The sequence below is a fragment of the Lepisma saccharinum genome, chromosome 21 (assembly GCF_977018435.1).
Source record: "Lepisma saccharinum chromosome 21, izLepSacc3.1, whole genome shotgun sequence".
Classification (NCBI taxonomy): Eukaryota; Metazoa; Arthropoda; class Insecta; order Zygentoma; family Lepismatidae; genus Lepisma; species Lepisma saccharinum.
Genome location: NC_139249.1, coordinates 51,786,893 through 51,858,981, shown reverse-complemented (window position 1 = coordinate 51,858,981; position 72,089 = coordinate 51,786,893). Strand labels below are relative to the sequence as shown.

The 72,089-nt window shown below is 37.5% G+C and overlaps 1 protein-coding gene across 1 annotated transcript; it reads left to right on the top strand.

Moving 5' to 3' along the window:
- Window positions 1-12,086: 12,086 nt before the first annotated feature.
- LOC146004241 (ribose-5-phosphate isomerase-like) lies at window positions 12,087-68,765 on the top strand. The gene is made up of 7 exons (XM_083142923.1): window positions 12,087-12,491; window positions 38,927-38,987; window positions 46,769-46,884; window positions 50,932-51,065; window positions 52,214-52,355; window positions 62,916-63,015; window positions 64,194-68,765. Exons 1-7 carry the CDS (start codon window positions 12,228-12,230, stop codon window positions 64,280-64,282), a joined length of 906 nt encoding a protein of 301 aa, XP_082999049.1. The 5' UTR covers window positions 12,087-12,227; the 3' UTR covers window positions 64,283-68,765.
- The last annotated feature ends 3,324 nt before the right edge of the window (window positions 68,766-72,089 follow it).

The following is a 72,089-nucleotide window of genomic DNA, read 5'->3' as shown; positions in this document are numbered from 1 at the left end:
TGGGTCGTCGTTATTGCGAACGTTCTTCCCGGTATTGATTTCGTATCCCCTTGTGAACTCTCAAGTGGTACTGAATCTACATCTACATCAGTAAATAATGTTGATGAAGTGCTTTCTGAATAGCCTAGAAGTGATTAATGCGTTGCAATTTTTTAAAATTTACTTTTGAACGCAAAAATAGACTCATTGGAATTTAGCAACATGTATTCTGGTGAGTTCCATAGGTAAAGGTAATGTAAATTTTCCCGTGCATATAACACCGTACCCAGGGGCGCCGACTTGTCAAAATTATTGGGGTGGCTCTGATCACTGAAATAAATGAATGAATGACTCACTCCCTTCCTTTTTTAAAAATAAAAATTACGTCTTCGTATAGCAGATTTAAGCAGCTATTATATTCCTCATGCAAATGAAATGTAACATGAAAAACTTGTGTCTGCTCATTTGTTTTTTAGATAACAATTAACATTTTTATTTAAAAGTAGGCTATGTATTTACATTAAGAGGCCAACATAACAGTTTTATGCCGGCCTCGGTAGCCGAGCGTGTTGGGTGGTCGTCTCAACTCGCTTTTGATCCGGAGGTGTCGGATTCGAGTCCCGGCGAGGGCATGGGTGTGTTTTAATGTCCGCAACAGACTTGTAAAGAAAGGACATGTTACGGATGCAAAGAACCTTAGTGTTGACGTACCCATAAAAATAGCGAATATTTACAATATTTAACAGTTTTATTTAATTATTTACATAAATGCTAACACAAATCGCAGGCAAATAGTTTTACTTTTTTGTTCTTGCTACAATATTTTACTTTTTAAATTTAATTTTGCAATAATAAATAAACACATAGCACGCCGTGCTTTAGCAATAATGCCTTTGATCATAGCCGTTCCCGCTTTCGCAATACAGACTTTTCATAAGCTTTCCTTGCGTACTTTACTGCAAGCCAGTGTTAAATAAACTCAAAGACTTTAGAATTATTTTCCCCTTATTATTTGGACTAGAGGAAGAGATTTCGAGGATAACTAAATATCGTACATATCAATATTGCCTGAAAGTTGTGTTTACTACCTCAAATTGTTTGGAATTTACTAAACAAGAAACATACTGGTATAATTGTCATATCACCTCGTTATTTTGAAACTCTTTTTAGTAAAAATGTTATTAATACTCATAATTATCTACTTAGTATATAGTAATAAGTCATGTGTTTTGCTGTCTCCGTTCATAGCCCCCCCCCCCCCCAAGTTGATGGTTTACCGGTCTCAGCCCCCAGATTTGATGGTCTAGAACATTTCAAATGTGTATTTTAAGTTAAGTTCATGTTGCACAATTCAGAGTAAACTTTACAAGAGAAGCAAAATAATACATTAGATTCTCTTAAGTAAAATTCTTTGAGGGTCTCTTCCCCATATCATTAACATTGGGGGGAGGGGGGGCTCGAGCCCCCCCAAGTCCCATGGAGTCCGCTCCTATGACCGTGCCATGATGGCATATGCAAGGGTGGGGCCCACACATTCTCGATCTCGACCATTTTGGAGGTGATGTGATCACTACGCTCCGGCAGCCTTTACCACGTTGATTTACTCTCGGTTACCCATTGATATAAGGGTGGTGGGTGAACCTTGGAGGCACAAGGCCGGAAAAGTACCAACCTTAGATAACCCATCCCGACAATCAAAGCCAGAAAAACACCAGCTTTGGGCCTCTCTGCAGAGCTGATTAATGGAGTTCTTTATAAATCGTGCTTCTTAATATTTCCCACAAGTTTCCAGTATGCAAGATTTTTACTCACAAAGGAATCTAACGAGCAACCAACAACACCATTGTGTTGTATTATGCAAGAAAAATCGAATTAATTAAATAATAATGGTTACATATTATCTACACTTTGATGATAAATTATGTAAAACTTTGTAATTTTTTTTTTTCCATTTGCTAAAACATGGGTCCCTTAGTCCACCACGGTTTCTATTTCCTTCAAAGGGCAGAGACTCTTGCATCACAACAGACAATGTGACAATGTTTGCCTCCTGGTTACGTTAATCATTTTGCAAAATGTTGTGTGAATTTTGTTATTTTATTGTTGAAATACATGTGTTTGACACCCAACAAACAAATTGGAATCCCTTGATTGATCAGTTACTTCTTGGATTACAGTGGCATCATTAATATTTCATATGAAGTTTCATAGAGAGAAATTTAATTAAAAGGGTGCAAATAATTTTACGGGGCTCCATGGCATTCTCTTTAACATTTTTTCCCCCACATAGATCATTTGGCTCCCAAGGCCGACTCCCGCCGCCCCATGGTATGGCTCTGAATTTGGACTATAAGTGCGAAGATATTGCGAGCGAAGCGATCAAGAAAATTTTACGAAATGTATTCTTATTTGTATAATATTTGAAATCCAGGGGGCAATTTCCACTCTGTGTCCTCCTGCAAGTGCCCTCGGCCGTCTGAAAGATAAAAACATTTAACACGTGAAAACTAATTCCATCTTGAGTATCCATTTGTCCTTGTTTTTCTTTCTTCCTCAATGTTTGCTTCCCCTAGAATGAACTCAATCCAAGGTCGGGGAGGGGGGATGGACAATGCACCCTTCACCCCTGTAGTTGTGGCACTGTTTGTGAGTGTCTCTTTATCAATTTCACGTCATCACTCATTTTTGCGATTAGCTAGAAGTTGCACAAAAGCAAAGCTAAGTAACAAAAATTAAATATCCACTCCCTCTCTCTACCATATGATTCATATGATATGAATCAATATTACCAAAAGGTAGACTTGGGAATCAAAAATTTAAGCAGTTCGAAGTTCATACCAACACATCAAAGAAAAACATCCGAACACATTAGGGAACTTTAATACAACACTACTCAAAATGCCACAACTGTTCTAGATATTGAAAATTGCGAAATCATTTCCCGAAGTCTGAATCTCGAAGAGAATCCCCCCTTGCATCAATGATTGTAAAATAGAACTAAAAATACACAATATTACAGACTGCAAACTTCTGATGTCTGCCTCTCTACACAACAAACACATTCATTTTTGCAAGAAGAAAATTGGAATTTTACAAATTTGAAAAATCGTCGATGTTATTTTCGTAGCTTATTGTAAGTTCACATTTAAATATTTCATAGTTCGAAGAGGGGCATGCCCCCCGTGGCCCCTCCCCTGGGTACGGGCCTGCCCATATTATATAATATTGCCTAAAATACCAATTTTTCTATTATTTTTTATTCATCTTTATTTCTTCAACTCAGGTTTAAGTACATTGTAAATGCATTTATGACCTAATACATGCAAGAAAATGCCCTATAAACTTAGAAAAATGACCTAAAAATTCTGAAAGATTTTTAAAACAAATTTATAAACTACCAAGAGAAATTCAAATTACAAATCAACGTTACAGTATCTATCACATGCTCATTGCGTATGGTGGTAGTACAAGTAAGAAGTTAACTTTTTGTCATCTTTTACACTTTAAGTACTGAGTTACAGTACACAACGAATGATTGTCGGTTTTTGGACAAGAGAGCCTTGTACACGGAAATTTTTTTCTCGACTTCCACCTACACAAGAGTAGCTTACTTGAAATGAACAATATCATTTCCTGTTAAGTCACTTTCAATTCCATAGAGTGCAAATTGCTCCCTGACAAAATATCCGATACAGAGCACAAAACTTTGTACCCTTTGTTTTTTTACAATAATCTGTCTGGCGACAATATATTTACTGATATAGGGGAAATCACATTGTTTGAGCTGAATTGTTATACAACACCTTGTGTCAACAATCCTGCACAGAATTTCTTTGTTTCTTCAAACACAGTCATTCAGAACTGAGCTGAAGACAATGAGACGAGAGTCGGGAACCTCTCTCCTTCAAAGGGTTACATTTGCATGTAAAATGTCCCTTCTTTCACCAAAATGTAGAAAATTCATAAAATGACTTAAAAATGGCCGAAAAATGACAAACGGTTTTAAAAGTCTAAAAAATTACATTTACTTCAAAAAGGTTCAAAGAATTGCAAAAAAAGTGCCCAAACAATGGCGTTCCCATTTATTCACTTACGTGTAAAATACGTTCCTATCTACTTATGCAATGTTTCTGCCTTACCAAAAAAAATATGCATTTGCATCAAAATCCTAGCCCTAGTTATCACATTACAAAGGATGTAATATTATTGAAATTCCAATTTCTCACCACCAGAGTAAAAAACCTGGATAGCTACTTGGTGACTCGGACAGAACGACACCAATCAGATGTCAGCCCACCCCTTCCTTTTTTTCAGCTCCATATTTATAGTAGTCAATCATTATTAAATTGTTTCGTTCTACGTGTATTTCGATGCCCGGCCTGGGCATGGATGTTCATTGTGAATGTTCTCATATGAATTTCATCATATCATCACTCATCATCATCGCCGTGATTAGCCAAAGTGGCAGAAAACGACGTAAATAACCTAATTCAATCAATTGAGCATTCAACACTTTCGAATCTGCCCCCCCCCCCCCCCCACAAATGCTTTGTGTGAGCCTTCTTCAAATCAACATGTTCTCGTTGCTGAAATGGCGACCCTCGGAAGAAGTTTCACCTACGTAGGTGACGTCACAGCAGGCCTGTAGCTATAGGGAGCAGAGGGGCAACTGCCCCCCCCCCTGTAAAAAATGCAGAATACATATCTACCTGGAATTCTCACTAATCTTTACAATTTTATCCTGTATTACTCTAGCAACATAACAAAGACATTTATTGATTTTGTGATTTATGAAGGTGTGTGGGATTTCGTATAATGTCGGATCAGGATTTGGGGAATAAAATTTCTTCCAGATTCAAACTTCAGGAAATGATTTATCAATTTTCAGTATGTAGAACAGTTGTGATATTTTGAGTAGTCTTGTATTAAAAGTGCCTAATGTATTTGGATGTTTTTCTTGGATGTGTTGCTAAGAAGTTTGAACAGCATAATTTTTTGTTTCCCAAGTATACCTTTTGGTAATAGCGATTCATGTGATAGAGAGAAGGAGTGACGTGAAATTGATGAAGAGACACTCGCAAACAGTGCTGCAACCACAGGGGGTAGGGGCATTGCCCCCCCCAATCTTGAACGGAAGTCCAATCTGGGAGGGGGCAAACATTGAAGTAAAGAAACATGACTAGCAGAATCTAAGAATAGTAGAACAAAATGAATACTCAAGTTGGAATTAGTTTTCAAGTGTTTCTTGCTATTTTCCTCCAGACGGCTAAGGGCACTTGCAGGGGACAAAGAGGGGCAATTGCTCCCTCGATTTCAACTTTCTTTTACAAGAAAGTTCTTTTCTCTCGCAAGGTCAATATTTCCTATTCTTATAGTCCCATTTTAAGAGCTATAGCTAGGGGGCGGCGGGAGTCAGCCCTGGGAGCCAAAACGATCTAAATAAAAAAAACAATGTTAAAGAGAATGCCATGTTCCCCGTGAGAATTTGTTGCGCCCTATTAAATAAATATTGTTTTCAGTTTGCAAATATTTGATACTAAAGACTTTCCTGCTCGCTTCGATCCCTATATGATTATTTTCTGTAATGCATTCTAAATTACCCGAGAGAGAGGTAAGGCCAGATATATACTTCAGACTGTTGCTGCTTAAGTGCATGAACAATTCTTTTGAGGAAATGGAGCGTTCACATTTGAGAGACAATTTGGCGGATGAATTGACCATGTAATGTATTTAAATTATATATATATATATATATATATATATATATATATATATATATATATATATATATTAAAGAAACTTTGAATACGTACACAATTTAGCGTTAACATGTTGCATATGTGTTTTCTTATTTTATGTCGCTCTATGTTACATATGCTTAAAATATATGTTGTATACATGAAAGTTATACTTGTCATATGTACAAAATAATAATGTTCGTCATTATTCTGTCCTTGAAAAATACGGTTTGTGTGCTTGTTTTCCATTATTAGCTAATATGAAATTGAACGTGTTGAAAAAATATTTCAAATAATTTGTTCAAACACAAATGCTTTAGCACCGACTTCTATCCCCTTTTGCATGATTTACGACGATAATAACGTCTTGTAATGCTACTATTATTACTACCATTACCAGCACTATATTACTATTATTATTATTGGCACGTTTGTCCTGGTACTTAACCCCCCTCTCCAGATAAAAAATTGTGGTTTCGCCTCTGCTCACAAAGAAGACTCATGCCCAGGCTCGAACCTGGAACCCCTGGCTTCGCAGTGTGTTATGTAACCATCCTACCATGTAGGTCGGCTAGTGAAAGATGTAGGACAGCTTACTGGCTCAAATTATTATCAAACACGATGAAAATGTGATAGTGTTTCACAATTATTATTTCGGTTAGAAAGCGATAAAATTTGTAGTTCGATAGGGTTACACTAAGCATCTTATGGAGTGTAAATATCAATTTCAAATCTTATGAATCATTTCTCTATGCAAACGCATCAAATATGGTAAGCAACATAGGTGTGTGTTATGATATCCATTTTATAAAGGAAAAGTTAAGTTTTAACCCTGACTGTTTGCATGATATCGTTTCAATAGCATGTTATATATTGCTCTCAGAATTTTAAACGGCAGTAAAAATAAATGACATTTGCTACTACGAAGCTTACAATGGGATTGCATCCATTAAGGACAGAAGATGCCTATTTTGATTGCTTGTAACATCGAAAGATGAATTAGAGGCGAAAATAGTGACTGAGAAAAGTTGCTTGCCTTGATGTCCTGCACACACTGTGAAAGTTGTCAATGTTATCAGGCGGCACCTTATGAATGTAGGTTCAAGAAAATGACAAGTAGAAAAAGCTGCAGTGAAATAAATACGATTGAAAATCTCTCAAATTACATTCTATTTATTTTCTTATATTTATAATAATAAATTGTGTCTGTAGCAGAAGTTGTCTGTTAAACCTACCTCAGGCACAACCTAATTTTTTGACAAATAATTATGTCAACTCTTCTGCTATGTAGTGGATTCTCCTAATTTTATTCATATATCTTAAGCCATTGTGTGACTGGTAAAAATTAGTATCATAATAAAAATCCCTGATATTTGGGGTTTGTACTCTTCTGCTCAAAAAGTGGTGACGATAAACTGCTCAGAGACTTCGTGCCGCGGAAATGGGGTAAAGCGAAGGAGGCCCCTTATATCTTTCGGTTTCGTACCATAGTCATTAAGGAAGGTATTTTTCAAAATGTAAAGAGGATACAGCATTTCCCTCGATAAAACTTGATAAAACATGAAATATTAATGATGACAGTGTAATCCAAGAAGTCGCTGATCAATCAAGGGATTCCTATTTGTTTGTCAGGTGTCAACACAATATTTTGCAAAATGGTTAACGTAGGCAAAGATTGTCTGAAGTGATGCAAGAGTCTTTCATTTGAAGCAAATAGAATCCATGGTGGAGTAAGGGACCCATTTTAATGTTTTAGCAAGTAGGTCTAAAAAGATGTAAATGTTTACACAATTCATCAAAGTGTAGATAATATGTAACCATTATTAGTTAAATAATTCTTTTTTTCTTGCCTAACACAACACAATGGTGTTCTTGGATTCTCGTTAGATTCCTTTGTGCGTAAAAATCTTGCATACTGGAAACTAGAGGAAAACATTATGAAGCACGATTTATAAACGTCTTCCTTAATCAGTTCTGCAGAGAAGCCCAAAGCTGTTGGTACATATTAATCGTCTATGAACATTATTGACCTGTAAATATAACGTAGATACAGTCCCGATTAGCCTATTTATGTTAAACTTTATCTTTGTATTCTTTGGTAGTCCGAAAAGGTCATTATCGAAATATTGTTATTTGATGTTGCTCGAACTTTTTTGTTCGTTGGAGTTTAATTCAAGATATCATCCCTTTCCTGTTACTTATCACTTTTGGAGGAGGGGGAGGGGGCATCTTCCAATGCAACACAATATATTAAAAATTTGCCCCCTCTAGGATTGACTTCGCCCCCCCCCCTACTAAAAATTCCTGGCTACGGACCTGCGTCACAGAGAAACTGGCTCTGGCGGGATTGTAAACACGAGAGTTGGGGGAAGAAAATGCCTGTAGGACCTTCAAAAGCGGGCCAAACCTGAATCAGATCCTCGAGCAGTTTGGGCATCGGGGTAATGGTTGCGGTCGTAAACTTGGGAACATTACGACAGTGAGTGAGTCCTAACTCAAGGTTACCCCCCGCCCTCCTCCTCGAAGCCAATGCGTCGCTATTTTTCCACAGAAGATTTGAATCTGAAACCTGCGAAGATTGACATAACAGCTACTGAAGGGAGCCACGAAAGCTCAATTGATCATGATAATTAGAGACAGTGGCGTAGTGGCCGCCCGGCAATGCAGGGTGTGGCGAGGTGTAGAACCATCCCCGCAATATTCTTTCTCTCTCTCTGCTTCTGAAATTTTATATAGCTTAGAAATTCAACAGGAAGTGTCGCTTATGAAATAATTTAATTTACGAGACAGAAATCCGGTTTCCAGTAACATATGATACGACATCTTCGATAATAAGCAGGGGCGTTCTGGTTCGGCCAGAGGGGCCCGGCTAACTTAACATATGTGTCCCCTCCGAAATGCAGAATTAACTTCCTTGCTCGCAGGTGGACATCTATAGGAAAAATCCCATATAGACCTCGGATTTTTAGATTCTAAAAATCCTGAAATAGGTCCTAAAAAACTTAAGTTAGGCTCGAAAAATCCTAAAATAAGTTCGAAAAACCCTAAAATAGGTTCTAAAAATCCTGAAATAGGTCCTAAAAATCTTAAGTTAGACTCGAAAAATCCTGAAGTAGGTTAAAAAAAAACTTAAAATAGTTCAAAATTTCTGAATACTGCTGATTAGGTATAGTCACCGGCAATGAAAATGGGACACATATATCCTGAAATATGCACTATCTTGCATAACGTTATGTGTGTTGCCTAACCCTACGGCGATGGCAGAACTCAACATTGGAAATTTGCTATTAAAATCCACTCATCGCCGTATAGTTAGACACCAATCTGTTTTCATGTTAACCACAGTAAAACTCCGCAATTTTGTCTGTGAGAATCATCTTATATTCTGAAAATTTTACAACAAAAATATAGTGAGTGGTGCAAACTTCAATGCTGAAATGTTAGTTTGCAAGGCGTGAATGCCACAAAGCATGGAAGTGACGCCAAAGTGAGCAAGACCACACAGATCAGACCACTTTGTATTGCACAGGTAACAGTGGAACCTAAAATAGGTTCTAACAAGCAAAATAGGTTTTTAGGCACTAAAAAACTTTTGTTGCGTTTTTTAACGAAACGCTGACATAACTTATTATTTCTTGCATGAATCCAGTATAGAAAGATCCAGTTACTCAACCAGTCGTTCCTTTGTTGCTGCACAATATAAAGAATTAAATTTGATAAATCATGAACTTTTATCACTAATTTTAATTTTACGTGTGGTATTTGAATGTAACTTCACATCAAATAATTTCAAGATGGCTCTAAGCCTTTTTATATTCAAATAAGAGCTGAAAAAAACTCTAAAATAGTTTACACCTGTTCCATGTTACTTCAAAGTGGTCCAAAACTCAGTTTGATGTGGAGTCGAATTATCCCTTTGCCCTAAGGGTTCACAGCGTATGGGTTAAATGTTACCATTATTTGGGGGCATTTTGTGAAGTTCATTTTTCTTCCATATTGAAATTCTGTGGACATTTCCTTCTTTCCAGTGTTTTTTTTTTATGATCTACAGTGCTCGAAGTGGATATTCCTATAGCTGGTATGCTTGGTCGAGGAGGATTGGATTGATTTGGTGTTTTAAGTCCACTTTATGCACAGTAAGGCTAATCGGGACTGGACCTACAGTTTAAAGTGGGATCCGAACCACTTGTGCCTTCACCGGGTATCGAACCCGGGACCCCTTGATTACAAGGCGACGACGCTACCACTGCGCCATCGGGGAGGCCTCTTGGTCGAGGAGGGTCTTTGTGTAGATCAGCATGGAGACAATGAAGAAGTGGGGGATGCTTATGCAAATTATCCTAACAGGAGGGGGTGGTTAATGGAAATGTACATAACTGGGGGAAAAGCACCCCTCTGCACTCCTTCTCCACACCCACAACTCCAGCACTGATGATCTATTATTAATATAAAAAGGTCTTGTTTCATGAAATATATCGAAAAGAAATGCTATTGTTGAAATTATTATTAATAATGTCCACTATTATTAAAATTGAAATCCTTTTCGGAATTCAGTCTTTCCGATCGACTTTCATTGAGTGACGAATTTTCAGTGAATGAAGTCCCATCACCGCCCTATTACCCGTCTTTCAAGGCTGGAGTTCCGCCATATTTCCTTCTACTAGATTTCAATTGAACTTGTGATGCTGGGTTAACACTGGAAATCTAGAGGTCCAGTTCAACCCCCAAAACAGAAATGAGCACATTGTTGAATACATTAGTTACTATTAGTATTAGAAGGCTAATGTGAGGGGATTACTTTATATCATACATTTTAGTCCGATGAGAAGGTCCGGAAAAATGCAGATAGATACCTCAAAAATTTTTAGATCCAATTTGTGCAATTGAAAACAATATTGATTTATTAGTGCGCAATTAATTTCCCTGGACGCCATGGCATTCTCTTTTTATAACTTTTTTTAGATCATTCGTGCCCAATGGCTGGCTCCCGCCGCCCCTCTGAACTTGATGAAAACAAGAATAGCAGATAATGCGAGCGAAACAAGCAAGAAAATTTTACAAAATGAATTTTTATTTGCATAAAATTTGAAATCGAAGGGGTAATTGCTCGCATTAGCCCCTGTAGTTGAGTCACTGTATAATGCAGACATATTTAAGCAATATATGTTTACTTTGGATACTTTAGGCTCACTGCCATTGTTAGTCAACCTTATTCTGCACAGTTGCTCGACTAACCTTGTGTTAATGCGAATACCACGCACCCTTCCCCCTTCCATCCAAACCGATTCTAAAGGCATAAGAGATAATGTTTTATTTCAACCCTATCGCCGCGATCACCCACAGGTAGGTAGAAAACCTATACATAATAACCAAAACTAAAAATCAATAACAAGTCAATCAAACGATAGTTTAAAGTGCGATCCGAACCACTATGTGCCTCCACCAGGTATCGAACCCGGGACTCCTTGATTGCAAGGCGAAAACGTATTCACGGCGCAATCGAGAAGGCAGTTATAAATATCTGATACATAAAAAATATCAAATAAATTCCCTTATATGTATTACATACTAATGTATTTTTACATGTTTAGTAATTTACTTTTATATTTAATAACATTATAAATATTAATCATATAGGCTCTTTCTTCTCAGTTGCTTGGTAGAAAATTTGAAAAGTTTCATGCACATACATAATATATATGTATAGTTTGTGTATGTCTGTGTAGACCACAATCTTCTTGCTCCCCCCAAAAAAATCAATCTTCAATGATTTCGCGCCCTGGTAGGGTATGTAGCTGCCTGGCAAAGTCCTCATTCCGTAAATTCACGAACTGCATGAAATCAGAGAAAGACATATATTCCCCCCTCGTTTTCAGAAAACCTGTTTCACAACCCACCCTTGTCCTTTCTGTGGTGAAGGACACTCCAGTGGGACAATGAATCTTCCCCCCCTATTTACTGCGAGCAGCAAAAGAAGACGGCCGCGCCATCTACTGGCCACCGATGGAAATGCAATTTCAAAGCGCAGCGAGGTTTAAATGTAGCTTCCACTTCTATTCCCTAACTTTTCTATGGTGTCACGTTATTACAATCTCTGTGAAACGTATTGTCCGCCACTGACTACAGTTCTGTGATGGTCTTCTTATGAAGTATCGCTATCATGCTTGTGTAACTTTATGGTTCAGCCGGTCAAAAACTTGCTTCAGTGATTATGCAGGTGAAGTGCGCAGTAAGAGAACGTGTCGAATAATAATTAAGTCACGTCAAAATGAAGAGAATGGGTCAGTAAAAACAACTCATCAAAATGTGTAACGTGCATGCAACGAGAAGTGACTTGTTTTTTCTCGAATGAGTGGCTCTTCGAATACACAAAGTGTGGAAAAGTGCTTGCGATTCTTTTTCTTTGTCTTCAAAACGCCGGTACTTTGGTTTGCCCATAAACCTTACTGATTTACATTTCTGGACAATAAACCGCTGTCCGCTCTTCAGTTGAAGTTCAGTCTGATTGCGATGGTTTACACTAGAGGGCAGGACGGGATGTCAGCTGTTTCATCCTGGTGCATGTGGCGGGTCAAAAGGTGGAAAGTTGAAGGTCGACATGCAGAGATTTTTAGAGGTTGTTGGCTTCCTACTATCGAGTTTTGCCCGGTGAAGTTACCAAGACCTAGAATAAACAATTTGTGTTCAACTAGGCAAGTTCATCAAAAAGTCATGAGTTCGATAGAAGTTGCGAAAAAAGCCGCAGCATATTGTGCTGTAAACACATACGTGAAGGTAGGTTTCACTTGTATATTTCTCTTGATATCTTATTCTTTTTTTACTTTATTTTTTAAAATAAAAGTTATCGATGAAGTACACTGTAGATTGTGATTTGCCAGTAGGAATGTAAACCAGCAACATCCAGGAACTGTTGTATGAAAGTTAATTAGATTCATCAAAAAAACTCGTACGTTTTAACGGCGATTTTCTGCATAATATATAGATGGACAGACGATATTCTGATTTTACAAATTAGGTTTAAGATCAGCAGTTAAGGAATTGGTAAAACTTTCATATCCGGTAAACTGCTCTAACTCGTTTATTCAGTTATTTTTAACATTGGTACTTACCTATTCTGCATTGAGAAAGATTCTTTAAGGTGGGATTTTGCTTTGGTACTTGTTTAATATCCTTCTGACACATTTATTCCTGTAGCACTGTCGAACATCGGAAGGTGTTTTGTGTGATGTGGGAATGTTTCATAGCTGAAATTCATGTTGTTCGTTGAAAATTAATTCTCCGACGGAGAATAGCTAGCCCCACGAACCATTGGCGCGTGGATAGGTTAGTTCTGTTAGGTTAGGAAACATAGTTAAAATTTGGTGTCGTGTTACTATCAGGATCTAGAAATTGGAAATAATTGCGAACCATTGGCGCGTGGTTAGGTTAGTTCTGTTAGGTTAGGAAACATATAACTTGACAAGTTTAAAAACAAGACGCTGCAATCCATTGTTTGCGCAACTCACATCACATTTCCCCTCTCCATTGTCTGCGGCGACGTTCGTTCGCAGTGTTGCAATCCGGAGGCAGTGGAATTGTCAGAATTTTCAACGAAATTTGAATGTGAAAGGCATGAATTAGTATCCCCTAACCTACACTACCTATTGATTACGCTAAATTCTAAATACATTTTTATATTATCCCTTTAAACCTTAAATGAATTAAGTTATGTTAGGGATATTTCTTACCAGCATAAGAAATGTATGAAATAAAACGATAGAAAAATGAAAAATATATAAACGATAGAACTGAGCTCACCTTCTAAATGCTTTCCGGTTTTCCTTCTTCAGTTTCACTCTCCCACTCATCCGAGTCTGTGTCTAACGATGAATATGTGTCCGTGTCTGAATCGGCTTCACCAAGTCTAATTATCAGTTCATCTACACGCTCGTCCGTAAGTCGATCTCTTTCAAAGTTTCAATGCTTTAGAAAAGAACACAGGCAAGCGTGTTATCAGATTGCCTTCTCGTAGTGATTGTTGTACGATAAACAAACGAACCACCACCCCACTTGGTTAAAAAAAAAAAAGGCCACTGCTCGATGTCGCATTCGGAAAATGAAGTCATTCGCCCTGTAGTTTCTCTTTGTTATAAACCTTAACGCACGTGCGTAATACTACAGTTTGCGATCGGCGCACCGCACGCATTTTCAAAGACCGGATTAAATAAAATGAACCACTGATATAATAGGAGCCTGCATGCACCGTCACGCTAAACAGTGAAAATCGTTTGTCATATTTGTTTTAGCTTAATTTTGCTGAGTCTGCACCACTGGTATTCTCAACGCCAGACCAGTGAGTAGAAGAGTGGTGGGGAGGATGACGTAATAGGAAGTGCTCCGCAGCGATCTGCGCATATCGGGACTTAACTTGTCAGGCTATAGTTCAAATTTCATCAAAACAATGTTGATACACCTTCAGGAATGTTCCGCGAAGTAGATACGTAAGTACGAATGTCAAAAATTGACGAAACGAAAAAATTAGAGGTGTCCGAAGGATAGTAAATTTTTACTTTTGCTTTTTGTAAGAAAATATTTCGTATTTTGGACATATAGAGTAGTTTTCGTTCTTTCTTCCCTTCCGTAGCCCCACGAACCATTCACGTTAGCCCCACGAACCATTTACATTAGCCCCACGAACCATTCACATTAGCCCCACGAACCATTCACATTAGCCCCACGAACCATTCATGTTAGCACCACGAACCATTCACGTTAGCCCCACGAACCATGCACGGCAAGGTTAGGTTTGGTTAAGTAAGACAGACAAAGTTAAAATTTTTATTCAACATTACAACTTACGTACATCCTGCAGTTACAAAAACGCAGGTATGGAAACACTGACCGGGGATTACATCATCAAATGAATGCAAAATTTGATTCACATAGTACAACGAAATCCACGCAAGAGCTTACGTACATTAGAGGTCTGCACGGGCTCGGGCCTAGGCCCGGGCCGGACTCGGGCCATAAATAACCAGAACTTCTCGGGCTCGGGTCGGGCCCGGGCCTCGTGGCTATTTTGTTAGCGAATATTGTCATCGAAAAATAATTTTTAATTATTGAAATTATGGTTTACTTCGAGAATGAGAATACTTTTTTTTATAACAGCTAGTTAACGAAGTACAACAGTGCCCATTTTCTTTTCAAATGCTGAATTGGAAAGTAATTTTAATTATGTTTTCGGGCTCGGGCCGGGCTCATGTTTACTTATTATCGGACTCGGGTCGGGTTCGGGTTTCTTTTCCTCGGGCCGGGCCGGACTCGGGCCTTACAATTTAGGCCCGTGCAGACCTCTAACGTACATCGGACAGACATAAATCAAGAAAAATAAATGATTTAGCAGCCTCAGAAATTTAACGATGCGAGAAAACTCTTCTATGACCGTTCAAAAGTCTACAGAAACTCAGTTCAGTAAGTACTTTCTCCTGTAAATTTGAAGAAATCCGGTTATGAAAGTTTTACCAAGGAATTAATGCATCACATGCATACATATTAAGGCTTGCCATTACAGTAAAGTTCAAATATACATGTACACAAATTGTCTATTGGTGTGTAAGGAGGTTGGTAACCTTTTGAGTAGGCACCCAAATGTCAACCTCACTTCCACATAGTACACCCTGGTAACTGCATTGTTGCAGGCTATCAAGGTTCTGGTGTCTGGACCTACGGCCAGGATAATTATTTGTAGGGCTGTGTTTTAACCTTCCATGTACTGAGTGCCCCCTTTAAAGCCTCGGTTCCATGCGTTTGATGATGTAACTCCCCTGTCAATGTTTCCAACCCTGCTGTAATATTACTACGACCCCCACATTTTAACTATGCTTGCCTAACCTAACCTTACTGTGAATGGTTCGTGGGGCTATCCGTGAATGGTTTGTGGGGCTACCCATGCATGGTTCTACGAATCCTTAATTTTAGGTATGAGCATAATTTGAAACCCGGGAAAAAATACAAAATTAATAACACGAATCTAAGAATTTTTTGGTAAAGAAGGTTGGAAACACTGCATACCCACTCGAAATCGACAAAACACGAGCACGATGCGCGATGATCCAGTACGCTCGTGCCATATTGTGTGCTAAGGAAGCGGAAAAAAGCCAGAACACGTATTGTGAAAAATGGACATTATTTTCTTGAGGAATTCATAGTAATAACTTGAAGGATGTTCTGCAATGCAGAATACGTAAGTAGAAATGTTAAAAATTACGAAATAAATGAGTTATAGGTGTTTTCACTAGATCACAGTAATACCTGTTTTATTTAATGTAGACGTGGTTCCAGCGTTAGGGAAGCACAAATAACTGAGATATTTTATCCCAAAGAATGGCCCTCGTAAGTTAAAACCTGCAATTTCGAAGTATTTTCACCGCTTTTTGTTAGTAGAAACTGTTTGTATGCACACTAAAATAGTGAAAGAACATGCCGAAAATAACTATCAGTACCAAACCTGAGAACCCTAACCTACCTAACTAGGTAAAATTATTATAGCTGCTGTTGCGGAAAGTTGTTTTGGGTTATATATCCACTTGCATGAAGCCTTTGGTCTGTTCTCCTCACCGTAAAGTAACTTGCTAAGGTAACAGACGTACTTTACTTCACCATAACACATTTCCGAGAGCTAAAATCAACTGAGAAAATTCTTAAACAACAAAATCTTCATAAACCATGCAAGATATTTCACCTTCTCTTGGGGGTACAGAGGGTCAAGGGTACCCAGCCTTTGCTTGGAGATTTTAATTCTCGGAGACAGATGTCGATTTTAAGCTATGGTAAGGAGCTGGCTCCCTATCATGTGGAGGGTGCAAAATATTGCCCAAGTTCCTTTTGTTTTATTGCTATTTCGTCATGCTACGAATGCAATTTTTACATGGTTCGATTTTGATGTGCGTCTGTTAACACATACTGTGGAGTTTAGGCGATTACTTAAGGTTTTGTTCAATAAATGCTTTCATGGTTAGGTTAGGCAGGTTTGGTTTGGTTCCCTTAGCATAAAAATAAAGTCCCTAAATGCATTCTACTAACGTTCCGATTTAATTCTACATTCATTCCCACGCTTCTACGATACTTACTGTCACTTGTTGACTAAGAATATCTTGTCCATGAGAAGTGCGTTAGGTAATTTTAAAGGTTTTTTTAATAAATAAATAACTTTTTCGAGTCCAAACATTGCTCATTACTTTAAGGAAGGCTCAAATTTCGTGTGACTATTTTCAAGATTCTACGATAATTAGTCTTTGTGCTAGGAGAAATCATAAAACAATCTGAACCGTTACCGTACATTCCACATTAGCAGATGGGATATTGCGTACTGTTTCATAAATGTATTATAAAGTAAAGTAAATCAAAACGAAGGACTGAAAACTTAATGAAACCAAAATAAAAGTGAAAGGCCCAAGTTCCTTTTATTTCATTGCAATTTCATCATGCTACGTGCAATTTTAACGGTTCGATTGTGATTTACTGCGGAGTTTTAGTGATTACTTAAGATTTTGTTCAATATATGTTTTCGTAGTTAGCTTAGACAGGCCAGGTTTGGTTCTCTTAGCATTAAAATAAAATCTCTAATTACATTCTACTAAGGTTCCGATTTACTTCTACATCTTAGTCTACGATACTTAGTCACTTATCAATGGAAAACATTGTCCATGCTATAATTAGACTTCCTGCTAGGAGAATTCAAAAAAAAAAAAATTCATAAAACAATCAGATCCGTTACCATCTCTGTTACATCAATAGGATTCTTTGCATGAGAGCAGCAATTAGTTTACTGTCATCTTGGATACGGACTGCTACCGCCATCTACTTCACATACATGAGGGGAAAAGGGATATTTTGTCACTACATGCTTTCATTGTTAGGCAGGTCAGTCAATAAAATATCCCTAAATCCTTTTGTTGTTAGGTTAGGTGAGTCACGTTTAGGCCTCTGAGGATTAAAGTAATGCCCCTAAATGCTACACTGATCACGCATTATCTGGTCTCAAACACAAAATCCCTTCAAGCCTTGCATGAAAAATCCTCAAAAACTCATGTCCAACCCGACCGAAAGCCAAGAACGCCTCTTCGCGCAAGCTACATTTCAAATTGCAATTTCTCCTGTAACTAATATTTAATGAAGCTTTTAACTATACTAATTGGTTTCCAGTGACGTGCGGTGACGTCGATACTTGGGGTAGCAATGAGTGGCGTGCCCAACGGGTCATAATCCCCCCCCCCCTTTTAGGGCCCAGTATTCCTAAAAGAAGAACGTCAAATACAGGAAAAATTGCAAAGTTAGGAATGAGTACAAAAAATTGTACACATAACTTCCACCCACTTTCGAAAATCAAAAAGAGCCAGAGATGCCGGATTTAAATCTCGGCTTGGCAATGGGTGATCTTTGTGTTTCCCTTCATCAATTCTATCGTATCGTCTTCGCGATTAGCCAAAATAGCGGAAAGCGAAGTAAAATAAACCAAATGAATGATTTGATTTGATTCGCTTTTTTGACACATTTGGTTAATCGCGAAGATGATACGACAAAATCAATGAAGGGACAAACACAAAGAACACCCATGTCCAGGTAGGGGTTCGAACCTGGATCTCCTGGTGTTGTAGCGCGTTGTGATAACCACCCCCCCCCCCCCCGGTTGGTTGATTTGATGGTTGATTTGACGATTTAAGTCCATGTTATACACAGAAAGGCTAATCGGGACTAGACCTGTAGTTTAATGTGGGATCCGAACCACTATATACCTCCATCGGGTACAGATCCGGGACCACTTGCACTCCCCCACAGAGGTCGGCCGACAACAAACATGTGAGGTAGGCGCTAACCATTCGGATACGTGGGTATCGGTAAAGCAAACTGCATTTTTCCTGAGTAGTAATTTTCAATTGAATTTTTGAAATACCATCTTTATATATGATTAACGTTTTTTTCAAAAATTTTGCATTGCTTGATTTCCCTAATTTCCCCATCTCACGATCTCGTTACTGAAGGATCTGGGCTCGAGCCCTGGCCTTTGCATGAGTGTTTCTTTGCAACCAATCTTCACCCGTTTAATTTAATCAACGTTCATCGTCATGGCAGAAATTAGGTAAAGCGATGGAAGAGAGAAGAAAATACAAATAATTTCCTCCCAGTGCACTGTGAAATCAGGAGCCTAGAATTCTCTGTTTATGATTGTCCCTCACGACTTTCCAAGCTCTTAGCTACTTATTCCGATTAAATCTATACAGCTAGAAAAAGCGATGGGTAACAAAACACACCTTTAAACAAACCTTTTTTCTACTTTCTTCAATGATATTCATTTGGCTTTTTGAGTTCTGGGATACATTTTTCATTTCTATTTTTTTCATTATTCACTGCAGGCAGAGTACAACACATAAGAACAAGAATGCACGCTCGTCACGAATTCCGGCCTGAATTGTTATTTGTGAGGTCCCTTCATTACTTTCATCATATCATCACTCATCCTCATTTTCGCGATAACCAAATGTGGCAGAAAAGCGAAGTAAAATAAACTAAACCAACAACAAGAATTAGAACGCGCGTTCACTTGCCCAAATAAGTACATCCGTATTTATGATTGTTTAGCTTATCCATTTTTTTATTGGAGGCCAAGAGATTAGTATATTTAAATAAAACACTACTAAAACGAGAACAAGAGAGAGCGTGAGCAAATATTTGTTAATTAATCATTATATATTCCATATTTTAAAAAAAAGCATAGCCTAACATTTTTGTCTGCACATAAGACGTTCCAAATGCATAAATAATAAAAGTACATCCCATATTATACATACATATTGTACAACGTGTAAAAAGTAGTGTAAATACAGAGAACAGAAGTACTGCAGAAAAATTTCCCCTTAGTTCTTTAGAGGATTTACAAAGGAAGCGAAGGGAATCCGATCCCCTATCTGTCCTATAGGAGATAGACTGGGGGACCTGAAACCACGGGCTTTCAACCATTGGATCGGGGGCAACGGAGCAAGGGAGGTAGAGGCAGAAATCTTCCCTTTCCCTTCGAAAACCCGTTTCTACCTGGAACTGTGAGGCGGAGAAAGAGCGAGCTAGGCCGCTGAACGCACCGAGGGACGAGAAGCACGTGAAAAAAAGTGTTGCATATAAACTGTGGCTTCAACAAAACAATAAATATTTTGATTTGAAAATAATTAGAGATTTGAGATTGATTGATCTATCTCTGCTAGACTAGCTACTCCTCAGTGCACGTCACTGTTGGTTTCTCCAAACTTCGAACTTACTCCCACGATTATTTCCAGTAATCTAAAGTACTTCCTATTATTCCTATAAAACTTGGAAAAATCATTAAACATTTGGAATTGGTATGACAATTTTTGACTTTTTTGTTAAGTTAGGAGTGCTAAGTTGGATGGTGTTCTTTTGAACCTGTTCTTTCACTATTTGAGTGTGCATACAAACTGTTTTTATTAATAAAAGGCAGTGAAAGTACTCTGAGATGACCGTTTTTTTTTACTTACGCAGGCCATACTTTGAGATCAAATATCTCTGTTACCTGTTCCACAAGCTGGAACCAATTTTATATTGCGTAAAACATCAAAATATTGATTAATAAAAGAATCGATGTAATTGTCAAGGGGGTACCGTATATTGGGTCAAACTGTTTCTTTTTTTTTTCTTTCTTTTTTTTTTTCTTTCTTTTTTTTTTTACCAAAGCTTGCAGCTCTCTCAAAACATGCTGCTTCAATCTAAAAAAAACATGTTCTTGTGACAACCTTTACCAGTCTCTTGCAATTATCAGTCCCATATGAAGATTAATGCAAATCATTGTGACTAAAATGAAGTTATATATTTGTGATATGTAATATTAAGCTCTACTCTTCAACTGTACCTACCTACTAAATTATCTGCTGGTTGCTTTCTTTGGGAGCTATTTTGGTCTGTTGTCTTCGAGGGCGTATGCTTTTGATGAGGTGGTTGTGGATGCTGAACAACGAACATCACTTGCCAAACTTAATAATGCCTTGTTGCCATCATGTTCCTTTAACTGCTATTTTTCCTTGCACTCATGAGCGGCCACCTCATAACAGGACTCTTTTTAGCAACTCTTGCATGCTTACAACTACGTAAGGGAGGAAACTATGCACTTACAATAGCCCAGATTTGAGTTTTTTGGTACTACAAGTGCCATAGTAGCAGGGTGGATATAAATCATGATTTTTATTTAAAAAATCATTTTTGATATTTTTTTTATTTTAATTTTTTATTTTAGAAAAAAACATGCTTAAAATTGCTTGTATGGTTTTTGACACCATACATATAGATATATGTTTTTTCATTGAAATGCTCTTTCTGGTAAACATCCCTGTAAATATATTTGAACAGTTTGATTAACTGATAAAAAATTATATATAATTATAATTTTTTCTGTTTCTGATGCTGTAACATATTTACTTACAGTTTAATGATAATGACGCTATTTATGGTTTAACATGATTAGGTACTTTAGTATTATACGGACTACGTTAGGGTAGGTGGTAAATATTTACTATTGCAAAAACACCTCTCACTCGTTACTTTAGTCATTTTTAACATTCCTACTTACCTATTCTGCATTGCAGAACATTCTTTAAGGTGTAATTATGTTTTTTTGACTAAAATAAATTCAATTTTTCAAATTACGAGTAATTTTCGTTTTTCCTTTTTTTTCCCTTAGGTAACACACAATATCATCGTGCTTCATACTTGTGTTTTGTCAATTTGCAGTGTTTCCAACATTGTTAACCAAAAACCCAGTAACCATTGACGATAGCCTCGAAAACCATTCCCGATAGCCCCACGTACCATTCACGTAGTGTTAGGTTAGCTTAGGTTAGGCAAACATATTTAAAACAAAAATCCTTGAACCATTCACATGTAACCTCGAAAACCATACCCAATAGCCCCACAAACCATCCACGTAGTGTTATGTTAGGTAAGCTTAGGTTAGGCAAACATAGTTAAAAGAAATGTCGAAATGTATGGTTTCTGAACCGGCAAAACCATGGTGTGGTTGGAAACAGTGACAGGGGGTTACGTCCTCAAACGCACAGAACATCCGGTTCACGTAGGGGAAGCAAATTAAAGCAACGGCAATTGTGCATTGGAGAGATATTTTTTAACAAAAAAAAAAAAAAAATTACCGCACAAATAAATTCCAAGATGAAAGAAAATACCTTAACGAACTTTCACAATGCTACAGAAACTGATTTGCGTAAGTAGTTTCTTCTGTAAAATTGAAGAAATCTGTTTTTGCTATAGTAAATTTTTACCGGTTAGGTTAAATAACAGTGTTCCTATTATGTCCATAAGTGTTTCTTTTGCTTTCCCAGAAAACAGACGGCCTGAAAGTGTTTGCTATTTTTGCCTGTAAAATTTTATTGAATTGAAAATCTAGAGAAATACAGTTTACATATGCATATTACATTTCATTTGTTATGAGCTTCACCCCATCAGTACGCATATTTGGTTTCCTTTTTTTAAAAAAAAAAAAATATTTTTAGCCTAATAAACACCATTAAGGGATTTCAAGATTCCTGTTTTTTCCCAAAATTGATTTTGATATCTACAGGATCCTTATGTACATTATTCTAGAAATTATTTCTTAAAGTGATTTAAATCAGTGATTTTTTTAGTAAATTAATGTAAATCACAGCTGAACACAATTGAACCCATCTCTGATGTGCTGATTTCCAGCTGCCAGTTCATATGGTACCTTGTATAACATACAATTGCATTATCAGTTTACGATAAGAGATTATATCAGCTCAATTTCCGATTATTTAAATCTGAACAAATTATGGCACATAACCATTTATTATTTTTATTTTTTTTTACATTGTTTGATTTCTATTTTTCTATGTTAACACACGTTGGAGGCTTAGTGATTTCTTACTGTGTGTTTTCTGAAGAACAGTTTGTACCTTTTCTATACTCCTGTTGTCTTGGATATGAACTGCTGCTGCCATCTGTTTCACGTGCATGTGGTGTGAAGGAGCATTATATCATTAAATACTTCGTTAGGTTTAGTGAGTCAGTTTTAGGGGTCCTAGCATTAAAATAACATCCCCAAATACTTCCAACATGTCCTGCACCATGGCCGTGAGGTCTAAGGCATCATGCTTTGGGCTGCGGCTGCGGAACGCATGCAAATTCGAGTCTCCTGAGGGAAGTGTAACATCTTTTCTCTTGAGATTTCGGCCTGTGTATGGGACTGGTGGCCACTCGCCGTCGTGATGAAATTTGGGAAGTTACGAATGAGTTGCGTAACCCGGTCATGAAAACCTACGACGATGATGTGCTGACCGCACGTCACCTTGTAACTGGTTGGATAATCTTCCATCAAATCACATACAACCCTCTTTAAACCTCACATGATAATCTGCCAAACCTCAGTGTCTAAGATGACTGTAAACCAAGAAAAGCTGCAAAGTGCAGATGCTCATTTCAGCTGTTTTTCAAATCATAAATCCTCTGGGGTGGGGGAGCTTTTAACTGTGCTGATTATTTTATAAAAGCTCCGAACTTACTTCCACAATCTAAAGCACTCCTTTAAAATTTCAAAAAAGTCATTAAAGATTCAGAATAATAACCGTTAGATCTTGCAATTAGTCCATTCTCTATATGGTTTTGAAAATTATTCTGCAATTCGAACTGATGAGTAGACCAGGTTAACTTTGCAAACGGTATTGTGCTGTTTACATTACCTGTATCAGATTTACTTTGTTACATTGACCTTTGGTCATAAAATACCGCAATTTATTTTGAAAGCCATGCAGTATTTGCAATACTTAAATTTTGCAACTTTAAAATGATCATCATATCATAACTGCATTACAGGTGGGTCATTCCACAGAATGTCATCACAAGGTGGTTGCTTGACAATTTTTTATTTTCTTCATATTTGGTATGTTGAACCCCTTAGAAAAGAGAAGTCAAAAACAGTTTTTAATTATTTTTTTTTATCTGTTGTGGTTTTTAAGTTACAGGGTGTCGAAAATCGCAAAATTGCTCAATTTCTCAAAGAATCAGCTTTTGCAAAATATTTAATATCTTCATAACGAATGAAGAGATTTTAAAAATTTCAAGTACAACCTTAGTGACAATGAAGTTCGACCAGTCACAAATATAGGAGTGCGTTGTGAAAGAAGGAGAACACATGCATATGCTGAACATATTTTATTCAGCAGGCTACATGGAACAAAGGAAAACATAAATTTCCACTGCAACGCAGCAATGTATGGTGTCCACACAAAATAAAACATTTTCGTCCATCTACACGTGACATTGAAGTTCAACCACTGTTAGAGGGGATCCTGTTTACCATGGTGTGACGCCGCCCCGTCGGCGAATAACTGTGGCAATGCGTCGGGGCATGCTGCGGACGAGTCGTTCAAGGTATTCCACACCGATGCGGTGCCATTCCTCCTGCAGGCAGGCAATAAGAGCAGCCACTGTCGTGGGTCCCCTCTGTTGCACACGTCGCTTAAGAACACGCCACACATTCTCAATGGGCGAGAGGTCGGGACTCGATGGTGGCCATGGCAGAGTTCGCACGTGATGGCGAGTCAACCATTCTCTTGTCAGCCACGCTGTATGAGGCCTGGCATTGTCGTGTTGAAAGATGAGACGCCTCCTGTGGAACAGGTGCCTTCGCACTTTGGGAAGATGCCGCTCCAGTGTGCGTGTATAGGCGTGTGCATTCACAATGCCCTCACAGACGTGTGGTGGGCCAACCCCAGATGCCGTCATGCATCCCCATACGATCACTGACGCAGGTTTCTGTACCCGACGTGCATAACATTTTGCTTCATTCTGTTCCTCCTTCCGACAAATGACTGTTTTCCGTATTTTCCCGTACACAACATTGAAAATGGATTTGTCCGTCCACAAAACCCTGTTCCACTGCCGAAATATCCATCCCCGGTACATTTGTGCCCACCGTAGTCGATTGCCTTTGTTCAACATGGAAAGGAAGGGTTTACGTTTCGCCTTGTACACTCGGTGACCGCATCGCTGTAGGTAACGGCGAATGGTTCTGGTTGACACTTCGATGTGAAAGCGTTCTCGAGTCCACAGTCGTAATTCGGCCACAGAAACATGATTGTTGGTCTGGATATAGCGCCTAAATATCCGTAGGTCACGCACACTCAGCAGGCGTTTTCTACCGGTGGCCTTACCTGGCTCTGTAGTACCCGTATTTTGGTGGTGTTTGATGATGCAGTGGACGGTTGAATTGGGTAAGTTCAGTTGGCGCCCTATTTCCCGTTCACTGAGTCCATCCCGTTGCAAATCCACCACTCTTCTCCTCACGGTGTTGTCAATAGATTTGCCCCTGGCCATGGTGATGCACTGCGGTTCCTCGGTGCACAGCACGCGCTTATATACGGCGGACTCCCTTATCGTGTCCGTGACGTCATGTTTCCGTCGAATGCGCCACTATCTGGAATTTTCCGTATGGGTCTGGTGCCTGGTCGAAGTTCAATGTCACGCGTATAGTTCCTCGTTTTCGTTCTTTACGTGACCTTGGGTGCAACATGCTGAGATCACGATTCTTGCCTGCTCACATCCCTCCTCTTACACACATGCGTCAGTTCTGCGGGTCACCCATTCCACCGCCTATCCCTCTGTGCATTTAATCACGTATTCCTTTCTGGTCGAACTTCATTGTCACCAAGGTTGTATATTGGAATCTGCATATCTTGCAGTACTAAAAAGTCACATGGTTAAGTTTTGTAATAAAAAGCAAGCTATGATCAGTGTATCTGAAATATCAGAACACATTGTGTAAAATCGGAGAGGTTTTTTTTTTTTTATTATGCAAAGGGGCAGATAACATGTTAATTTTATTTTTATGTTGTAGTAGTACGTTAGTTAATTTACCCTAAAAAAATCAAGTTGTTAACTGGTCCCCTTTCTGAGATACAAGAGTTTAAATATCGGAAAATTAGCAAAAAACAGCTTTTTGACCCCCCTGTAACTCAAAAGGGGGAGCAGGTAGGATTACCAAATTTTGAAGATGCTTCATATGTGTGAGCATGTTCAAAATCTCAAAATTTGGTGTTGTTATTCAAACTACTTATGGAGATACTTAAATTCAAGACCATGAAATAATTAATAGCCCCCTACTTTGTTAATGAGGAAATATACATTGTTTTTACCATTAGTTATGGCTTATCACAATTTTGTACTTTTGCACAACTAAGCATACCTACTCATCAATAAAAAAACACTATTATACATTTTTCTTTTTAGTTTAACAAAATAGTTATTTTATTAAATTGAAGTAAGTCCAAGTCCAAGTTCTAGAGTATGAGTGCTTATTGAACTGGCTGATTAAAAAAACACCTAAAATATTAATGTTATTTGTATTATATGTTTTCTTTGTGTCATAACAGAATAACAAATAAAATTATTTGTATATTAACAAATTTTTGTGAGTTTTATTTCTCTAGCGATGTAAGGAATTGACGTTGAAATGTCATAAAGGAAAATGCCTGTATCTCCATAAGTAGTTTGAATAACAACACCAAATTTTGAGATTTTGAACATGCTCACACATATGAAGCATCTTCAAAATTTGGTAATCCTACCTGCTCCCCCTTTTGAGTTACAGGGGGGTCAAAAAGCTGTTTTTTGCTAATTTTCCGATATTTAAACTCTTGTATCTCAGAAAGGGGACCAGTTAACAACTTGATTATTTTTAGGGTAAATTAACTAACATACTACTACAACATAAAAATAAAATTAACATGTTATATGTCCCCTTTGCATAATAAAAAAAAAACCAAAACTCTCCGATTTTACACAATGTGTTCTGATATTTCAGATACACTGATCATAGCTTGCTTTTTATTACAAAACTTAACCATATAACTTTTTAGTACTGCAAGATATGCAGATTCCAATAAACTTGGAATTTTTAAAATATCTTCATTCGTTATGAAGATATTAAATATTTTGCAAAAGCTGATTTTTCGTGAAATTACGCAATTTTGCGATTTTCGACACCCTGTAACTTAAAAACCATAACATATAAAAAAAATTTAAAACCTGTTTTTGACTTCCCTTTTCCAAAGGGTTCAACATACCAAATATGAAGAAAATAAAAAATGGTCGAGCAACCATTTTTATTTTTTTGTGATGAAATTCTGTGGAAAGACTCAGGTTTATTTCCTGCAGTATTATACCTAACATGGTATACATTAACAGCATTACATGTACACTAAGTTTGCTATAGACACTGAAGAAAGAATACCACATGCATGTTGCTCATGCCATTTAATTATGAAAAAGCCTCGCCAATGGTACAGTGGTAGCATTGTCGCCCTGTAATCAAGGGGTCCCAGGTTCAATTCCCAGGGGAGGCACATAGTGGTTCGGATCCCAATTTTAACTGTAGGTCCAGCCCCAATTAGCATTACTGTGCATAGAGGACTTAAAACAGCAGTAAACAGGACCACCTTTGAACTGTAAGCCCATCTGTATATGCTCTGGTATGGAATCTACGTGCGACATTCTTCCACTGTTACCTGCTGCCAAAGTGTGTGTACAGCAAACCATAATACATCAACATTCGTTGGCTCGATTTTGGACAACCTGTAGCACATTGTATGTCACAGCTTCTCAATCGTGCTGAAGTGTGGACTTAAGGTCAAGTCAACACGTCAACATCATTGTTGTCACTTAACATCGTGAGTAGAGTTGGAAAAGGTCGGGAAAAAATCTGGCTTTTTTTGAAGAAAAAAAAGTTTTTTTCCATGGCTTTTTTGATTGTGCTTTTTTTCCAAATAGTTCAAATCAATGAAAATATGTTACTTGGCTGAATTTTTCTTATTCATAGTTATCATTTATATATCTACTGGAAAAAGACATGTCTAAATTGAAAATTCAACTTTCGACATGGAATTCATAACTAGATACAAGCAGTAATTGCAAAAATACCTGCTTTTTTGAATGGATGATTTTTCCCCAACTTCATAATTCAATAGGCTTATTAAATATATCTACGTAGTATGTAAACACTCACACAACTACTTTTTTGTTAAAACACTAAAATAACACATAAACAGCATGATGTAAAACACTTAGCAGTTCGTCCGAGCTTTCCTCCAGTGGAACTAGAACCGCGTCCACTCCATCTTCCCTCGACCAGCCCTGAAGATGACTCCGTGAAGTGTTGAAAGCTCAAAAGAACTCCTAAGTGTTTTACATCGTGCTGTTTGTGTGTTATTTTAGTGTTTTAACAAATATGTTGCCAGCACGTTACATAAGAAGTTTTCTACTGTCATAAAGTACTTTTGTACATGTTTTGTAAATAGAATCTAATAGTATGATATAATTTTCATTGTTTTAATTTGACATGTGACCATGCACATGAAGCAAAAAAAGAAGAAAGAAAGAAAAACTGCCGCAGTGCACGGTTGCCTAAAAATGACAGAAACTGATTGAACTTGGAAACTCTTGAATACAAGGTGACATCATTATTTTATGCAACAAGGGAGGTTCATTCTTTGATAGTTGTACGTCTGGCCATTTTCCAACAGTACTCTGAATTGTAAACTACTTTGGGATCTAATTTACCCTTGTAGTAGCATACTGATCTTAGGTATTGAATGGGGACTATATACCCATGCAGTTCTGCATACATACTATGAATGGTGAAGTTTTAAATTGTCTTGAAACATATAATAGTTTAATGTTAACATTTGCTTATTTTTTTGTGACATCAATGGCACAAGTTTGTGAAAGTGAAAATGTATTTTAAGTTTATTTTATGCTCAGATGGTCTAAACAGAATTGGGCCTACAGTCTTAAAATTGAATCCAAATCTTTATGCAATATGTCTCCTCTGAGGATCAAGTCTGGTACTCGTCCATTACAAGATAACATTGGGTAGACACATACATAAACTCACGTATGGGAAAAACAAGTTAGTAGCTACAGGGTATCCAAAAAGTCATGCAACCAAGATTTTGACTGTAACATACCTTTTGTACAAAAAGCGATAGACATAAATCTTACATTGGGTATTAATTTTGTCCATGCGGATATTTTTAAACATTAATCTATAAAATTGTGCTGCAGCAAGGGCTATTTGCTTGAGTGTATACTAGTTCACAAAACAAGTGGTATATGCTCAAAGACCAGCAGTTTACATATAACTTTAATTTGTCTGTGGTAGTGGGGCCTCAAATATGGATCGTGAAGTGAAAAACGTAGTGAACAATTGTCTCCATGTTTCGCTCGCTCTCGGCCCCTGATTTTCGCTTATAAAAATCAAACTATTGGTCATAATGTAATGAAATTTGCTACGGACATACCTTGGTGTATGAGAAGCATGGTGACATCACAGCGAGTGTTGGAAGTGGTCGCCATGAGCATCAGTGTATGTCTGCACATGTTGTTTCCAGTTTCTTCACCAAATATTGAATGGAAGACTTTGTAGGCAGTTTACGGACACCAAACTGCAATAAATTGTTGGTAGCATACCATTATGGACTCATTTTTCCAGTACATGCGAATGATAAACACATGCTGTTCCACTGAGTATGGACTCATAGCTGTACTGCTGCTTTGTTACTCTACTGTAATTACAAACCACTATCAGGTGCGTCACAACAGCAGGGCCAAGAACTCAGACTCAAAGCTCACGTCAAACGATTGGAATTTAAAGGCAGAATCAACTAGAGAGATTGTGGCACAATCTCCAATGATGTCACCATGCTTCTCACAACACCAAAGTATATCCGTAACAAATGTCATTACATTATGACGAATAGTTTGATTTTTATAAGGGAAAATCATGGGCAGAGAGCAAGTGAAACACCCTGGAGTTTAGTCTTATCATGTCAATAAAAAAAAAAGTAAAGTGCTCCCCTGTGCTTTGCACCATGCCATGAAGGCATATAGGGGGTGTGGAGTTAGGGCCCCACACTTTCTTGATCATGGTCGAAGGTGGGGATAATGTGATCAGCACCATGCACATAGCTGCCTTTACCCCCCAGAGTTTCCTGCAGGTTCCCATTTTATTCGACGCTGAACAGGTGGAAAATAATCCTGGTCCTCCACCGCCAGGGATCGAACCTGAGTCTCTCACATGCTAGTCAGATGCCCTAACAACTATGGTACGCGTACCCCCAGGGGTACATGAACACCTTGAAAGGGGTATGCAATCAGCTTGGAAGAGAAATGTCGAGAATACCCACACGACAACATTTTTGCTGCAGGTGTGTAGAGAAGACTTCATAGCTTTAACACTCAACAGGATAATAAGGCTGGCAGGGTGGCGACAGACCTGGAAAACCGGGAAAAGTCAGGGAATTTGAGGTGTCAAAAAAGTCAGGGAAATGTCAGGGAATTTCGTCTTCATTGACTTTTTTTATTATTTATTTATTTAAAGATATCATTATTGACCTCTGCAGGGGAACAGAAAATCTCGTTCGTAAATTTCGGCCCCAACTTTTAGGCCCCTTTTATGCGCAACACAACCACGGCGCCAGAAACCAGTGATGGCAGGAAGAGAGAGAGAGAGAGAGAAATTTCTCTCGCCCGGGCTTCTCGGCGGGAATTTTAAATTCGAACACTCTTTGGAGGAAAATTGTTATAACTTGCGCACTATGGGAGCAATCTACTTCGGATAACTTTTGTTTGGCACCTAAAACATCAGAGCATGCAACCGTGTACAATTCAGAACGCCGGACCGAGGAAGAGGTGCTTGGGGGGCGCGACCTCCGAATTTCAATGAAAAAAGTATAAAAATCTGGAGTTTGCCCCCTCGTCTCCCGCTATTTTGGGAAGAAGGCTGAAACCTTAGTATTCTCTTCAAAGAATGGACTTCTCCAAAGAGAATGAAACGTGTTTCATGTTCTTGGGTGCCATACAAGTTGAATAATAAGCCAAAATGTGAAACTCAGTTTTTTACGAAAAATAGGTAATTTGCATATTGCTCAGAAAATTGTTATAACTCTGGCACTATGGGAGCAATCTACTTCGGATAAGTTTTGTTTTTCAGATAAAACATCAGAGCATGCAACCGTGTACAATTCAGAACGCCGAACCGAGGAAGGGGTTGGGGGGCGCAACCCCTGAATTTCAATGAAAAAACCATAAATATCTGGAGTTTGCCACTTTTCTCCCGCTATTTGGGAAGAATGCGCGAACTTTAGTATTATTTTCAAAGAATGGACATTTCTTAAGAGAACTTAACATGTTTCATGTTCTGGGGTGCCATACAAGTTGAATAAATAAGCCAAAATGTGATTATTTTTTTTACGAAAAATAGGTAATTTGCATTTTTGGAGGAAAATTGTTATAACTCTGGCTGTATGGAAGGAATCTTCTTTGGATAAGTTTTGTTTTGTAGCTAGAACATCAGAGCATGCAACCATGTACAATTCAGAACGTCGGACCGAGGAAGAGGGGCTTGGGGGCGCGACCTCCGAATTTCAATGTAAAAACATAAAAATCTGGAGTTTGCCCCCTCGTCTCCCGCTATTTTGGGAAGACGACGCAAACCTTAGTATTCTCTTCAAAGAATGGACGTTTCCAAAGAGATTGAAACATGTTTCATGTTCCTGGGTGCTATACAAGTTGAATAATGAGCCAAAATGTGAAACTCTGTCGGAAATGTGGCATGGATATGTTGCGGAGAGGGGGAAGGTTGGTCATCAATATGAAAATCCCAGGCTTGCTCCAGACCTGTGTCAGAGTTTCCACTCAAACATAAGAGTATGAAGGTCCAAAAAGCACATTCATTTCGTAATCAGCACCATGATACCATATGGTATCATCGGGCCAGTACGACCTTACTCTGATGATACCATATGGTATCATCGGGGGAGTAAAGGTTAAGCCTCTAAATATTACGTGGAAAATGCATTGAATTATCATTTTTTCTTGTCCGTATGGGAGTAGTAAGGGGGCTTGTCAACAGATGGAGGGAATAAGAGCAGGTGGCGCCATCTGACAAATAGGTTCCATTGATACATACGAGTTTTGTCGAATATCGCCACCCGACAAAGTATCTCACAACAACATGCGACAGAAATTGCATGGACTGCAACGTCCAACAAAAATCGAATGCATAAACAAGAAGAGCTTTAGACTGCAAATATGCTGCTGGAATTTTATTACTCTTCTGGCTCACTTCACCTTATTTAATGTAGCAGTGCTTACGAAGGTTTTCTTTCATCATCCTGATGTATTACTGGTTTCGCACAAGCTGACATACGTGTACAATGACATTGCATTATTCTTAGATATCAAGAAGAATCCAACCAAATGGGATATATATTAAATACTATCATGAAAAAGTAAAACATAAATCTGCATTGATGAACGTTATAAAAATTGGCAAGTGCATGCTCCCAACCTCAAATTTACTGCAACACTAGTATTGCAATGAAATTAACACCCCTCTCTATCCTGTCTGTTTAAACTCATGAGAGATGGTCATTAATCTCTCATTGAGTAAGGTTAATGTCCAATATATGAAATAAAATACTAATAATAAATATGTAAATATTTTAATATATTTACTCGAATCATTCAATCATAAAAGCAAATCACTTTCTTCAAGAATTGACTTTTCTCTTCCAGCCCTGCCAAATTTTCACTTTCCATCTACTGTTTCCATCTACTGATTTTTACAAGGGGTGACCAGAAAGTAATTTCCAAGTAGTAGGGACATTGATTTTTTGCAAACGCGAAAACCGTGAAAAATGGTAATTGCTGCGAAGTTATGTTTAGGAATGTGCAGTGATGTCTGGACACATTTTTCGCCCATTCGAAATATCGAAATAATGCGCATTTGGCATAAAATGCGAATTGTTGGCGTTTTTAGCTATTTTTTTTAAAGAAATGTCCTAAAACAACGAAAAATTCCATGAAATCCAACATTCTTGTCTTTTCTAGGCCATGTTTGTGTACATAGAACATGCAAGTTTTCCAACATGTTACTCAAGAGTAAACTATAGAGTTATACGTACATGGAATAATTCCGACAGCCACATTAAATAATGTATTTTCCACGATTTTTCAACTTCTATCAAAACCATTTGCATCACAGAGCAAAGTGGCAGGGTTCTAACAGGAGATCGAGTGCGTATCTACCGTCACGGGAGCCACATCTTCGTATTTGCCGCACAAGATGTGTTTTGAATTACCAAGCTAAGTGGGCACCAGCGGCATTTGTCGAGCGAGTAATAATGGAGCTCAGTCGTTAGGGTGTCTGACTACTATGCGAGAGACCCGGGGTCGATCCCCTGCGGGGGAGAACCGGGATGTTTTGCACCTATTCAAACTGCTCTGGCACCCACCCAGCATCATGTGAAGCTGGTAACTTGAGGAAACTTTTAGGGATAAAGGTAGCCAGGAGGGTGGTGCTGATCACATCACCCCTACCTTCAGCCGTGATCAAGAAAGTGTAAGGCCCTAAATCCACACCCCTACTATACATCTTCATGGAAAAGTGCAAGGGAGCACTTTACTTTTACTTCCTCAAAAATCTGTTCCAACATATCAAACAGTCACGAAAATACGTAGACCATGTGACCTACAATTTAAAATAATAGTTTAGAAGCACAAAGGAGTATTACGTTTCGGTATATTTGGTAGGGTAAATGTTCTAAAACAAAAACGCGAATTTTGTGAAACGTAACACTAGCAAATCAAAAAAAGATAATACCAATTTTTGGTGCCATAATATATCTGTATCTGTCACGTGAGATTGACTGATTTTTAATTTTTTTGGGTGCATCGCCACTTATGGTTATTATGCACCCTTCAGTATATACGGGGAAAATTCCATTATCTAAAATCCTTACCTTAAAATTAAAAAAGGGGTATGGAAAATAACTTTCCCAAAATAACTTTCAAGATATCGAACTCTCACGAAGAAGCGTAAGCCATGTGACTTACAATTTGAAACAGTAGTTTAAAAACACCATGAAGGTATAATTTCAGATATTTGCCAGAAAATGCGCTAAAATGAAAATGTGAATTTTGGGAAAAATTACACCATATAGTAAAAAATAAGAAATAAGAAAATACACCAATTTAAAAAAAATAACAAAATATCAAGGTCCCTACCGATTAGGCATAAATAAAACAAGATGATCAGTTGTAATTTATTGCATTAGTAACAGTGAGTCCTAACCTAATTTTCAGCATAATCACCACCGTTGTTCTGGCATTTGTCATAGCATGGCACTAAATTTTGTATGCCCATGGTATATTTGTCTGACAGCAAAGACTGGAACTATCTCTACCGCAATGTAGCTGTCAAATCCTTGCCCTGCCAGAAACCTCTTCAGTTAAGCAAAGAGATGAAAGTCGGTACATTCAAGGCCAGGGCTGTACAGGGAGTGGTCTAAGATCTCTCACCTGAAGTGACGCAAAGGGCACATGTGTACTCAGCTGTATGGGGTTGTGCACATTCGATTGGCCTTCCGTGAATTGTCTGCACCATCGTCTGACCATACTATCACTCACAACGTCCGGTCTGCACACCTCACACAATTGCTGGTGGCTTTGTGCGAAATTCTGAGCGTGCAATGTAGGCTACATCGCAGTCGGTGGGAGACTGTATGAGAGCTGCAATCTTTAACCTAGAACTGTCCTAAAACGGCTGGATTGCAACTGTACCAGATTACAGCTACAATCAACTTTTTCCTGCCTTCATGTGTGTGTGTGTGTCGCTCTCCGACCACTATTGCTGCGTATAGGCACCATTGGAGCTTTTTTCAGAATGCCCCTCGTATATGAACTCTCAGAAGCTTGTATTATTAGTGTGTTCCGGATTTAATGTGTGGTTAGCTAATTCAGGTACCTATGCAATGCAATTCTATAAATTCCTTGCGTTTAATTTGTAATACCTACGTACCCTTTTCGTCAGCATTAATGTTATAACTGTACTTCACTTGGATATACTGTACTGAAGCAGAAATCCCATTGATAATGTAAGGAAACTTTATTTTGCTCGATTCAATTGTTTCACTTATATGCAAGAGTTAAGTTGTTTGATTTACAGAGAAGAGAGAATTAGCTTTATGCATTGAAAAATGAGTCCGCACTCATGGTTCTTGCAAGCAGAGGGTTCCAAATCTCAGTGGAAATATGAACATATAATACAGAGAATGTATAAGGAGACTGATAAATTACAAATTGTATTTCTTAATCATTCACTCTTCACTCTTATCTCATTTAGTCGTAAGTTTAAAAATAATCAAGTATATTATTTTAAACTTACTAGATATGACAAAATTCCGTAATCCTTCCCTAGCTTGTGAATTGTAATAATTTTCCAAATTTACTTTTTTGCTGTTTGAATTCAAATCGTAGAGAATAGAGAAATTAAGTCAATTTCATAGAAGATAATATTGGTACTTAACAAAACCATACGTGGATCTGTGCGAGTTTATTAGTTCTATTTGCAAAAACATGGATTTAGTTTAGTTTGTAATTGTCAGGGAAAAATGTAAATTTTGTCCTGGAAAACCTGGAAATGTCAGGGAATTTCATTTCTGCTTGTTTGTAGCCACCCTGGGCTGGATTTGTCATTGACACTTATCATGCGTTCCATGTGTTTTGAAACAAAATACTCGTTCAAAATCTGTAAAAGGCCTAGATTAAATTTGGATCCAAATCTCTGCTTAAAGTTTCAAGTACACAACCAGACATCAAGAAACTGTATCAGGCTATGCAGACACATTCTTATCAATATATACTCAGGATTTACAATAAAAACTCCCAAATCTTGCTTGACATTTTGTTTTCAAACTTATTTTTGTTCTTTACTTTTTCAGTAACTCTGGAAAAAATGATATGAAAATTAATGTTTGTTATATATTTATTGGCATACATGTGTTTCACATTTTTATTCCTGTAACTAATCATAAAGGTTGTGAACATAGGAAGACTCAATAAAATGATGAACGTAGGATTCTAATGTTTATTTGCTTACAATCTTTCCACATGCAGCCCAAATGCCATTTTGCTCTATTGCGGATGTACACACCTCCAACATATCAAATGAAATTCTCCAGAACCCACTATTCGGAGAAAAGCTATGGTGGGGTACATTAGACGTTTAGTTATGACTAGAGGGTACAATGAGAAAAATGTTTGAGAACCACTGAAATACATGATTATGGGTTGAAACTACCGGGGCATATTTTTACATGTATATTTCTATGATTGTTGTCATATTGATGTGATATATGATTCTATACACTGAAACATAGCATCCTCGAATATGGGAGACTCGAACAAGTATCAGTGATCGAAAGTGGTCTCGTGCAGTACTCTAGTGCAAGAAAAAGTTTTTGTATGAAGTGAGAACAAACATGGGTACTACTTTACTATACCTGAGACACCTGGGAATCATTTCTTTCGCACTTTTTTACATTGCGAACGTACTATTCTGTATTCCGGAACACTTATTTAGGTGAAATAATTGAATTTGTTAAGAAAGTAATGTATATTTCTTACATTTACGAGTACTTACTGTTCTTGTTTCTTTCCACACAACATGGCGATAGCTTACCGTTGATCGTTCCTTGAGCCAGAAAAACCATTGACGTTAGCCCAAATATTCACGATAGCCCCACAAACCATCACGGGGACGAGGTATGCCTACTAGGTTAGGTTAGGCCTGTTAGGTTTGGTTCCATTAGCACTCCTTTCGTTCAATTTAGCATATACGGACAATATGAGAGCGTATTGTGCTCTCATGCAGGAAGCAAATGGCGGCAGCAGCAATAGCGCGTCGGAAATAGATTTTCGTACAAAACCACATGCATTCGCATTAAAATGAATCAAAATTACATTCCCGAACATCAACAACGCTACAGAAAATGATTTGCGTAAGTACTTTCTCCTGTAAATTTGAAGAAATCTGTCTCAGGTGTAGTAAAGTGTTACCCAAACATGGATAAGAGACAGCTGTAGAGTCGCCTGAAAAAGTTTTCAGTGTGTATCGATGGTCTGTCTCTGTGGTATTTACCGAATTGATACAGACGATTTATGGGGTTAATTATGGCTTATTCATAAAAAAGCTTCCCCCGCCCCCCACGAGGTGTACTGGAAACATTGGTCATGTCAGAGCAGTCAGTATCAGGTGTGCCCGGCATCTGGTTATGTTATTCAGTCAGTGTTCAGATGATAGAAAATATTTGAAATTTATCTTAAAAACAGTTTTTCATACAATATGCCATAATTAACCACATAAATTGTCTGTAATACGTAAAAATTTATAGTTCTTTTATCAATTTGGTAAATGTCCACACGAGACCATCAATATACATTGAAAACTTTTTGCAAGCAACTCCATAGCTGTATTTTATCCCAGTTTGTTTCCCCCTTCGTACAAAAACTTTTTTCCACCTTAGTAACTTTTTCCCCATACTGAACGTTCATGAACAGCACAATTTTCTAGTTTAATGTTTGAAAAATATCCACATACACCCAGTTGAAGATAGATGTGTCTATAATTATTTGAACAAAAGTTGCTTGACTTTTTGGACATCCTGTAGATGAAATGGCAAATATTTGTCTACATGTTGCTACACTATGTACAATTATTTAGCTAATTGCTAAATATGACATTAGGAACTTCTAAACTCTTAACTAACACTGAAAGTGAAATTAGTTAGCTGCAATTGGTAAAAAGCCTAAATTTCCTGGATTTTTTTAAAAAAGCTGTTTTTTTATCAAAAAAAGCCAGCTTTTTTGCAACTAGTTGTGAGCAACCAATTTCTTTCCCATGTTGATGGCACCATTGCTACCAGTCCAACAAGCCGAGTTACATTAATGATGTTACTATTGATACATTTTCAGTGTAGTAGGTTAAACTGTATAATTATTTCCACACTACCTTCACTGCTTGGAATTGAATAGGATGTCCCAAATTCCCTCATCTCAGCTGTTCATAAGAGACTAGGGATACAACAGATTTGACAAAGAGTTATGTGTAAACTTCAAACTTTTCTGCTGTAGAGCGACCACAAGGAAAATAATCTTTGGCCAGAAGCCTTCATACATCTTCCCCCTCCATCCATTCAGCTCAGACCATGGGGAAGACTATTTTACTTTGCCCCTCCCCTACATGATGCACACAACATGCAGTTGTTAGGCTTGTGGCCCCACTGTAGATGTATGGGATATGCCTTTTCATGTACTCAATGTGACAGAGGTGGCCAAATTGAGTACATTATCCTATTATCAATTACATAAGGTAACCTTTACGTGAAATCACATATATGGTATTGGCAAGTTCCAAAAATTGCATGGCATGCTTACAACATACACTATATAGTAAAAAGTCACTGCACCCTCAAGTAAACGTGATGGTGGTGTCATTGTCTGGGGCTGTTTTTTTTTATTTCCTCTTTAATATCATTTTCCTGGTTTGGGCTCGGGCCATTAGTGTTGGTCAGTGGCAACATGAAGAGTGGTGTTTATGAGGACATTTTACACAATAGCATGCTTGCTCACACTGTGGCAACAGTTCGGAATGGGCCCTTTTCTCTATAAGTACGATAATGCCCCAGGGTCGATTGCATCGTGGTTTGAGGACAATCAAGTGCATGTGCTTATCTGGCCTGCTCGAAGCCCTGACTAGATTCGCCATAGAACATCTTTGAGATGAACTGGAGCGCTGATTGCATGCCAGACCCACTCAACCGAAAACCTCCCATGGACTATTCATGAGGCTACAGGATGAATGGGGAAAAAAAATCCACTAGCAATATACCAGAACTTGGTGGAAAGCCTGCCCTGAAGAGTAAATTCTGTTATAAGATAATAAGGGGCATGGGTGTTCTTTCTTGATGTCTCTTCATCAATCTCATATCATCACTTATCCTCATTTTTGCGATCAGCCAAAAGTGGCAGAATAGCTAAGTAAAATAAACCAAACCAGTCAGGTACACTTCTGAGAAAAAATACCTTCACCAACATTAACATGTTACTCCCCCACCCCTCTTTACTGAATACTGGCAAGTTTGAAAATTGGAAAGCTGAAAAACAAATTTCATAGGATTGATGTACATTGTTACTATTGGAATAGAATATGGGCTTTGAAAGTTTAAGGTTAATGTTTAATTCAAGCATTGTAGTTCGTGTTTTCAAATTAATTATTGTGTTTGTCTTTCTTTTTATCATAGGACAAGTCGGTTGTTGGCATAGGAAGTGGTTCTACAATTGTTTATGCAGTCGAGAGATTAGGTGAGCTTATCATTTTTATAGGAAATGTAACTTGTTGAGAAGTATTAAAAGTGTCTTTGTAGTCATCTTTGGGTTTTTTTTTTTAACATTGTATGAGGGTGGATCAAATGAAAACTGAACAGGGGCCACAGAATGAAATTAACAAGGTTTATTTCAAACGTAATCTCCAAAGTTACACAAGCACTTGTCCCACTGTTTCACCAAACTGTGAATACCCTGCTCGTAGAACTCCTTTGGCTGAGATCGAAACCAGTTGCGAACATTGTCCAAGTGGAAACGCTGACCCTTCAATGCCTTTGTCAATGGACCGAAAATATGGAAGTTGCATGGCAATACATAATGGTTATACAGTGGGTGTTCCAACACTGTCCACCCAAATGTCGCCAACGTGGTCTTCGTAACAGCTGATGTATGTGGCCGCATGTTGTCATGCAGCAAAACGACTCTAGAGGACAACAGGCGGGCCGTTTGGCCTTGATTACTGCTCGCCAATGGTTGAGGGTACTGCAGTAACAAGCAGCGTTGATCGTTTGACCATGGTCCAGAAACTCAAGGAGAAGGGGTCCTTCATGATCGAAGAAACATGTCAGCATCACTTTGCCACTACTCTGCACCATCTTGGACTTCTTCAGTGGTGGAGAGCTCTGATGTCTCCGCTGTTGGCTTTGTCGTTTGCTTTTGGGTGGAAGTTGGTGGCATCAAGATTCATCACCTGTCACAACCCGTTCCAGGAAATTGTCCTCAGCACGATATCTCAGAAGGTGCTGCCATAGACAATCCCATACGGAGGCTCTTCTGATCATCTGCGAGATGGTGTGGCATCTACTGTGCACTCACTTTCCTGTACTGCAGTCTGTCTGTAAGGATGGTATGTATGAAACCAAAACTCACTCCCACATCCATGCTGATTTGTCTGTTTGCGCGGATTATCCATTTTGACTTATTCCACCAGAGCGTCTGTGATGATGACGTGAACTTGATCAGGTCGCTCATCATCCTTCACAGATTCCCATCCCTCCCGGAAAAGCTTGTGCCAGTCCTGCACATGGGTCAATGACGGAACATGTTCTCCTTAGACTGCCTTCATTTGCCACTGCACTTCACTAACTCCAACTCCTTCTGCCACTAAAAAACGAATAACACCACGTTTGTCTTCTTTGCTGGCAAACATTCCGCTGCCACAGGTGAAGCACTGACTGACTGCCTATCTGCTCACCTTCTTGGACGATACTGCTGCCCGACTGCAGCACGTACTCACGCACAACTATCTGGAGCAAGGCCATTATGCAGTAGGAGTTCCTTTCCTTACCTCCCGCTGTACCTCTACACAGGGTTGTCGCCACACACATATTTGGTCTAGGAATTAATTTGTGCGGTTGTTACGCACACATTGAAGCTGTAGTTCAAACACAAAATACATAAATACCTTAAGAAAAATATTGTCCATCGCGAGCCACCACTTTCGCCCATCTGTCAGGCAAGTTACGGATTCCGTGGCGAAAGAAGTCCTCATCCTTTGAAGGGATCCAGTCAGAGACCCATTTTTCGATATCTTCTGAAGAAGTGAACCGCTGTCCAATCAAATCGTTATTCATGCAATCGAACAAGTAGTAGTCCGAAGGAGCAACGTCTGGTGAATACGGCGGGTGGGGTAAAACTTCCCATCCGACATTTTCTAAATAGGTTTTGACCAGTTTTGCGACATGTGGGCGAGTGTTATCATGTTGAAAAATAAGGTTATCATGTCTGTTCTCCCATTCTGGTCGTTTCCTGGCCAGAGCTTGCTTCAAACACATTAATTGTCGTCGATAACGTTCTCCATTAAAAGTTTCACCCGTCACCCGGTTGCAGCAGCTCATAGTACACCACACCTTTCATATCCCACCATATCCACAGCATAACCTTTGCACAGTGAATATCTCGTTTCGGTTGTGATGGACCTGGCTTCACCCAGGCCTTTTTTCGTTTCGGGTTCTCGTAATGGATCCACTTCTCATCGCCAGTAACAATGCGATGCAAAAACCCCTTTCTTTTCTGTCTTTGAAGCAGCAATTCGCAAATGGTTTTTCGTCTTTCAACGTCTCTGTCTTTCAATTCATGTGGAACCCAATGTGACATCTTTTGAATCATTCCCATGGCTTTGAGGCGTTTGGAAACTGTTGTTTGATCAACGCCTAATGCTTCTGCAAGTTCTTCCTGCGTTTGACACGAATCCTGATCAAGCAATGCTCTCAATTCTTCGTCTTCAAATTTTTTTGGCTGTCCAGGTTGCTCTTGGTCTTCCAGGCCACCACTTTTAAACTGTGCAAACCACTTCTGACACGTTCGCTCAGCTAGCGCATGGTCACCATACACTTCCACCAAAATACGATGACTTTCGGTAGCACTTTTCTGGATGTTAAAGTAATGAAGCAGAACACCCCGCAAAAACACTTTATCTGGCACGAACTGCGCCATGTTCAGTTGACTACAAAATGCTGTTGTTGACGCGTGAATCAACTGCCCTATACTACGAACGATGCGCGCTGACAGGAGTTTCCAATGCATGTGTGGATACACAGAACTGTGGGACGATACGCTCGTTACGCCATCTCTTGTCCAGGCGCACGAATTAATTCCTAGACCAAATACATAAATATAACCCAATACATCCACTGTCCAGTTTTAATTTGATCCACCCTAATAATATTTAGTGTGTAAAGGGTGGCCTTCTTGGAAAGAAACCCCCTTTTTTGTTGGCTAAGAGGGCTTTGGTTTCTGGCCCTACAACCAGTGTAATTTTCTATGGGGTTACGGTTACTTATTGTCCTTATGTGTGCCATGATCTCCTTTACAGGCTCAGCTTTTATCAAATGTATGAAGGTTTCAATCATCAGATGCGTGTATTTGGTTTTAGTCGTGGTAAGTACTTCATCTCCATGATATGAATATAAGAAGCTCTTTATGGTTGTTTTAAATTGTGAAACCTATCATACATATTAACATTGTAAAGTAATAGGTGCTGAGACATGAATCAACATTAGGGTATCAGTGCAATGTAAAGGGTGTTTCACTCACTCTCAGCCCCTAATTTTCACTTATAAAAATGAAACTCTTGGTAACAATGTAATGAAATTTACTACGGACATACCTTGATGTATGAGAAGCATGGTGACGTCATGAGTGTTCGACACGATGTTGAAAGAATTAGGACACAATTTCTTGCACACCCACGTAGACTTCTGTATTCACTATCGTGTTGAAAAAGATTGTGCCAATAATGCAGCATCTTGATAAAGTGCACCATGCTCTAATTTTTCATCATGAAGAGGTGTTTTGTGCACACTGTAAGGATTCTCAATAGCCCAAAGCCGGATGCAACAGAACAGCAAGGCCAAGAACTCAGACTGGAAGCACACATCCGTAGATTGTCGTTTAATGGCAGAATCGCCCAGATGCAAGTGCATGCCCATGCACGAACTAGAGAGGCTGTGGTGCCATCTTCAATGACGTCACCATGCTTCTCATACATCAAGGTATGTCTCTAACAAATTTCATTACATTATGACCAGGCCTCCCCGATGGCGCAGTGGTAGCATCCTCGCCTTGTAATCAAGGGGTCCCAGGTTCGATACCCGGTGGAGGCACAAGTGGTTCGGATCCCACTTTAAACTGTAGGTCCAGTCCCAATTAGCCTTACTGTGCATAAAGTGGACTTAAAACACCACATCGATCAATCAATTACATTATGACCAATCCTTTGATTTTTATAAGTGACAATCAGGGCCGAGAGCATTATTATTGTGAGGCAAATGTTGGTTATGTTAGTACCCGAGTATCAACTCAAGTTGAATCACTGCTACAGTGGTGATTAAAATTATACTCTGATGAAGCAGCTCTTACACACTGCAAGTGAGCTTCAAGTATCTGTTTTGAAATAATGTGCTCAGAAATGAGCTAAATATGAAAATAGTATATCACGTGACATAAAATGCAACATTTCGGATGTACTACTGATAGCTTTTGCACAGATTGCATTACATGTATTTATATAACGTGAAGAATGCTTTAAATCATGTTTCTGTATTATAAATATCCTTGGTGTTTTACTGGTACAGAAACAAGTTTGTCGTATTTATGAGGATGAATATAATGAAAAGAATATTACTTCACTTTTTAAATTTGTCAGAATTTTGAGACCCATACAATTGTTTTGCATCAAAACTTCGAACTATTGCATTATACAGTAGGCCACAGTTATTGTCATCCACTCATTGTGAATATGTAAGTTGCTGAACATCTTGATTGGATCAGAAGAGAACATCTCTCTTTTGTGCCAGGTCATAAGGTATTATACAGCTCCAATCTGGAAGGGGGGCGAGGATGGCCACCTCTCCCCTTTAGAAAACGAATGTCAGCTAAAAGTATATATTTCACACGTATAATTTGATTTGTCATAGTAATTTACATTAATTATTATAATGGGGATGCAGGAATGCGATAATTTCGAATTTGATTTGATTTGATGTTAAAATTGTGGGTGCGTCAGCACTTAGGCCATTTTGCACCTGTCACATTATACGGGGTCCAGCCCCTTATCTTTACAAAGAACAACTCTAACGTTGCATAAGTAAAATCTTAAAAGCTTAAAATGTTCTGACTTTCGTTAAAAGCTGAGGCTGTAAAGGGGCACTCAGCACACATAAGGACAAAAGAACAGGACAAGACACACAAAATTATACTGGCCATGGGACCAGTCGCCAGAGCCTCGTTAGTCCTGAGTCCAGGGTGCTCTAACGTGGACGTGAGGTTGACATTTGGGTGTACTACGTGGAAGGTCACCCCTTACACCCCGATAATTTCGAATTCAAGTGGTGTTTCTTGAGGGGGCAACACTATTATCGGGTTAATATGCATCTGCATATGGCATATTTCCCTGCGTCTAAAATATAGACAGATGTCTATGATTAGGGGGGCATTTGCCCCCCCACTTGCACCCCGTGCGCACGCCTATTGCTACTCATTTCTACACTAGTTGGAAGCTTTATTCAATTTCGAGCCAAAAATATAATTTAATATCAAATCAGGGTTGTTAAACGTCCACGAACCCATAAATTCTAGTAGGTTCTATTGGGTTCCGCAACAAGACCGGAACCTTTTTTATCGCACAGTTTAAATTCGGTCCAAGTTGCGTATTCTTTCATTTCAATATGGAACTTAGACAGTCTTTAAATTGATCCGGAAAGAAGGTCCCTGTGCCGTATTTGAACTGATCAGGAGAAAAGGTCCCTGGAACGAATTTAAATACATAAAAAGGCTCTTTACAGTCCAGATCCATTTATGCTTGCTAATATTCCCTGCTGAACCGGAATTGAATTGATTTAAAATTCCTGACCCTTTAACAACCCTGGTTGAAATTCATTTTTTTTACAAACAACCATATTTTTAACGGCTATTTCACATTAATCCCATACGATCGATATACTGAGTTATTTTTCGCAATGTTCCAATGAAAGGTAAGAGATTTTGGCTATTCCTTTTTCTTCCTTGATGTTAAATAGATTATATTCGTCACGCGCCTATAATTTTACTAGCTAACATTTGTGAATTGTTCTTTCCTTGTAACGTTAACATCTACCATACTGAATTTATTTACGTTCCTTATGCAGATGGTATGTACCCAACTGCATTTTGTTCCGTTCCACTACAGTGGTTTACATTTTGCTACATTCCTATGTAACGTTAATTGACCATATTGCCTTTCACTTCATTCCGTTACGGAGGATTGCATTCATTACGTTCCTATGTACCGTTATTTACTACCATGTTGCATTTCGTTACGTTTTTGTAACGCTAGTATATACCATATTGCATTTCGTTACTACGTTCCTTGTAACGGTTGTATATACCATATTGCATATTACGTTATGTTCCAATGTGCTCATTTCGTTCCGTTCCTTTATAACGTTAATATCTACCATAATACATTTTGTTACGTTCCTTGTAACGTCAATCTATAACATATTGCATTTCGTTACGTTACATGGGTACCAGCAGTTGAACCATACTCTTCCTCCTACAAAATGGAACGTACCGTGTAACGCAAATTGGGTACGTTACGACTCCCTGCTCTGACTGCACACTCAGAGAATGTCCGGTGAAGTGTGGTCACACGGGTGTTCAAAGCTTTCCTGTAGGTGCCTTATATCGCAGGGTTTCTCAGCATACACCATCTGCTTGAGATGGCCCCACAGGTAGAAGTCGAGGTGTCAGAAGTCAGGTGATCTGGGCAGCCATTACACGGGACCATGGGACCACGGTGTCCAATCCACTTCCCTGGGAATTGTACATCGAGCCATTGACACACACCAGTGCCATAGTGGGGAAGAGCCCCATCGTGTTGAAAATAAGAGGGAAAGTTGCCGTCGGGGTTCAGAATGGAAGGAAACACATGTTCCTGAAGGAGCGTCAGGTACTCGTGCACCGTTAAGGTAGTGTCGATGAAAAATGGACCAATGATGCAGGTGTCCCATACACCACACCACACCATCACCTTTGCAGGACTATGTTTCTTACTCAGTTTCACTCAGTTTGGATTACTGTCACACCAGTACCGAAAATTATGCCAATTGACCTCCCTATTCAAACAGAAATAGGCCTCGTCGCTGAACAGTATGCCACGTGGAAACAAAGGATCCAGTTCGTAGCCCATGTGTAGAACTCTTATCCATCGATCTGGGTCATCTTCGTTTAGTTTATGTTGCATATGCAGCTTATAAGGATGCCAGCAATTGATATGCAATATCCGGAGAATAGAGGACTGGCTGATACCACTTTTCAGTGAGAGACGACGAGTACTGCGTTTGGGACTCTTCACAAACTATGCTAGAACCATTGTTGCAGTCTCCTCATTGGTGGCAGTCTTTGGTCTCCCACTATGTGCCCTATCTTCCACATTGCCAGTTTTTTTGGAATTTGCCGATAACATACGCGACCGTGCTGTGCAATACTGGATGTCCGTCTTGGTGCCGCCTGTTGTAGTCTTCTGCGATGTCTCTGAAACTGTGTTTCCCGGATATTAGGATGAATTCTATCTTCTGTTCCTTTGTCAGAGGATCTTAATCACCTGAAACAATGAACCTCACAATGAGGCTTTTCAAGTTATGAGTGTTCATAACTTGCAAACGATACAAGATATCAAAGAAACAATTACACTTTTGAATTCCTGAGCTCACGCTAGTGTAATTTGATATGCTACATGCCCCTCCTTCCCATTTGAAATTTCGAACCTGCGTTCGAGATGGTGGCCATGGTCACCATTACCCTACAAGTAATTTTTTTGAAAGTTCGCCTTGAAAACAGGGAATTATACTTGAATTTTGTCATGGCCCTGAGTGGCCACTCTGTAATACTGTTCAGTCTTTTTTTAAAATTACAATTATGATAAATAAAAATATTTAAGTAGTGACATTTTAGATTTACTATGGACGTTTTCATCACATAATCTGATAACAGATTCTTTAGATCTTTTTTTTTTGTTTCATTTGTAAAAATAGTTAACTGTTAGAGAGATAGAAAAAAGACTTTAAAAGATACCTTGAGATAAAACAATCCAACAATAATGCCTCGTATTCTCTGACATTCCAAAGAACCAAACAAGACTCCCAGATTGATTTTCTTACCTTATTAGTCACCATCTACGTATTAAATTTTTCCAAATCAACCAGTCTTTGAAAGTGATACATAAAATGTTAGCTTTGTGTTTTTTACCCATGTAAGAAGTTCCTCATTTTCCTTTGCAGCTGAGAGGGTGAAAAGTGAGCATTTGAGTGTGATTTGCATCCCAACTTCTTTCCAAGCTCGTCAACTCATTCTTCAGCACAACCTTCCTCTGGGAGATCTAGCAACAACCCCACAAGTAAGTAAATTAAGTGTATGTGTCATGTTGAGAGTGGCGATTTTTTTGTCCCTTAAAATATTTTAGTATTGTTGCAGATATGAATTGCAATTTTCATGCTTATTAGTTTAATCTAACTTGACTTAATTTCAGCAAGTTATTACATCCATAATTGTTATTTTATTATATATATTTGAACAGAGGCCTCTCCTGCAAAAAAATAGTTGCATCAGCATGCTTTGCCTAATGTTCTTCGGGAGATGATGCACATGCACTGTGACATTGCATTAAATGTCAGGAAGAACCAGAGTTATATGTGTCAAACAATTCTAGTTACATTGTTTTGCGGTTAGGATTATGTTCTTGCAGGACATCCTGTATTCTCATGAAAGTTTATATAATATATAAGATATATCGTTGTTAGTGCATAAAGCCTGGTTTTCACATTCCCCTTCAGGTGTGTCCTGTATTGGCAAAGGAGAGAAATAAAGCAGGCAACCCTATGATGCATACCTCATTGTATGAGGGCTGGTCAACACAGAGTGAAACTGATTTTTTTTTGCACAGCATCCTGTATCGTTACATGTTTGTAATGTGCATATTGGACAAGAGTGCAGTTTCATACATAATACCCAGAGATGGCAGCACCATCGAATCCTTTGTTTTACAGCAACGCTTTGTTCTAGGCACTGCATGCATTTCGCAAAATACACAATGGAGGTGAGAAGCAGTATGCAGCAATCAGGCGGACACATATCATGAGGTGCTACTTCTCTTGGTGATGGAAGTGATGCTTTTCTGGAATCAGTTGCAATTGGTGATGAGTCACGGGTGCACCACTACGACTCAGAAAGAAAACAAGCCAGCACAGTATGGAAATCACCAGGGTCTCCAACCGCAGTTGTTCCATCTGCACATAAGGTGATGGTGATCACTTTAAATTGTGTACCAGTTCCCCTGCACACTACCATCACAGCAGAACACTAGACGTCAGTGTTGGCGACACTCAGGAGGCAAATTGCAAAGAAACAACTACAACTTCATCGGAATGAGTGGCTACTTCATCATGATAATGCACGACCTCATGTAGCAAATCATGTCATGGCATACGTATTTGGCAAAATTCAACATCACCTGTGTACCACACCCCTCCTTATATCCCAGACGTAGACCCCTGTGACTTTTTTCTCTTTCTTGCACTCAAGTCAAAGCTACGGGGCCATCGTTTTGCAAACTCTCAAGCAGTGCTAAAGAAATGTGAGGATATTCTCAAGGATCTCACAAAGAATGGCTTACGTCATGTGTTTGTGGATTGGCAGAAAAGTTGTCATACGTGCATTCAAGTCTGGGGAGGACTACTTTGAAAGTGATCATGTAACCTTTCCACCAGAGTAATACACATCTGTACAAAAAAAAAAAAAGAAAATCAGTCTCACTCTTTGTTGATCAGCTCTTATGACAACCATGACTTTATATTTACAGAATATTCAAGAATTTACATTTTAGTCATGGATAACTTTCATTAGGGATGGTCCGATATGATTTTTTTTCCAATACCAATATTTTACTGATACAATATAAAATTGCAAATGAATAGTCTAGTTCATTAATCTCCTTAATTAACGCATGCAATCAGGTGACTCCAATAGGTTTTACCTTTGAAAAAATAATTTATTTTAAACATTCACTTTACAAAACTAGGTGTATGAATTATACATTGATGTTCATAAGGCTAACAAAATGGCAGAATTTTGCATTTATATTGGTAGAATACCAATTAATCTGTCCCATGTATGATTTTCATACTGTGACTGATGTACTTGTGGTTTTCAGGTAATCAGGATCTCCATTTACAATCATATTGACAAATCAAGTTATAACTGTAGTCCTTCAGTGTTTGTGTCCTGTACTTACGATGTGAATGAATATTTTTAATGGCCCATTGTTAATTTACAGGAATATCTAAATTGTGCCACTCATTCAGTAGAAGATATTTCCCTCTTTTATACCATGCTTTATACTTAGTGCCAAGGTCCATTATTGAAAAATAAAACACATTATTTACTATGTATATTTTTCAGCGAAAAACCGGGTCTCTGGCCTACCGTGTCATTGCTCTACCACTGAGCCACCGAGCCGGCCTGGTTTCGCCTGATTTTTCGCTGGTGCTGTTTAGCCTGTGTACTTGCAGAGATGATTCCACACAGTAAAACAGCAGTGGCGTAACGTGGACATTTCGGGTGGGAACGCCAAGTCCGAAGGAAGGCTCGGCCCTTTCTTGCTTAATAATTTACTTATGGTATTAGTCGCCACAGGTATTGTTTATTTGCCTGAAGTCAGCTGGGTTTTTAATAAAACATCATCCATGCATGTTTTAGCTAGAAAATTAGATGCCTCATTATGCCACAAATGTTTTGAACTTTGGTGTTTTATACATTTTTTTATACCTTTCTGCATGACTCAAGTCATTAAAAACCTACCTGAATCACAAGCGCCTCTGCACAACAGTAGACGTCATTGTTGTGGGCGATCCAACTACTGATTGATTTGGTTTATTTTACTTCGCTTTTCTACCACTTTTGGTTAATCGCGAATATGAATATGAGTGATGATATTGATGAAGGGACACTGACAAAGAACACCCGTGCTAACGCCGGTATTTGAAACAGGGGCCTCTGTCGTCTTGGCACGCTGTGCAAAACACTCTTGACACGGAGGTGGGTGGATGATCCAACTATCGTACACTCAACTGATGTAACAGTGCCGATTAGTAATTCAGACCACTGTTTATTCCATCTTGAGAATGTTGATAAACATTTAAAAAAAGAAAAATTGTCCAGAGACCATTCAATGTTTAGAGTTTTCAAATGAATGCTAAATATTTCCATTGACACAATATTAAGCAGTTAAATACTAACGATATAATAATAATAAAAGAATAGTTTTGCGGGTTAAGTGGTAGAGCAGCCACAGGCTGAACTTCTACCACGAGGACTTCACCAACTTATTTGACAAAACCTGTGTTGATCTTTTAGTTTTTAATGCACATCGCCATTCGTGTGATAAATTATACAATGCAGTGGCCATGAAGAAGTTATATTTGAGTTTGGTAAAGTTACGTCAGTCAATATTGCATATTGTAACATCACATAGCACGAGTGGCATGAGCTTGAAGAACCGGGTAGGAATTCTACCGCTGTCGTCTGCTTCAGAAGGCAGGAAGGGTCACATGAACCAATCACTGTAGACCTCTGCTCCGTACGCTGACATACAAGAGGACATTTGCGCACGTGCTGTAGAGATCCAATCTTTCCCTACAGATAGACAGCAAGGAATATAGAGTCCTTTACGCCGAATCTGCCCAGCGTCCGGCCAGGAAAGCCATTGAAAAAATCGTAGAACGAGTGTTGTTAGCGGAGCGTTGCAAGCGGATCGCGAAAAATAGCTATTATAATGCCATGAAGGTCAAACATATATGAAATTAGTCAAGATTTACTTTATATTTACAGCATTTATGCATTTTTGAAATTTTAAATCGGGGAACGCTGGGCGTACTATAATGCTACGCCACTGTAAAACAGGGCAGTGAAAATTCAGGCGAAGCCAGGCCGGCTTGGTAGCTCAGTGGTAGAGCAATGGCACGGTATACCAGAGACCCGATCCTGGTCAAGCCTGCATGTTTCACTGAAAAAAAATCTACATAGTACATCTCCTGTGTGTGTTCATAACTTTGCAGTTCATTAGAAACTGAACTATGAGCCAGAGAAAAGCTATACAAGATATTGAAGAAAATAATATTATAGGATTGTCATATTTCTTACTTCCTCTAGTCATATTTTGTGTTCCTACCATAAGTGAGAGGAAATGTATTTAGGTCAATACATGACAACACTTGCTAGATTTTGCTTCAATTAAATTCATTCCCTACAAATTTGAAATCCAAATTATTTATGATATTTTTCATGCTAAAAGTTTGTGAGAAGAGCTGAAATGTTGCCAGCAGTAAAGAAATAATTTGTGATGTTAAAAAATATGTATTATTGAAAGGATGGTTTCCTCCCCCTTCAGCTGGATTGTGCAATAGATGGTGCTGATGAAGCAGATGCCAATTTGACTCTCATTAAAGGTGGTGGTGGTTGCCTTACACAAGAAAAGATTGTAGCATCATGTGCCAAAGAATTCATTGTGATAGGAGATTACATGTAAGTAATTGTTAGTGTTACCATAAGTAATTGAAAATAACATCTCACTTTATATTTTCATTTTACTATATTGTGCTGCATTTGATATGTTCAGATACGATTCAGTGGGTTGAATCCCATTTCAAAAACCTGTAGGTTCAGTTCAGATTAACCTACCCATGTTTAAAATAATTTCAATAATTCTAAAATAAAGTTTGATTTTTTGTATCCATACATACCTAAGCGAATGTTGTGAGAAATTATGATAATTACAGTAAAACCTCATTAATCCGAGCCCCGATAAGCTGGACTTCGCTTAATCTGGACAAGCAAAAAACAAATAAATAAATAAAAATGCAAGGTTTTATATGTGGCTAGAAGTCAACAATCACATTTGTCATATTGCTCCGTAACGGCTAATAATACGTACATCCAATGTCAATGGGAGATGTATAGTGTATTTAGGCCTATCCCCTTTAAATACACCATAATAAACATGTTTTGTTGCTATAAACTGAGTTTGAATGCACTTTCTACTGTTCGTTTAGGTTATTTCAGTTAATCCGGACTTACGTTAAACCAGTCAACTTATCCCTCATTAGTCTGGATTAACGAGGTTTTACTGTGTATGTAATACTGATAAATTCAACAACACCAATGTAATAGTAATAGATTGTCATACAACTGGTTGTAAAAACGTAGTTTTTTTCCACTTTATTGTGAAATAATTGTTTTGGATTATCTTTTGTAACTGATATTACTATTCATTGTATTGTTAGCTCTTGAGAAAGATACAAGTTTAATGTATTATAAGGTTGTGCAAATAAAGTTTATCCATTACAAATACACTTGTTAATAATATTTTGAATGTGTCTAGCTACATGGCTGAAAAAGTCTTAATTGTATTATAAACTAACTTGTCTTGATATTGGTTGCTCTTCAGTCCTGGTTGAGCTGCATTTCTACATAACAAAACTCGTCTGTGTGCCAGATTATAAAGTTGGTATTATCTGTATTTACATTTTAGCACCTTTGAATCTGCACACATTGAAAACACTCTTGTACATTTTAAAATGCAGTTAACAATTAAATTTCAAATATGTATTTGTGAGCTTGCATTTACCTTGTAAGACATTATTTTGATTTTAGTTTCTCTAATTTCTTTGTAGGAAAGACTCGGTTGTTTTAGGTGAGAAGTACAAGAAGGGAATCCCAGTGGAGGTGATTCCAATGGCTTATGTTCCTATTAAAAGCAAAATAGAATCTCTCTTTGGAGGAGAAGTTGAACTGAGGATGGGGAAAATGAAAGCTGTGAGTGTTTTTTTTTAATGTGAATTTTGTTTTATTATGTTTCTCCCATTTGGATAATTTGTGACTGAAGTAGTAGTGTATAGGGATATATGATATCGGAAATTTGAGATTGCAGCATATCAAAAAGAAAATATCATCACAGAGGGAATTATACTTTTTCCATATCGTAATCAGTAATATGTTGTCACCACAATATACACTGCTGGACAAAAAAAACCGGACACTTGCATTTTTTGTGATAACGCATAAATTCTGATTCTAAGGCTAACTAAATGTTGCAGAAATTATTGGAAATAAGAAAACCTGAATGTATTCAACAGAAAGCAAATTAAAATTTATTGTTAATAAGTTAAATTAGAACATAAACAAAAGTTACAGAAAACTACCAAAAAAAATTAGAAAAAAAATCTTAGCAATTTTTTTTTTAATATTGTTAACTGGTACTGGTGGGGTATATAAGCTGTCTAGTAGCGGGTGTTACCTCCCCTGCCATCAATTACAGCTTGTAACCGAATAAGGTTGGCAATCACTTCTTTGTCCAATTGCTCCCATTCTTCTTGAATAGCACATCTTAGCTCTTCAATTGTTTCTGGAACTATTGCATGGTTTCTGATATGTCGTTTCAGTTGATTCCAGACGTGCTCTATCGGATTTAGGTCCGGACTTTGTGGTGGCCATTCTAATCGCGTAATCCCAACTTCGTCCAGGTACTCCGTGACAATATTCGCAATGTGAGGATGCACATTGTCATGCATAAAAACAAAATCTGGGCCTATGAATGGTGCATATGGTACTACATGATCTACCAAACATTCTGTAATATACCTGCGAGCTGTCAGTGCCCCATTCTCTACAAGAACCAACTCTGTACGTCCTTGTAAAGTAATACCTCCCCAGACCATTACACCACCGCCTCCAAAGGGTGTTATTTCAACGAAACAACATTGTGCATAACGCTCATTAGGTCTTCTATACACATGTTCATGCCCGTCTGATGAACATATGTTCAATTTTGACTCATCGGAGAATAAAACCTTTTCCCACTGCCCCACATTCCAATGTAAGTGTTGTGTAGGAAATTCCAGTCTTCGCTTCCGGTGACATGCTAACAACCTGGGACCTGTAGCCTGCCTCCGAGATGATAAACCACTTTCATTCAGTCTTCTACGAACTGTTCATGAAGAAACCACAGCTCTGTGAACATTTCTCAAATGCAGTGCCACAATTTTTGAAGTCGTACGACGCTCTCTTAAGACTATGATACGCATGAAACAATCTTCCCGTGCTGTTGTGCATCGTTTCCGACCAGAACCCGGTCTTCTACCGTAGGAACCAGTTGCATCATACTGTCTGAGAGCTTCATGGATAGTACTTCGTGCTATATTTAGCACCCTAGCAATATAGCGCACACTACGACTACGACCATCATCACGAAGAGCTACTGCTTTTACTACCTCTTCACGTCTCATTTTTAAGCTAGCAAACTTACAATACACTTGCAAGAAAAACACCAACAATGACAATGTCAATAATATCTGTTACTATGGTTACTATGAACTAAAATTCATGCCTCTCTAGACATTAAACAAAATAACATGAACAGGAATTGAAAATCAATAAATTAAAACAAAATTGCATGAAATTAATTTTGAGCCTACTAGGTGTTCCAAATAAGTAAATACGAGTAAATAAATAATAAACGGAAAAACTATGGAAAATGATCAATAATGAATGTTCAATTATTCAATACTTAACTGAGAGCGTAATTCATAAGTAATTGTAATTCAGATGTCAAATATTAAGGTGTCCGGGTTTTTTTTGTCCAGCAGTATACCTAGTCATATCATAAATACTGACACAACATTGAAAGTGAATTATAACGAAAGTGTTAATGATACTTTAATGTCCTGATTGTATAGGTTACTTACAGGTCTAACAAACACATAACACCAATCATTTTTCAAAATGGCCACCTTTGGCCTTCACACAGGCCTGAAGTCTCTGCAGCCACTCATCTACAGCATTACGCACTGTCTCCATAGGGAAAGTCGCCACTGCCTTCACCAGGGACCGTTTCAGACTGTCAATATTAGCATGCCTCCTCGTACAGACCATACCCTCAAGCACTGACCACAATTTGTAGTCTAACGGGTTGAGGTCAGGGCTGCTAGCAGGCCAATCAGCTGGAGCAATGAAGTCCGGGACATTGCTCTTGAGCCACTCCTGGGTAGAGTGTGCCTTATGGGCTGGTGCGGAATCCTGTTGGAAGGTCCAATGTTGGTTCCTGAACAAAGTGTCACTCAAAGGCTTCACAACAGAGTTCAACACAGTATTTTCGTACACTCTGGCTGACGTTTTCACCCCTTTTTCACAAAAATGCAGCTTGGTGGTGCCATCATACGCCACGCCCCACCAAACCATGGCTGAGGCCGGATGATGACCCCTCTGGATCTTCGGGGCTTTCTCCCGAGCTTCGTGGGATGTTGACGCATACACTCGGTCATTTTGGCGATTGAAAGTTTCCTCAATGTTGAATATCTTTTCATCTGTGAAAATAATTTTCCTGTGGCCATTGTTGGCGTAACGCTGCAGGAGGCATTTTGCTTTTTATCACCCTCTGCTCTTTCAGACGTGCATTGAGGAAGTGACCTGTACTTCGCCGGTAAGCCTTCAACCCCAAGTCACTTCTTAACACATGAAACACTGACATTTTGGGAATGTTCAGCTCACGAGCAAGCACTGCCTGCTTTCGTACAGGATTTCTCCGAATACAGGCTGCCACTGCTTGCACTAACTTTTTGGTTCGTACGCTGCGTGGGCGGCCTTGCCTTGGGCGATCATCAACTGTCCCAGTCTCCGTGAATCGCTTGATGGTCCGATACACGAAAGATTTGCTGATATTCAACTTTTTAAGTGTTCTGAATATCATGGGGGCTGTTTGACCCACTTTATGAAGTGCTATTACTGCCACACGATTTTCGTAATCGCTCCACTCCATAGCTACACTTTTACGAACACACTTCCTCTATGACATCAACTCACAATGGCCCACTCCAGCCTCTTGCACAGGAAGGTTGGCCGCGACCTTGAAAACCGGTTGTACACACTGCCTCAAACTTTCTGTCAGTATTTATGATACGACTAGGTATATCGCCAAATATCATGACAATATATCACTCAAACGATATATATCACTAAATATTATGATGATATATTGCCGACATGATATATATTGCCAAATATCATGATATATATTGCCAAAATCATCATGATGATATATCGCCGACATGATATATATCGCCAAAATATTGTGACAATACAGCGTAGTCAAAATGATGTTCCCGATTTCAGTGTCTATTTATTTCATTGTAATGATACGTAAATGACTGAGATTACACACACAGATTGAGAGACTCAAAAAGTTCCTGGCATATTATAAATGTTCTATGTGCGATCCACGTGTTACACGACACACACCTAGTCTATAATCAAGTTCCTGCCACACACTTCCTAGCATGTCAGGGTCCACGTCGGCTATGGCTGCAGTGACGTGCTCATGCAATTCCACCAATGTTGTACCAAGTGGTGGCACAAAAACTCGATCCTTGATAAAACCTCATAGGAAAAAAATCACATGGGGTGAGATCTGTGGATGGTGGCCATTTCATTAAGTCTTGATCTTCCGCCGTTGCATGGCCAACCCACCGTTTAGGAAGTCGCTCATTCAGGTAGTCACGAACTTGGTGATGGTAATGTGGTGGTGCACCAAACTTTGAGATTATATTGCATAAAAAAAATTACATATGCAAGAAAAGCTCATTACCTTTCGTGTAAGAAATGAATGTAATTTTGACTTATGCTGTATATCATCTAGTTCATATCCCCTGAACAATATTTTTTCAATATCGCGATATATTGCCCAACACTAGTAGTGTATTCAGTTTTCTTGAATTGTGTATTTCAGTATATGTTATTTTGCTGCTTTGCTTCAAAAAATGTACGTACATTTTCATAATTACTGTGAATTTTCACACACACCTTCCTGGGTGTTTCAGGGATAGAGAAAGGAATAAGCATCACTGTGGGTTAAAAACATTAAAACTTCATAGACATCAGAAAGTATAATTTTAATATTTTAAACCATTTACGTATCTTCACCCAAATTTATGCTTATTCCTTTCTCAATCCCTGAAAATGAACCCAGGTGGGTTTCAAAATGTGGGTAATTCGTAATGTATTTGTATAGAATAAGAGGTCTCCAAACTCCCAAGAATTTTTAATCTCCTACTCAGACTTGAAAGTACATGGCAAGCTACCAAGGGTGTATTGATATTTTATGATTATTTCTTATTTTGTGAAAGCTTTAAGATGAATGATCAAATTATACTTTTTAATTTTATACAAAAAAAATTGTCAAGAAACAGCAATATAAGGCCATGGATGTTCCCGAGGTAAAATAGTCCCCCGTTCGGATCTCCGGGTGGGGACTACTTTGGGAGGTCCCTGGACTAAGGATAAGATCTACATTAGGAATAAGGATATTAAATTAGGCACCTGGAATGTTCTGAGCCTTTACCGGCCTGGGGCATTTCAGTGTACAGTTAATGAGATAGTTAAGTATAAATTAGATGTAGTAGTTGTCCAGGAAGTTAGGTGGCCAGGAGAAGGGAATTGTAAAACTAATACTTTTTTCTATGGTGGTACTGAAAATCATAATTTTGGAACAGGCTTTTTCATAAGTAATAGAATTATCTCTGCTCTTAAAACTAGAATTTATTAATGATAGGATATCATATGCAGTTTTACAGGGTAGGTGGTGTAAAATTATTTTAATAAACATACATGCACCAACGGAAGATAAAGATGATAATACTAAAGATGATTTTTATACAGAGTTAGAACAGGTCTTTGATAAATTTTCTCAGTATGATATGAAAATTCTGTTAGGTGACTGTAATGCACAGATTGGCAAAGAAGAGACATTTAAACCCACGATTGGTAAGGAAAGTCTTCATGAATTAAGTAATGATAATGGTATAAAATTGATTACTTTTGCAACCTCAAAGAATTTAATTGTGAAAAGTACCACTTTTAAACATAAAGATATCCATAAATATACCTGCTCTTCTCCAGATGGTAAAACTCATAATCAGATAGATCATATTCTCATTGATAAGAGAAGACATACTAGTATAATTGACGTTCGTACACATAGAGGTGCTGACTTTGCCAGTGACCATCATTTAGTAATTGCTAAATTAAGAGAAAGACTCTCACTGATAAATCATAAGCAACAAAATCTAAAAGTTCTAAAATTTGATACAGGAAAGTTTACTGATGAAAGAATTTAAAAAAACATTACCAAATTAAACTGTCAAATAGATTTGATGTTTTGCAGGATTTAAATAATGATGAAAATATAAATGAAACAGACGTAAATAAGAATAAGGAGCACATACGTAATGTAATAGAATCAGCAGCTAAAGAAAGTATAGGATACCATAAACCGAGAAAAAGTAAGCCATGGTTTGATAATAAATGTCATAATCTAATAGAAATAAGAAATCAGGCTAGACTTAGGTGGTTAAATAACTCTGATGATACAAACTAAACAATTGTAATAGAATAAAGCGAGAAGTTAACCGCATGTTTAGAAGTAAAAAAAGAGATTACTTGAAAAGCAAAATTAACGAAATTGAAACAAACAGAAAAAATAAAAATATGAGAGATTTATATAATGGTGTAAAAGAGTTTAGAAAGGGGTGGCAACCTAAAGTAAACTTGATAAAAGATAAAGACTGTGATTTTCTAGCTGACCCAAGCGATATTCTAAATAGATGGAAGAACTACTTTAATGACCTTTTAAATGTCCATGTAGGAGATACATCAGAAGTAAATAAAGTCCACACAGCAGAACCTTTAGTTCCAGAACCTAACTTGACTGAAGTTAAAGATGCTATTAAAAGGCTGAAGAATAACAAAGCACCTGCCATTGATTTAATACCAGCTGAGTTAATTAAATATGGTGGAAATTCATTAATATGTCAAATTCATAAATTAATTTGTTTAATATGGAATAAAGAAGAAATCCCTCAACAGTGGAAAGAATCCATAATTGTTCCTGTGTTTAAAAAAGGTGATAAAATTAACTGCAATAATTACCGTGGAATTTCTCTACTCTCAACAACATATAAAATATTATCTAACATTCTTTTAACAAGACTAACACCATATGCTAATGAAATTATAGGTGATTATCAATGTGGATTTAAACGTAACAGATCAACTACAGATCAAATTTTTCACATCAGACAGACACTTGAAAAAAAGTGGGAATATAATCAAAATGTCCATCAGCTATTTATTGATTTCAAAAAAGCATATGATTCAGTCAAAAGAGATAAATTATATAATATATTAGTAGAGTTTGGAATACCTAAGAAGCTTATTACTATGATAAAAATATGCACCAGTGAAACAGAAAGTAAAATTCGTGTGGGTATTAATGTCTGACAAATTTACAATTAATGATGGGTTAAAACAAGGAGATGCATTATCTCCATTGCTCTTTAATTTTGCCTTAGAATATGCTGTTAGGAAGGTAAAAGAAACTAAAGAAGGACTAAAATTAAATTGTGTGACTCAGTTGTTAGCATATGCAGATGATGTAGACTTACTGGGGGATGATGTGAATACAATTAAGAATAATGCTAAAATATTTTTCAAAACTGCTAAAGAGATAGGTTTGAAAGTTAACAAAGAGAAAACTAAATACATGCTTACAGGCCGAAACCAAGTGTTAGGTAATAATCAAAATCTAATTATTGATAACAACTCGTTTGAACCAGTTTCCAAATTCAAATACTTAGGAGTAATATTAACAAATGAAAATTATATTAAAGAGGAAATAAAAAGTAGGCTTAATTCAGGAAATGCATGTTACTTCTCTCTTCATAAACTTTTGTCTTCTCGTTTAATATCTAAGAAACTAAAAGTTAAAATATACAAAACAGTAATTTTGCCTGTAGTATTATATGGATGTGAATCTTGGTCTCTTACATTGAAAGAGGAACATAAATTGAGAGTATTTGAAAATAAGATCCTTAGGAAAATCTTTGGAGCTAAAAGGGATGAGGAGACAGGTGAGTGGAGAAGGTTACATAATTTAGAACTACATAATTTGTATTCATGTCCAGATATTATTAGAATGATTAAATCAAGAAGACTTAGGTGGGTAGGCCATGTGGCACGAATGGGAGAGGAAAGAGGAGTTTACAGGATTCTTGTTGGGAAACCTAATGGTAAGAGACCTGTAGTAAGACCAAGACGAAGATGGTGGGACAACGTTGATTTGGACCTAAAGGAAATTGGTAGGGATGGAAAAGAGTATATAGAACTTGCTCAAGATAGGGAAAGATGGAAGGCCTGTGTTGCTGCAGCCATGAACCTTCGGGTTTAAGAAGGCTAGGGAGTTAGTTAGTTAGTTAATTTTATAGAACATAGAACATAAAGAGAGAGTTTAAGACATGTGAATACTTTCATCCACATTTTTGTTAAGTTGGGTTTGTTCCTAAGTTATCACAGTGGATGCAATTTCCTAGATCTCCATCTGTCAGTGCATTCCTGAACCTGTGGTTCGAAATAAATAAACCTTACATAAGTAGAGCAGAACAATGTCTTCACTCATAGTATAATCCAAATCAAAACATTGTTAGGCTCAAAAGGCCAAATTGCACTTGAAACGAGACTAGTGGTTTTAATAACAAATCACTTGGAAAAGCATGAGCTCCATTTCCACTGCATGGTTGTCTTCTTCAAGATGTTGCCTCACACAGTTTGAAAATTCCTTAGTATCACTTACTTGATAAGCTGTGGTAACTCAGTCATTAGGCTGTCTGACTACCATGCAAGAGACCCGGGTCCAATTCTCGGCAGAGGAGAACTGTTTTTTTCCCACCTGTTCAAGCAGCTCTGGCACCCACCCAGCATTGTATAAAGTGGCTACCTGGAGGAAACTCTGGGGGGTAAAGACAGCTAGGAGCATGGTGCTGATCACATCACCCCCATCTTTGGCCATGATCAAGAAAGTAAAGCTCTAACCCCACACCTCCTATATTCCTTCATGGCATGGTGCAAAGCACAGGGGAGCACTTTACCTTTTTTATCACTTACTTGACATAATTCCTTTAGTTTCTACCGGAACATAGGGCATCCACGAACTGTCTTCATCTCACTCTGTTGCATGCAATCTTCTTCATTTTTCTCCAACTTTTCTCCTGTTGTCTTCCTTCGTCTTAAATAGTACGTCTCCATGAGCTTTTGGGCCTTCCCCTTTTTCTAGTACCTTGAGGATTCCAATCAAGTGCTTGTTTCTCAATTGCATTGTCTGCTTTCTTAGTGTGTGTCCTATCCAGTTCCATTTTGTTCTTTTCATTTAGTTTTTTTTATCTGGTCTTATGCTGCTCGTATCCAAAGTTCTTGATTTGTGATTACTTCTGGCTAATGCACATTTAATATTCTCCTGAGACATCTGTTAATGAAAACTTGTAATCTGTTTGTGATTTGGCTTGTGCCTTAGTATCAACAGGAGCTCAATTGTTTTGAAATCTTGAAAACATTTCTGAAACTGCTCTCTCAACCCTCAAAGAATTTCAGCATGGTATTTAATAATAGAGCTGTAATGGGCCCTGTTTCTCCAGCTTGTCTTTCAATCAGGAAAACTGGCAAATCTTGGGTAAGATTTTTTTCCCACAGCTGAAGCTGCTTTGAAAATCTTTGCACATTGGAATTCATTTCTCCCAAGTTCTTATCCTTGCCCCTGCAGTTGGCAAGTCGGTTTGTTCAGTTCTTCAATTATGTCCACCAGGAATGTCAAACCCTGCAAACAGATTGAATCTTGAAGTTGATTGTACTGTTCACCATGTTCTTTCAAAAACTACACGACTGAAATGCTGTCAAACTCTTCCGCTACTCGACCATCGTTCCTCATTGAGAAGCAGTAGGCCACCATATTGACAATTGAATAAGCACATTTCTAGACCATGTGCTCTCGCATTGTTTACCACAACTATAGTGTAATTCATATTCGAAAACTTTCTGCACAGTACTTGCTGGGGAATAATGCAGTGGTAGGAAACAAATTGTGGAAAGTTTTTTTTCATTTGTAACACAATGCTACAAGTTGATTGTCATCTCCAACCATAGCTGGAGATATATCTGTTGTCAAACCCACCATTTTACAATGAGGAAATAAATGTCTTAGTCTGTGAATACACATCCTATCCTGCAGTATACCCTTTCACAGAAATTATCTTCATCAGTGCTTCTTTTCTTTTGAAATCACTAAAAACCATCTTCACAAAAACAGCCAATTGATCAGTATCGACTAGAAACATGAAACATATTGTCACTGTTCTTATTAATGTAAGCTAGTATGTGCTGAGAATTTATTGCTGTTACTGGTGACTGATACTGTAATGTAAGTCTGTAAAGTATAATATATTTTGTGAAACTGTTGAAAAATATTTTTTTCATTTTGTAGAGCTTTGTGTGTTGCAGTGTTTGTGTTTCAAACATTGCATTCAAAATAGCTTCTTTTTTAGTGTTTAAGTCCACTTCATGCACAGAAAGGCTAATTGGGACTGGGCTCACAGTTTAAAGTGGGATACAAACCACTATGTACCTCCACTGACTATCGAACCTACGATGTCTTGATTACAATGAAATCAAAAGTGATTACCTTAGTGGATTGAAATCTGGAAAAGTTTATTGTGAAGTGTAATGTTGCATGTCATAATTATTTTGAGATCAATTTTTGTCTTGTATTTTTTTTTAATATTCTATGAGGACAACATATGAATGATAACAAAATGTGATGAAGGCAACTTCGGAAGATTTTCTGTAGTTTTAAGCCTCTCTAGATAAGAACACTTTCTCAATGATCAATGTACATTTCCTGTTTTCTTTATTTGCGTCCACATGGAAAAGAAGCGTACCCGGCTCGAGCAGATCCAAAATTTCTCGCCACATCATATTAGATAGCTGGAATCGGGCTTCCCGATGGTGCAGTGGTAACATCATCACCTTGTAATCAAGGGGTCCCGGGTTCGATACCTGGTGGAGGCACATAGTGGTTCGGATACCACTTTAAACTGTAGGTCCAGTCTTGATTAGCCTATCACTGCTTATACGTGGACTTAAAACAAAAATTCAAATTTAAAATATCAATATTATGTGTTTGCAATTAAATACAGTAAAAGAAGGAAATATTCAGGCTGCGATTATGGGTGGCAACCAACATATGTAATTGATCCATTTTACCAGGGTTGCCAAGTGTGTTATCCCATTTGAGGTAAGATCTTGAAATTTGTGATATGATTGAACTTGAAAATCTTGCCAAAAGCAAGTTTCGTATTACGTGTGACTGTTAACAAACTTTGCTTCAAGGTTTCCCTGTATTTGCTTTTCATGTATTACTGTATTACCAGTTGATATTTTTTATTTACATGAGAAGTAGGTGAATTTGGAAACAACTTTTTACATGCAGCTGTTTTGTTTTAGGGACCTGTGATCACTGATAATGGTAATTTTATACTTGACTGGAAATTTGCAACGCCCTTAGATTGGAGTGTTGTAAACATGGATATTAAAATGATCCCAGGTATGTATACTTATGTAACCCTATCATTCTAGAATGTGTTTTTTTCTCCCTTCATTGAATCAAAAATTGTCTGTTACATAGAAATTATTGTTATAGATTGCAAAATTTGTAGGTAAACACTAGCTATGCTCAGTATTATTTCAGTGCTTAAGATGATAATTTTCAGACCCTACTGTTACCCCTTTTCCTTCTTATTTGTGTTTTTTTTGCAATAACATTTCTATAAGCCATACATATTTGATTTACCATTGTATATCAAATTCAGCTATTTAAAAAGTATACTTTTTCTTTGTAGCGATCAAACTCTATTGCTCTATGTTTTGACACCATGTCACATGTCTTTGCAAGTGCTATATAAAGGAAGAAATGCAATGTTGTTTAAAATAAATACACATCAACAAGGGGCTAGACAATTTAATAAGAAGTTAAATTTTTAAGTGAAAAGCATGTCCTGCCCCTCGAAAGAGCTGATGCATCACAGTTTAGTTTAGTTTGATTTGCAAATTTTACTATAAATGTCAATAGAATGCATGGCTTATGTACTGCAAAACCCAAACTTTAACTTATGGAAACTTCAAAAATTGTTAATATAATCCAAAATTTGATTTAAAAACTGCACTTATTATGCATAATAAACATATCCCTTCTATTAGCACATTTATGTAGCTACCAGAGTATTAATTTTATTCCTGTATGAAGGAGTCCATTTTTGCTCATCTAATATTTCCACAGAATTAATCAATTTTCCATAAATTGCATAATTCGCAGGATAATTCAAACTTTAGAAAGTGTTGTGTCAGTAAATTAACTCTACATTTCATGTTTGAGTCTTATTTTTTCATGACAAAACAGGGTAGGAAAATGTACCTCACACCTTTCAGAAACATGGAAAATTAACATTACAGCATGTTATTTCACATTTTGTGTTTTCGTCAAAAACTAAATATGCATGCCTCTACCCATCGCTGCTGTTTTCTGACTATCGAGACTGTAGTCTGCTACTATTGCTTTGAACTAGCAACTCAATTGTCCTCGCAATGCTAGAATCAACATAAGAATGTTTTGGCTCCTACCAGCCATCAATCCCAGGTCTGCTTGGGAGAAAGTCAACTCTACTCAGGAACTGATTTACAAATCATGAGGCTACCCTATCTCTTATCTGCTTGCTTATTTTCCAGGTGTCATTGAGACTGGTCTGTTTGTCAACATGGTTACTAAAGCTTACTTTGGCATGGAGGATGGAAGCATAAAGGAGAAGCAACCATAAGTATTAGCCACACCATTGAAGCAACTATGCTGGTTGCATTTTAAATGTGACAAACGCACGAGAGACTGCTGTCGTATTTTGTAATATTCTTACGAATTGTGCATGTTCACACGTGAATATCATTAAGATTGTTATTTTTTTATAATGTTCTTGTTTAGAAGTGACTTTTACATGAGCTGTTTTTGCAGGTTTTTAATTTGTAACTAGTATATTTTTACTTTCATGAATTTTAGCATCTCAAGCCAAAAATGTAGTGGTAAAAGTATTTGTTACCAAGATTACAGTTGTACACTGGTTTTCGATCCATTCATGTGATGTTCATCTGTCATCGTACTTAAATCCATTCACAGTAATGATCATCGATTGTTCTACTTACTCTCTGTTTAAGGCTCCTATTTTTAAGGCTCCATTATGATTATGTATAAACAATTCATTATGAACCCAGTGCAGGCTATGGAAATAGCACATTAGTATTTTTTAGGTAAGAATCTCTGCTCATATGACAACATTTGAGTAATATGGGAGGCAAGATGCATAACTGTGATAAATCTGCAATTATTGTTTGCCATTTCCCTTTTTACAGTTTTGTTTTTTATGTGTTCATTCAAATGTGCTTTACTTTCATTAAGATTAACATTTTGTGGAACATGTCATTGGATGGTGCATTTTGTACTTATGAATTGATGCCAATACATGCAAAATTTCCACAATTTTATTTTAACCTTAATAAATGCTAGAACATAAATAGTAATCCTGACCCTCCTTGCTGAACATTAGCTATAGATTTCTATGCCTGGTGCAAGAATAAATTTCGTGATGACTAGGGCTGAGCTGATACCAACACCAATACCCACTGATTTAATAATTGAAATAATTGAAAGTTGTTCAAACTATTTGTGTATAAGGATTCCACTATAATAATATGCATCACTTTATCCAACACTTTTGCTTAAAATATTCAAGAATTACATCAGATGTTATGTTATTAAACAATTCAGTTTTTTCACACAAAACTGATGAAAAGAAACTTCCAAATTTGCCTAATTTCCAGGATAATTATATTCCGCCAAAATTTTGCTGAGTCCGTCAAAAGACCAAATGCCGGAAAAGTATCGGCCAATATCAGTAAATACATTCTAACCGATACATCGGCATTGGTATAGCTCTAGTGATGACCCTTTATACTGAATTTGGTCCCCCTCCCTGATTGATGCACACATGTGTTGTTATTCTCCTTCTTTACTTTCATTTGTAATAGTTGCATGGGTTCGAATCCCACTCAGGCTTGGTTGTTTGTGAATGTCCATTCATCAATTTCATCGTTTCATCACTCATCTCCATCTTTGCAAATTAGCCAAGCGGCACAAAACGTGAAGTAAAATAAACTCAATCAATAGTTCCTAACTCTGTAAGTAGTCTGTAGTAAAGATAAAGTCAATATTATTTCTTATTTCTAATAAATTAAAAAATACAAAATTATTTGTTACTTACGTAAAATTAGTATATTGTTCACTGACAACGTTTCGGGAACCACTGTTCCCTTCTTCAGGTCTTATCTCTCAGCTATCCAAAAAATGCCATAGCCTCGTCAAATCGTACGTTCGTCAGGAAAAGGAATTGGTACAATATGGTAAAGGTAAAATTTGGAAAACACTAAAATCTTTGCTAGTCCCATCTTCCCTGTTATTCATTAAAATTGTTCTATAAAATCATCTACTACTAATCCTTGGTGCAAGTTAAAACTTTAAAAAAAAAGATACGCCCTCTTACCCCACTGTTCCCATGCGGCCTGCCAGTCAATTTTGTGTGAAAGATATGAATTGCTCTACAATAGAAGTCTTATCCCTTATCAGTGGCAACATTGTGTTGCGTTCATTAAAGACAGATCTATCCTGTTGAAAAAAGTAAATTAAACTGCATATTTGTCCTTATTTATCTCAGTACTACTATGCACAGTGGAACCCCGATTTCACATTTGAATCTTCGTGATCCCAACATAGCAAAATGCTACAAATTTACTTGGATTTTAAGTTTTTTCACCTTGGTTTCTTTACTCACCTGCTTATGTTAAAACAATATAAAAATAGTTTTTCTAAATTAACACAAAATTTGATTCTGACACTTTGCCTATTTTATGTAGAATATGTTATTTAATAAATTTAATTCAATTAGCTTTATACACATTGAAGTCTTCAAATTGAGCTTCATTTGTAGCTAAATCACATATTAAAACTAACTTTTTGGAGAAAAACTCTACAATCCGGAAGGGAGCAGTATATGTTTTTCACTGCATTTACAATTGTGTTATTCACCTGGTGACATCTTTATTACAGAATCAATGTACCAGTTTCACTATATGTCACAACCTTACTGTAATAAGAGTATACTCATTCAACTGCTAATGAGAGATGATATTTTTAAAAAAAAAATTCACCCTTTGTGCGTTATTTTCTGAATTTTGTTATAATTTGTTACATTTATATATATTCAGTCAGAAGAGCTGCATCTATATGATTACATATTTACTATTCATATGAATTTAATATTTTTATGACAGTTTTGAACTTGATATGTTGTGTGTATGCAAACATCTTCCCGAGCTGTTTTAAAATAAACAGTTTCTGCAGATTTCCCTGCCCAAATAAATTCTTGTCATGCTGATGTAGTCTATTTAGTCACAAAGAGATTCTTAATCCAAGAATAGATCAATATGAAGTCAGTGTGTGCAATGCATTTGCCAATGTCATATTTGGGCAGCAATTGAATAACTTATTTCTTGATATGTAAAAAAAAAAAAATGCGGAAATGTAGCCATGTGGTGCAATAGTATTATGTTTTCCAAAATAGCAGAAAGGTCGTAAGTTCAAGTCCTAGGCATGATTTTTCTGCATGTAAAAGTGAGATTGAAGATTTCAATAATTCATGTATTAACACTTTCAATTAGCAGACTAGCAATAGTGCCTGGGCATACTATAACAATATATTCTTATATTTCTGTAGTCCTTTTGGCATGTTCAGTTTCTTGCCCATTTGGTTATGCTACCTTTATGCCAAGCTTTGTTAATTTTAAAAGTATGTATTTCTTTTGTAAGTAAATTTTAAGCACTGTGTATTTTCTAATGCCTTTATTTTATCAATTACTGGGTAGAAAAAGATAAAAATGATATTTTCAATGCATTGTTTATTCCCCTCAACATGAATAAAAATGTGTTACTGTATTGAGTAAATGCCCAATTTTACAAAAATACAATATTTGAATGTATATGGGAAACTTATATATTTTTGTAAGCAATAAAATAAAAATTTGGATAATACAAAGATGAGATTTCAGTAATAATTAGCTTCTACAATTTTTCTTTGCTGCAGTAATAAGTGTATGTCCGGTTAATGCACTAAAAATTGGCAGCAGTCTTTGTTTTCTGCTATTTTGCATCAGCCAATTAATTTCGTAATGGTTTGTAGTAATTTTGTTTGCAGACATCAGTCTTGGGGAACACTAGGAACTATGTCAAGTTTACTAAGGCAGATAGTAATGAAAATTAATGGCTAATTAAAATTCATTGTTTGGTGAACTAGACTGTTCTTCTCACTTAGTTTGTAAAGATGATAGTGACCGTAGCTCTAGAAAGCTTGGAAGCTATCTAGAACTGCCCCAAGAGAAAGTTTCTTGATTATGTTGATTTGCTTACTTGGAAAGCAAAATCTGGACAATTGTTTTCTCAATATGGCTTCCAAAATGTTCATATAACAGAGAAAGGTTTGTTGCAAAGCACATGGGCTTTCACGATACCCTTGTAATTAAGGGATCCCTGGTTCGGTCCCTGGTGGAGACCGGTAGTGTTTCTGATGGCACCTTAAACTGCTGGTCTTATCCCAATTAGCCTATCTAAGCATAAATGAACTTAATACAAAATTTGACTTTTTTTGTTGCAAATTTCAATAAACAAAAATTGGTTTTGTCAGTATATGGTCAATAATTGTCTTATAATGTGGAAATAATTTTTCTCTCTGAACTGAAAATTTAATTGTATGTGCAAGTGAAATTCTTCCCTTGTTTCTATTATACATTAGTTTTTGCATTGCACTCAGTGTATCAGAATGGTAGTGTTCAAACTTTTTCATCATGAGGAGGGAGACATGTTGGTCCATTACATTCATCAAAATTACTGATGTTCAGTAACATACACAATAACCAATTATTATTAATTCTCTTCATGGTCTCTGTAAGGGGGTATGCCTCCCCTACTCTCCGGACATTCAGAAATTTGTTATTACAGTACTTTTATTTTCAGTTAAATTATTGTGCTACTTTTTTCAATAATTTCATAAATTTATCAGTCATCTCCATTGTTGCAATTCTAAGAGAAGAAATTACGAGAAGTGAACGAACGTACAGAAAATGTTCATTCTATGTGCATTACCTTATTCAATGGGAAATGTACCGATGCATATGCACAGTTTTGAGTGATTTTTTTTAGTTTCTTGACAGGCTCTTTAATGTGAAATGTAGCCACACAAAGAGTGTGAACTACAATATCTCAGTTTTTGTTAATTTTCCAAAGGAAAATAAACAGTTTTTAATATAGCATGTCAAGCAGTCAAAAGAACGTAAAATTATTCCTGCTTAATTTTGTTAATTGACATACTTGTGTTATTAATGTATTTTTATTCTTCATGCACACATCTTTCCCCACATTCCAGGACAATTGAACTGGACCAAAGAGGGTTGGTAACATTAGACCCTTCTAGTTTGATGCACTTTTTGACTCTTTCCATTGATATGTGTACTTTGTTACAAAGTGCAACACTGTGTGTTGCCTACTTTGTTGATTGGTGTCACGTAGTTGTATTTGGTGTTTGCACTAAGTCCTGAATGCTGCAAAAATGATGCGTCTTTGGAGCGGTGTACATTGTTGTGTATGGTCACATGGTGCGTGATAACTAGGGCTCAGATTTTTATGACATATCATATTTTCCCAGGGGCTGGTTTTCTGTTTGTTAAGTTAGTTTAAGCACGTTTCTTGGTGTTTTGAAATCATTAACACTGTTTTTATTGGTCGTATAAATGCATATTTCTACTATATTTTATTTTTGGTTTAGGGCATATTATGGCCCAAAAGTGTGGAATAAAAGCATATTTTCATGTTCAACACACAATACTACAAGTGTTTAAAAAGAAATTCCTGGCTTGTTTCGCAAACTTATCTAAACTGCGGATTTTTTTTTTCTGTTTGTTTTATACCTTGGTTTGAAAATAACCAACTGTGTATTTTTCCTGGACGTGCTTTAAAAAATAAACAGTGAAATTGTTTTCCAATTGTTCTTTTCGTTGTCCGCAATCGGCTTAAAGATTGTTAAGCTATTGTTCATTCCTTATCGTTAGCTGTTCTGCCCCTCCCTTCCCCTTCTATAAATGGCTACCAGACAGCATTGGAAGTGTACGTTATTTTCAGTGAGGGAGCATGTCAGTGCCAAGGAAGGTGAGAAAGGAATCCGGTCGTTTAGAGTTTGAAGCTTCCACTTCGCAGTGCATCCAGAGACCATCTTTGCTCCAGAAAGTAGGGGAACGAATTTTGCAGGGAACTCATATGTTGTTATAATTTCAAGATGCCGAAAGTGAAGTGCCCAGAGAGTGTGAAATTAAAAATTTTTGTGAGTCTGTTCGGTGAAAAGTTTTTCAGTACTGATGGCCTAATTTTATTTTGTAAATTGTGTTTCATATATTTTTTAAATGTCAGTCATTTTAAATTTTACGGTCATATTTTGCTAATTTTAAGGGCATAAATGCATGCATATTACAGAAGTTTTTAAGTCCTAAAAATTCAAACCCTAGTGATAACTAATCAAATGAACGTTGAAAGTCATTTGTTGAATCTTTGGAGCTTGAATACCGTTATTCTTGCGTACAGCATCTACTTGGTTGATCGCATTTTCCTTGCACCAGCCTGACATGGGATAGTCTTGCATTACACCTACTGTTGAAAAGTGCAGTGAACTAAACTGGGCCTATATCTTGATGGATGTAAGCTTAGGAATTTGCAATGTTGCCATATTTCTCACTACTTGTGTTACTGATTTTGTCGAGAGAAATTCTAAAAAAACAACTTCTTACGAATGGAATTATCTCAATAACCGGGTGCGTCTTATACATGCGTGCAGCCTATACATGCCAAAATACAGTAGTTGTGCTTGATTTGGTGCAGTTTGGAAAGACTGTGTCAGTGTTTTTTTGTAAGAAATAAATGAATGAATTATATTTGGGGGCTGCTTTAGCACATGTGGCCATTTTGCATCTTCAGAGCACATAGAGGAAAAATGCCCATATCTAAAATCTCTACCTGAAAGTTAAAAATGGTGTGTAAAAATCTCAAGAAAGGTAAAATGTGCAAAGTTGTAAAGAGACTTACACAGAACATACACAACATGTTTAAAATGTAAGGAAACTAAAATTTTCTTCATGGCTTATGTTTCTCAAGAATCTAAAAACATTATTTAAACACTTATCTTCTGATGAGGATTTGGAAAGATGAAAACTTTTTCTGACAATATTACATTCAATAAGGATGTGCTGAACACTTAAACATCATTTCATACATGGCTCAGTGGAGGATCCACTTCTTGCAGCAAATGGCAATGTGTCCAATGTGAAGCCAAATTAAAATGACTTCTCAGCAGGAGGGGCTGTATGAGGAACACCATGTGCTAATGGTGGACTTGAAGCTTGTTCTCCATTGTCTCATCCGATCTTCCAGCCACATATGTTGAAGGGAAGAATGAAACACATTCTTCAGGTCACTGGCTAGCAAAAGGTGAACCAGGACATCACCATCTACAGCAGTAGCAGCATCATTTCTGTTGATGCTCATGTGTTTTTTTGTAACAAAACGGAAACAAATATTAGGGATTTTTTTAAATGTTCAAGAAATAAAACCAACAAGTTATGTAGTTGGTTAATTGGATTACAACCTATTAACTAAATGTGCGATTGTGTTTAATCATTTATTTGTGTGATTTTATCTGCATACACCACAACTTTATAAATTATGTATAAGAAAGTCATATAGAATTCTAAAATGTAAGAGTAGATATAAGCGGAGTTCAATGAAGATATCAGGCTTTCACATAGCCTATCAACGATCCCTTAATCTAAATCCCCCTTCCCTAATATTTATCACATGCGAAAAGAAATGTAGAATACTATAACTTTTAGAAATGTGTACCAAAGCATGACAAGCATTTTTTTAAAATCATGTTATGTAGGTATGGAACAGATTAACACGAACTTCGGAAGCGGTAAATTTGACTGCTGTTGAATTTCAAATGGCTGTTAAGACGTTAATATCTCTTCGAATCGTCAAAAATTCCTTGACTTTTGTTAATTTTACATTGAGAATATATTTTTGATTTAAAAATTTTAAAAAATAAATTTATTATGTAGTTATTCATCGAAATACCTCCAACCTTGGGAGCGGTCAAGATGACCACTGCACGTTACTCTCCATTTTTTATGCAAAGGTAAACAGGAAAATGCAAACCTCCTTTCTGGAGATGTATTACAAAATTCGCCTTCAAGCTGCTGCCACCTGGTGTGTCATTTATTAGATTTATCACTAGTTGGCAGCAGCTTACAGGTGAATGTTCAATCTCTTTGTTTGAGCGAAACTTTGCAAGCACTGTCTTTGTTTGTCGTCTGTTCTTGATATTTGTTTCTCGCACACGTGAGTGATTATTGTGCTCTAAAAAATGGCTGTTAGGTAATTTTGCCTGCTGTTGAATTTCAAATGGCTGTTAAGACGTTAATATCTCT

Bases quoted from the DNA above. Each gene is read 5' to 3' on its own strand.
- LOC146004241 (XM_083142923.1), top strand. From the start codon at position 12,228: ATGGTTTACACTAGAGGGCAGGACGGGATGTCAGCTGTTTCATCCTGG. The intron at 12,492-38,926 runs GTAGGTTTCACT...TTTTTATCATAG, and splicing joins CTGTAAACACATACGTGAAG to GACAAGTCGGTTGTTGGCAT. The intron at 46,885-50,931 runs GTAAGTAAATTA...CTCCCCCTTCAG, and splicing joins ATCTAGCAACAACCCCACAA to CTGGATTGTGCAATAGATGG.